The sequence below is a fragment of the Artibeus jamaicensis genome, unplaced genomic scaffold (genome assembly GCF_021234435.1).
Source record: "Artibeus jamaicensis isolate MK-2021 breed Jamaican fruit bat unplaced genomic scaffold, CSHL_Jam_final scaffold_1019, whole genome shotgun sequence".
Classification (NCBI taxonomy): domain Eukaryota; kingdom Metazoa; phylum Chordata; class Mammalia; order Chiroptera; family Phyllostomidae; genus Artibeus; species Artibeus jamaicensis.
This window is the reverse complement of record NW_026522025.1, coordinates 26,575,597-26,647,685: the sequence shown is the minus strand read 5'-3', so window position 1 is coordinate 26,647,685 and position 72,089 is coordinate 26,575,597.

The following is a 72,089-nucleotide window of genomic DNA, read 5'->3' as shown; positions in this document are numbered from 1 at the left end:
TAGAACAAAGCACATAGTGTTAAAAACTGTAGGTTTTTGCTTTATTTCAAAGTTCCAGTGCTGTCAGTAGAGGGAAAAAAAGCCACTAAAGGGTAGTCAGGTTGAATCCATAAATCCAGATGGCCCTACTACATTTAACAAACTCTCTGGTACTCAATTGAGTTAAACATTAAATGGTGCATTGGCAAGGAAGATCTCATTTCTATGAGGACTGCTAATAAAATGCTCAGAGTTATTTGTGTAGAGTGTAATTCTTTCGGACTTTGCCTTCCATTTGCCTTAAGGACATACCAGTTTAAAAGTGTTCAGCACACTGCACCATGCATAACAGGTAATCTGCCTAATTAAGTCCTATAAGGATGTTCTGAGTAAAATGCTGAAGAGCTTCCATAACCTTTGCTTCACCCTCCCCATGCACCAGAGCTGCTGCGATTGAGAAGCCCCAGCCATTAACTCAAGTGTTTACACTTGAAGCTCAAATTCAACTTTGCCAGAATGGCTCATTTCACATTTTACTAATCTGTTTTCTCATTTGTAGGCAAAAAGGGAATCCATCATTTTTTTTTATGAGTCTCAACTTGTTCTGATAGTGAGTGATCTAACGTATAACTGCAATTCATATCACAAAAAACATACAGTATGTGGACAGCTATATTAGAGACATAATAAGATTTACATTCATATTTTGAGTGCATTCATTTGGTATATTCCAATGAATTATTAATTATGACCAACAATAAAATATTATTTTGCTCAGATGCACAGCAATAAAAAAGATGCCCAAGAGAAATTTCTCTGACAGCTCAAAACAAAATGGCCAAAATCCATCCATCAGTTACTTGTCCAATGCAGCATGAAGCATATTTGCCCATCAGGTGCACTCAGTGAATGTTTTTCTCAGCTTGTCAATATTTTATCAAGAGAATAAACACTACACATTAGGATTCAGATTTTAAAATATCCAATTAATGATTTAAAAAATATGATAGGTGAATAGTAAACTTTTGGGAAAGTTCATAAATTATTGATAAAATTATTTTTTTAAGATTTTATTTATTTATCTTTAGAGGGGAAGGGAAGGAGAGAGGGGAAGAAACATCAATGTATGGTTGCCTCTCGTGCATCCCCTGCTGGGAACTGGCCTGCAACCCAGGCATGTGCCCTGACTGGGAATTGAACTGTGATTGTCTGGTTCACAGGCCCACACTCAATCCATTGAGCTACACCAGCCAGGGCTGATAAAATTATTTTTATTTTGGCTAGAATCATTATCTATATAACTTAACATCACATTACATCTTACTTTACTTTTATTAATGCGAAATGCCCGCTATTTCTTAGTATACTCTCTTATAATCATTCTTTCTATTCTACACAGTAAAGTCCTTTAAGAAAAACCTCATCTGAATCAGTAGCTCATCTTTTTCTTTAATTTTATTGTATGCACTGGACTGATCGCCAAAACCATCCTACGTACTCACTCCATACATATCTTTCACGTTTGTTCCTTCAGTTATCCTTTGATACAGCGCTTCAAACTGGGCTTTTGGCAGCATTTTTTTCCTCAACTATACAAATAGCCTGTGATAAACCTTCCAGTCTGTTGCCTGGCAGCTGTTTTAGAGATATTTCAGAGATGTCAACGAAGGTAGCAACTAGTTACTGCTACTTGAGTTGCCAGTGTCTAATGACTAGTCGCTGGTTTCCCAGGCCCACAAAGAGTTCATTGCAAGCAACTAGAGACAATGAGCCCCGCAGAGAGCTGATGCGGTCAACTAGCCATATACATACCTACCTGATTTGGGACCCGAATAATTGGAAGCAGACTTTGTAGTCCAGAAAAACTGGATTTAAGTTTTTATTGTGTAGGGAACTTGGAAGTTACTTAATACTTATGCCTCAGTTGCTTCATCTTCAATAATAATACTTAACATGTAAGTCCATTCTGAAGATTGAGAAAATATTTGTGGAATGTTTGCCAGGTACTTAGACACAGATAATACTAAAGAAGGGTGATTATTATAATTAGATCAATTATTAAAATTCTAAAATCAACTTTCATGCCAAAACAATTTTCTCTTGTCATAGTTTAGACTACATCTATCTTTATTCCATCTGTAAATTTTCACAAACCACTCATGATCTTCAAACCTATACTTCAAAAGAGGTATGCTGAATTTTCCACTTATCTCCAAATGATGCTCTTAATTTTACTTTTCCCACTTAGTTCAGTAATCTTCTATAAAAGCTTTAAAAATAGAGACTGCCAATTGATGTTGAGATATCTTTAACCTTAATTTTTTGGAATTATTTTCTATCTTAAAGTAAAGTGCAAGTATTGACATAAAATCTTGTCTTGTCTTCTCTTGAAATATTCAGTCGGTAGTATTGAGCCCACATTAGCTCATGGCAGAAATCAGTTTGGCCTGGTAATGGTTTCCCTCTTTTAGCCGTTCATCCAATATAATTCAGCCTGCTTCCCAGAGATCTGTTATCTATGTGCCCATTACAGACATTTAACCTGTGTTCTCTGCCACAAAATCTTGTCCTAGGGAATTATGAATTAAAAATAGTTGCATGTTAGGTTTTACTTTTCTGTTTACCTTCCTGTTTTAAAAAGATATTTTGGCATTACCTAAACTAGTGCTACCTAGACATGAAACTTTATTAAAACTAAACTCTTAACTTCCCATTAAGCACTTTTATTTTAGCCTGTATGTCATATATATATATATATATGCAAACACACAGATGCATACATAGTTTTAGCTTTTGAATTGGCCAAAAAGTCCATTTAGCATTTTTCCATAAAATAAAAAACACATTTTCAGTTTCATCAGTAATTTTATTGATTTATATATTTGCAGTATATCAGCTATCTCCCAGTATTGGCTTTTAGTGGGTAGAAGCCAAAGGTGCTGCCAAACATCTTCCAATGCATAAGAGCCCCACAGCAAGGAATTATTTGGCCAAAATGTCAATAGACAAAGAAATTTCACAAACTGCTTTTGAGATATTTGATCAATCACAGCACCTTCTCCATGCACTGTGTGAATATTTTTTTTTGCTTTTCAGTTGCATTTTTTCCTTTTTTCAAATAATAAAGCAATAACAATATACCAAACATGTTGCTTATTTTCTTCCATCTTCACTGACAAAATGGCTGCCCCAAAACTCACCAATTTTGATAAGTTTTTTTAAACACATGCTGATATGACAACTGTCACACTGCAACTTAACAAAACTGTTTCAAATGAAGTTAAAGACAACAAAGCATTATAACAGTCATTACATGGAAAAAAACTAAATAGACTTTTTGACTAACCCAATAGATATATATATTTAACTTCTAAAATTGATGTAAAATTAATAAACATTAAGTGATGTCTATGAAATATATGAGTACTGTCAATATATACAAGGTGATGCTTTTTACTTATTTTAATTGTATTTTTCATTACCATTTACCCCCCTTACACCCCTCTCCCCGTGCCCTGCAACGACCACACTGTAGTCCACGTCCATGAGTGCTTTATCCTTTGTGCTCAATCCTTCCATCCCCGCCCCCCACTAGTTGTCATCTGTTCTCCATCTATGAGTCTGTCTCTATTTTGCTTGTTATTTCAGTTTGTTCAATGGATTTCACTTATGAGTGAAATCATATGGTATTTGCCTTTCTCTGATGGGCTTATTTCATTTAGCATAATGTTCTCCATATTAGGGGATGCAATTTTAAAAAAGACAAATACAACTCAGGGCCTGGTTTTAATGAGAAAAAAAGGCAAGTTTGTAATAAAATTCTAATGTAAGGCTAAATATAATGTAATAAGACAGTGATGCAAACAAGAAGAAAACACTGGAAAAACCTCATTGTAGCATCCAAGAAGGTACCTGGAGACAGTGACATTTGACTAGGCTTGGAAAAGTGGTTTTAGTTTAAAAAGGAGGAAATAAAAAGACAAGGCAAAAGCAATAGTAGGGTGAAAGTATAGAAATGCACACACGAAGGACATGATTTCTAGTTTGGAGACAAAGGTGTGATGAGGAAGCAGGCAGGGGTAGTAGATGGTAACCAGGTTAAGCAGAATGCAGGCAGGATGTCCGTTTGCTTCACTGCTAGGCCAACGTGCTAGGACTTCACTTTGATGACGGCAGCCACCAGTAACCACTGAAGAAGGTTTCTGAACAAGACAGTCACATAACATGACTTTCACTCTAGTTTGTCATCGTAAGATTCCACAAACATAAGGTATGAACACAGGATGAAAGTAATTGAATATTGTCCAACACAAATTTTCACTAATTTAAATACAGACCTGGACCATCCAGACTAACAAGATGGGCATGCCTGTCTAGTTGTGAGATACCGAAAAAACAAAAACAAAAAACAAACTTTGGAATATCAGAAACAGACATAGTAGTAAATGTTGCTGTTTACTTCTTTCCATCATTCAGAAGATCTGTAATGAGAATCTATGTTAGTGTCCATTCTTGACATAAGTGCCCCCAAGGTCTTGCTCTGGATAAAATGCCCATCATCCTGTGCTACAGAAGAGCAAGTGTAGCTCTTCAGCGATCCCTTCACAAACCTAATCATTTATATTCTATTTTTACTTTTAATTATCTGACTTCAAATTCACCTCATTTAGTAAAACTTTAAAATGTTATAATAATATATTAGTGTGTATCCCTCTTTATTATTTCAGAAGCATCACCTTTTCAAGATCGCAGAAAATATTAGTATTCATACATTTCATCTCTAGGGCCTTCAGACTTGCAGGATCAACATTACTAATGAATATTCCATTAAGAATAAACAGTCTTCCTTTACTTTCAAGGTTACTATAAGAGGTGTGAACAAATAATACTAGCAAAACTGAGTTTTGTCACCCTTTTTATTATAAGTGAAAGAGATTAAAGAGAAAAGTGCAGCATTTGGAAAGTAGTTTATACATGTGTCTCCAGATATCTTTATTATCCTTGACACCCATGCTTCTTTTACCTTCAAGATCAGAATGTAGAATAATTTTTATTGGTGATAATATATATTTTAAATTATTTTAAAATAATTACCTCCTTGTGATGTATTTGTTTAATATCATACTCATAATCCATGTGCAATTTCTGCTTTACATGTGAACATTTTTATAATAAATCTTCACGATTTGAATTTTAAAGAGAGTCACCTAATAGCAGCATTTTAGAAAAAGGGATGATGATTTCTTTATCATTCAAAATATTAAGATACTTCATTTTCTTCATATTAATCCCTATCCTTAAAATTAGAATAAAAAAATTAGTCCACAAGACAATCTATGGCATACTTAAAGGTATGATAATTATGGAAAAAGTTAATTTGATTAAATTATTTAGAAATTAGGACATATCAATAATTGGTATAACTCAATAATTATTCAGCTATAGGCATGCAGCTTTTGTCCTATGTTATAAAATCATTCTGTATAATATATATGCACCCCAGGACTTAATGAAATACTCTTATGTAGAAAGTAGTCACTACTCTTTATCACGACACATGGGCATGTCTAGGTCTTCCATTTTGCTTATTTTGCAGTTCTTGTCTCTTGTCTTGCTCCTTCACCTTGCTACATGTTTTTGTCGTTATCTGTTCATAGCCAATATGCACTATGTTTGGTGCGCATATTTATGGCAAGATAGGGTCATTTTTAATATAAATTACTCTAATATCACAACGTTTTAAATACCACAAACATTTAGACTTAGGTCTCCATTAGAATATAAACTTCAGTAAAAATAGTTATAATCTCTCTTGTTCACTACCATATCCCCAGCATTTTAGCTATCTTTGATACCTACTAACACAAAAGGTGTGAGCATGATGCCTCTCTTTTTTCCTGTGTCTGTGAAGTCCAGGTTTCTCAGCCAGCCTCTAGTGATACATGACACCAGGCAGGACACAGCACTGGGGGGAGGGATTAGGGTACCTGTTACACCATGGAGAGGGTGAAGTCTCAACTCGCCAACCACTCTTTGTCAGCATGAATGAGGCGCTGGCATTGTTTCTGTAGTGTTTACATGAAATAAAGTGTTCTAAAAATGATCTTGTTAGGCTGTCTGGCATTCGCTTAGAGAGGGCATACTGGTCATTTGCTTAGAGAGAACATATTTGTTTTCCCTATTTTTATTTGTAGGATTTTTTTTGATCTGCAACCTTCAGTGTGTCTAGGTTGCTTACTAGCTTAACCTTCTCCAAATCCAACAAATACCAGTGTTGTTCTTATGAAACAATAAGAAAACAAAGCAAATACCAGTATTGTTCCTTATGTCCTGAGATCCCTAGTCAGTCTTCTACACACACACATATATATCATACCTTAAAGGTGTACTTAGCAGGAGGGATGGACAAAAAGTATTTCTGTTCCATTTTCCAACCACTTTGGAATTAAACAATATACTTGAGAATAATCCATGGATCAAAGTGGAAATTTTGAAGATAAAAAAGATATAGTACATTCAGACATAATTAAACCTACCTGGGTCACTCACAGGCAGTGGATGGGAGTTGTCTCAAAGCATCTAAAGCTACACACAGCCTAAGATTTAGGTCTCCAACCATGAGATGCTGCTGCTGAGAGGGCTCCTGACTCATCTGATGCTCATTGCGGAGACGACCACTGATGGAAATCGTGACCAACAGAGGTTGCCATGGAGAATCACGAGTTGAGTACAAAATAGAAGGCAATATAACAACTTACTACTTGAAGAATGTCCCCATTGTCTCCTAGATATCCACAATAGTGTAATCATTCAGTCATTGATAATTTGGGGGCCAGGCTTTTTGCTGAAGACAAAGCATATAATCTTGGCAGTTTTGTAATCTCATTCTGAAATATAACACTTTGTAATTAGAACTGTAGGTCCAAATCTCATTTAGTGTTCTAAATGCCTACATTGAAAGCTCAATATATAGTAAATACTCAAGTTGCATGTTGATCAAAGATATTTAAACTAAGAACTTCATTTACAACTCCAAATCTTCTAAGGAAGACATTTTAAGTTAACTTTTATTTATTTTTTTTCTGTACTTCACACTTTTTTTTTGTTTTAAAGTTAACCCATGGGTTGTAAGTGCCCTTTGTAATATATTGGCTATTATCTGTTGGAATTTATTTCTCCATTGCTATAGCTTTGAGCTTCCTTTTTTATAGGCTCACATACTGCAAACCCATCTTCTATGCTCCAGGTTCAATGAATATACTGAACTGCTTCTGAAGAAAGCTGTCTTGTCCAAAGTCCCACAGCATTGCAGCAACTCTAGGTAGCTCTTTACATACTTTCTGAACCAATTCATGCTCCCCAGCCATAAACCTTTGGACCAAGAATAAACACTAATTAAAACAAGAAATTTTATAGTTTGTGACTTTTAAATGGAAAGGGGATAAGATTTAATTCCTTAAAATATAATTTTTTTGGATGATACAGTAACAAAAATGTTAATATACAGTATTTGGCAAAAGAAGGTTTATAGTTGTGAGCATGCGTGAGTTTATTCTTGAATTATTTATTAATTATTGTATTATTTTCTGTGTGAAACCTTTAAATCTACTTTGTCCCACCCTGTGTTAAGTTGCTATTGGGTTTCAAGAACCACTGTTCTACCCTGCTGACACCATTCACTGTTTAACTCAGTCTGGGGAAGTCTGAACCCCAGAGCTGATGGTCAGAGAGGGGCCTATTTATATCACTGCAATCCCATAATATAAGGAAGAAAGCCTCTGTCTATTCCCGCAGTGGATATTCTCTTCCAGGCAACCCAGTTCCATTTAGGAAAATGGAAGTATTATGATGTGAATTGCCAACTATATTGACCTGTCCAGAGCTAGTCATACAAGCAAAACTTTGGCAACATCTCCGAGGTTGTCAACTATGTATGTTCGGATTTAGATATTTATATAAACTCAAAACCATGCATTTCTATCCCCTTTTTAAGTATACCTACCTTTCCCAGTACTTTATTTGAGGAGGTCAGTACCTCGGCTCAGTGGCCACAGTGCTGATTACGTCCATACCAAAATCCAGCTTCCACCTGGTGTAATAGTGGCATCACAACACAGGGGGTAGAGAGTGTCATCTTGTCTGGCTCTTGCTTGTTCACCATTTCCTTAAAGCTTACACAAAAGCTTTATTTTTAAATCGGTGTATAATATATCATACCATTTATGTAAATTAACAGGTTTTACTTTCTATTATATTTTTATGGACAGCAATTAAAGTTAAATGAACTTATTTTTATCTTTTATTGTCTTTGTGTTGTTGGTTTTATTTTACTTTTATATGTGCTTACTTCAAAAGACATCTACTTATTTCTTTTTAAGTTTTTTCCTTTTTATTGAATTTATTGGGATGACACTAGTTAATAAAATTCTGCAGGTTTCAGATGAACAATTTGACTGTACCTTGTATTGTGTGCTCTCCATCCCAAGTGAAATCTCCTTCTATCACCGCTTATCCCCTCTATACCCTAATACTATTTATATGGCAGCATAATAACATATTTTTATTATCAATTGTATTCCCTATTTGTGGATTAAAGAGTTCATAAAATGCAAAAAAACAATGTGTATATTATGGAAGGCAAATATAAAAGCACTATTTAGCTCTCCCTTCCAACTAAATATATGGTTGAAAGCTTCTGCTGTATGGAAATTCTGGAGACCTTTGCAGCAAATCTTCATTACTTGAAGTGATCTAAGTAAGATCTTTGTTTCTTGCATCCAAATATGCTTTCATTCATGGAATTCTTAATGCCATAAATTACACTCATCTTTCCCTGTTAGAATTTAACTATTTCTTTAAGAAACTAGCAGACTTGCTGTGAAACATTCTAGTAATAAAATTATTTTCATAATCAGTCATAATACCTACATGTTTATGAGTTTAAGGCTAATGTTTGCCTTTAGAATTTCTAGTACCAAATTGATACTGAAATAATTCATGTTGCTTCTAACTAAATTAAATTATCAAAAAATTTCATATAACATGTTTTTTTGAAATTTTCAAATATTTATTCTCTGAATATGACTGAATAATATTTTGAGGTATTAATTTATGTTTAACTTCTTTTGTCTACATTTTTTTCTTTTTTTTTCCTGCTCTACTAAAAGAGTTGGCTCTGTTTTATTTCTTCAGAAGGGGTATGTACTTACTTTAAAGGCAGTGCTCATCTATAGAATGCCCTGGAATTTTTTTTTTAATCTCAGTATATGGAAAAGTTAGAAACTGAAAGGGAAAAAAAGGTCTTGGAAATAGTAAGAGAGATAAAAGTGTTTTCATAAGGCTCAAAGACACTTCTTTCACTGTGGGTAGGAGAGAGGGGTGTGTAGGCTCTGGCGTGGTAGAAATGATCCTATTTGCTGACAAGTTCCTGGTAGAGGCAGTGAGACTCCAGAGGAGTAAAGCTCCAGAAGGCGTCCGTGGATATAATAACAGAGGCATCAATAATTCTGCCTCACGTATGATCCTCATATCCCAAGTAGCACCATGCGGAGTCCTCAAGTCTCCCAGACCTGATAGACAAACACAGACAGATGGACGGCGTATCTCTGCAGTGGAGACAGGGGGTGCTGACCGGTGCACGGAGGCACTGCTGCAGCCCCACCCACCTGTACGCACCCAGTGTAAGATTCAGGAATATTAAACATTTCAACTTCAGAGTTGGATAGAAGCTCCAATAATGACTAAGATTACGTTTGTTCAGATGCAATGGGATGTAAGCTACCAAAACTCAATACAGAAGATAAAGAAAATGAATGTTTTAGCATATCGTAATTTTTAACAGATTTTACCTTTATGTAAATTATCAGAAACCAGCTATATTCATACCATAGAGCGTAGCTCTACTTTAAAATATATTGTACTAGTTAGATTTTTATAAATTACTTGATTATAATTTTTGATGGGGATAGTAGGGAGCATTTAAAATAGTACTCACATATTGTTTTTCATCCATGTTCACAGGGATATCATCATTTTGAAGACAGCCAACTTACATCTTGAGCCAAGGGTATTGTTTTGCAAACAGTATGTGTTGTGCAAAACTAGAATTAATGCCTAAAGACATGATTTGATGATTAAAATATGAGATCTTAAGAAAATCTCATTATACTTAGGCTGCCTAAAGATTTGAAGGAGCATCTTGATTACAATGTTCCCCCGATTTTAAAGTTTCAGTAGCTCATTTTATTGTCTATTGTATTCCTTCCTTCTCATGAGACCAAATGCTTCAGAGAAATGACCTTTAATATGGTTGGTACATTGAGATCTAACTACTAATTACTAATTGTTATTGCAATTCTTGACCTGATCTCTAGAGCTGGAAATCAAATACTTGTCTCTGGAGTGTAACCAGACCTAAAAGACAGCTTCTGAATTGACACAGAAAGAGCATATTAGCAAATGATTGACTTTTTAAATGTTACCTTAATGAGCAGCATTGGGTGTAACGTGTTCTGAAGCTCAGACTAGGTGAATGTACTTTCCTATTCGCTTACAGTAGTTAAGTGCAAAATTTTTCTATTTCTTGATTTCGATGAAGAAGTATATTTAATGAAAAAAAGTATGAGAAGGTTCCCCATTGGTACCTTTTCAATAGCTTCAAGCTGTTAACAGTTATATTGTCCCTCGATACGCGGTGGTGCACGTTACTGTTAACTGACTAGCACAGAGACTCCTGACATAGAGATATTTACGTTACTGGTATCAGCCATGAAAATGTATTTCCAAGCAATTAAGCCTTGACTCCTGCTGGTTTGGAAGCTGTGAACCTTCAAATTCCAATTCAAATTATTCAACACCTACCACTGGTGGAAAAAATAAATACAATTTCATTAGTAAAAGCAACAAAGAAATCTATTGATAACTTTTTCAAGTTTCTTTAACATGGGAAAAATGCAAGTACTCAGATTGTAAATTAGTCACACAACTCCAAAATGACCTCGCTTACTTTTTTTTTCATAACTCTAAGGATTTAATTTATGAGGTCTTAAGGTTTAACAACATACTTCAAGAAGAATGAGAACAGCAAAATAAATATACGAAAGGTTATATGTAGGGGAATAGGGAAAGAAAACAGGGCAAAGACAGGATTATTTAAAAACTGTGTAGCTTCAACCTTTTTTTCAAAGTTCTATATAACTAGATGTCTACTTGAAATTTCTAAAATTAAAACAATTAGATAGTGGACAAGTAGATATAATATTTGCATCTAATTCCCATTATGTCACAGGTAATTTTTCTCCTTCTTATTCTCCCAGAAGTTTGTTAAACCCCATGGAGAGACATTTATACATAAGTCTGTCTTCTTATCTCTTAAAAGAATATAGCAAAAGGGAAATACGCGGTTGGAATGGAAAGGAGATCTCATAAGCAATATTATTGTATCATATTGGGGGGTATTGTAAAGGTATACATTTCGTTCTTGAGGACTGTATTACTGTTTCCAGTGATTTACTAATGAACTTGTCCCAATAACCCATAAACATATTTACCTCTGCAAAGGTAGCACTAGGTTTTAAAACACATGGACCAGACATGTTAATGGGAAGTTGTCTTAAGTGTGTAACTGTACCAAATTATTAATAGTGAAATGATCTGTTATTATTTTCCCTCATATTTTCTTTGTGTTATAATCCTTGATAGTAGTAGCCTACTGTTTTCACTTTATATGTAAAATTAAAAAGTTCTATTTTTAAGGGGGTCAAATAATTTTAATATACAGCTCTGTGTCACTAGATGGGCTAGGATTTTTTGTTTGTTTATTTCGTTTTGTTTTTGGTGTTTTAAAGCTCTGCAGAAGAGTTACTAAGATGATCTGGGACCATTATGTTAAACATTTTCTCATTTAGGGATTAAATTTAGGCTTTGTGTTGCTAGCATTTTATTCTTACAATAATAACAAGCTATTATGTTTTTAGCTCTTCACATGAACATTGTGATATACACACTACTAAATCATCTTGAGAACTTCCTCTGATAATGCTTTTCCTGTTGCTTTAATCCATGCCTATTTGTTTGTTTGTATTGTTATCCCATTTTTTTCTTTTTATTTAATTTATTTCCATAAAATAAATTGAATAAATGTAACCAGAGATGATTCTGGTTAAATAGCTCATTCAGGTGCACATATTGTGCATAATTCCACAATATGTTATCTGTACACTGTATTGTGTGCTCACCACCCCAAGTCAAGTCTCCACCCTCCACCATTTATTGCCCCTGTGTGCTCCTCCACCTCCTTCCACGCCCCCAAGCAATCACCACACTGTTGTCATGTCTATGAGTATTTTTCTTTTTTTTTTGATTAGAAAATATATATTTTTAACTTTTTTTATTGATTATGCCATTACATTTGCTCTATTCCCCCCTCCATTCCCCTCCACCCTGCATACCCCTCCCCCATCATTTCCCCCTTTAGTTCATGAACATGTGTCTCAAATTCTTTAGATTCTGTATTTCCCCTACTATTCTTGCCCTCCCCCCCATCTATTTTCTACCTACTGTCTATGCTACTTATTTTCTGTACCTTCTCCCCCCTTCCCCTCCTCCCACTCCCCTGTTGCTAACCCTCCATGTGATCTTCATTTCTATGGTTCTGCTCCTGATCTAGCTGTCCTCTTAGTTTGCTTTTGTTTTAGGTGTGGTTGTTAATAACTGTGAGTTTGCTGTCCTTTCACTGTTCATCTTTTTTATCTTCTTTTTCTTAGGTAAGTCCCTTTAACATTTCATATAATAAGGGCTTGGTGATGATGAACTCCTTGAATTTGGTCTTATCTGAGAAGCACTTTATCTGTCCTTCCATTCTAAATGAAAGTTTTGCTGGGTAGAGCAATCTTGGTTGTAGATCTTTGGTTTTCATGACTTGGAATACCTCTTTCCAGCCCCTTCTTGCCTGTAAGGTCTCTTTTGAGAAATCAGCTGACAGTCTGATGGGAACTCCTTTGTAGGTGACTGTCCCCTTAGCTCTTGCTGCTTCTAGGATTCTCTCCTTCATTTTAGTCTTGGCTAGTGTAATTCTGATGTGCCTTGGTGTGTTCCTTCTTGGGTCCAACTTCTTTGGGACTCTCTGAGCTTCCTGGATTTCTCGGAAGTCTATTTCCTTTGCCATCTTGGGGAAATTCTCCTTTATTATTTGTTCAAATAAGTTTTCCACTGGTGGGTGTGCCTTTCCCCCTTCTGGTACCCCTATAATTCGGATGTTGGAACGTTTAAAGATGTCCTGGAGGTTCCTAAGCTTCTCCTCATTTTTCTGAATTCTTATTTCTTCATTCCTTTCTGTTTGATCATTTTTTTCTTCCTTCTGGTCCACTCCCTTGATTTGAGTCCCAATTTTCTTTCCATTACTATTGGCATCCTTTGTATCACCATTTATTTCAATTAGTTTAGCTTCCATATGTTTCTCTAATTTGTGACTAAAATCAACCAGTTCTGTAAGGATCCTTATAACCAGTGTTTTGAACTGTGCATCTGAAAGACTGGCTATTTCTTCATCACTTAGGTCTATCGGTTCTGGGGCTCTGGGTTGTCCTAGAGCCATTTTTGGTCTATTCGTGCTGTTAAGTGAGCGGAGCGAAGCCTTAGTTGTTTACCAGGACGGGGAGACCCAGGTCGCTGGTTTGTGACGCTGTGTGTGGGGGCGTGGTCAGAGAGGGAGCAATGGCGGTCCTCTCCGCTAGCCCAGCGCAGTCACTCCATTGTGCGAGCCTGCTGCTCCGCGCCGGCTTCCCTTCTCACTGGTGTCTCCGCACGTAAATGGGCGCGACCGACCGACCCACCGCGCCTCTTCCCTGTGAGCTCAGGCAGCCAGCTCGCTCGCGATCAACGCCCTCGGTTGTCTGCGCGCACCGCGCACCGCCCCGGCAATTTTTTCTTGCTAACCTGCTCCGCTGCTGGCCTCGCTCCTTGTACCGGTCCAGCTGAGTATCTAGTTGTCCTTTGGACTCCGTATTGTCAATTTTCCGTGTGGCTTGGTTGTGACTGCTGTTAAAAATAGTTGTTCTTAGATTTGGTTGTGCACAGAGGCGAGGTGTTTCCTCCACCTACGTCTCCATCTTGGCGGAAGAGAAAATATCTATTTTTTTCTTTGTTTGGTCCCTTCACCCCTGCAGACCCCCACCACCCAATAGTTGTCATCCTGCTCTGTCTGTACCTGTGAGTCTGCCACTATTTTCTTCTTAGTTCCTTTTGTTCATTAGATTCCACATATGGGTGGAATCATGGTATTTGTCTTTTCTGATTGGCTTATTTTAATTAGAATGCTCTCTGTGTCCATCTACACTGCCACCAAGGGTAAAATTTCCTTCTTTTTTATGGCCAAGTAGTATTCCACTGTGTAGCACAGTTTGTTTGTTTGTTTTTAATCCATTCATTTATTGATGGACACTTGAACTGCTTCCAAATCTTGGCTATTGTAAATAATGCCGCAAGAAACATAAAGGTGCATAAATTCTTTTGAATTAGTGTTTCAGGGTTCTTTGGATAAATTCCCAGAAGTGGAATCACTGGGTCAAAAGTCAGTTTCATGTTTAATTTTTTGAAGAAATACCATAATGTTTTCTTCAGTGGCTGTACCCATGTACATTCCCACCAACAGTACACTAGGGTTCCCTTTTCTCCACATCCTGGTCAACACCTGTTGTTTGTTAACTTATTGAGGACAGCCATTCTGACAGGTGTGAAGATATATCTTATTGTGGTTCTAATTGCCTTTCTTTGATAATTAGTGACATTGAGCATCTTGGCCATCTATATGTCAACTTTGGAGAAGTGTCTATTCAGGTCCTTTGCCCATTTTTTATTGGATTATTTGTTCTTTGGTATTGAGTTTTGTAAGTTCTTTATGCATTTTGGGTAATAACCTTTTATCAGATGCATGAGCAAATATGTTCTCCTATTCAGTGAATTGTGTTTTTATCTGTTCATGGCTTTCTTTGCTGTGCAAAAGCATTTTAGTTTGATATAGTCCTATTTGTTTATTTTTCTTTTGTTTCCCTTGCCCAAGGATATATATCAGAAAAAAAACAATGTTACAATAAATCTCTAAGATTTTACTGACTCTGGTTTCTTCTAAGATTTTTATTGTTTTGAGGTGAACATTTAAGTCTTAAATCCATTTTGAGTTTATTCTTGTGTATGGTATAAGAAGGTGGTCTAATTTCAATTTTTTGCATGTATCTGTCCAATTTTCCCAATACCATTTATTGAATAGACTGCCTTTCTCCCATTGTATGTTTTTGGCTTCATTGTCAAATATTAATTAATCATAAAGGCATGAGTTTATTTCTGGGCTCTCTATTCTGTTCCATTGATGTATATGTGTATTTTTATGCCAGTACATGCTGTTTTGATTACTATGTAGTTAGTTTGATATTGTGTAGTGTGATTCCTTCAACTTCATTTTCTTTCTCAAGATTTTTGTGGTTCCACATGAATTTTTGGAATATTTGTTCTATTTCTGTGAAATGTGCCATTAGTATCTCGATGGGAATTTCATTGAACCTCTAGAATACTTTGGGTAGTATGGGCATTTTAATAAGGTTAATTCTTTCTATCCATGAACAGAGTATATGTTTCTACATACCATATTTTGGGGGCCATAAGATGCACCTGGGTTTTAGAGGAGGAAAATAGAAAAAATATGAAGCAAAAAATGTGGTAAAATATTTAAAACATAAATAACATAATATTTCACCAATATAAATGTAAACAGAAGTCAACAAAAGCATTAACAACCAATATTCCTCCCAAATTTGGGGGGGGAGTGTGTCTTATAGTCTGAAAAATATGGTATTTGTATTTTGTTCAATTTTTTTCTTCAGTGTGTCATAATTTTCCAAGTGCAGGTATTTTATATCCTTGGTTAGTTTTTATCCCAATGTGTTTTATTCTCTTTGAAGCAATTGTAAATAGTATTGTTTTCTACGTTACTTTTTCTGGTAGTTGATTATAGGTATATAAAAATGGAACTAATTTCTAGATATTTATTTTGTATCCTGCTACTTTACTGTTTTCATTTATTAATTTTACTATCTTTTTGGCAAAATGTTTAGGGTTCTCTTTATATAGCATTATGTCATCTTCAAATATGACAGTTTTTCTTCTTTCTTTTCAATTTGGATACTTTTTATTTCTTCCTGTCTGATTGCTGTGGCTAAGCCTTCCAGTACTATGTGGACTAAGAGTGGTGCAAGTGACATCCCTGTCTTTTTCTTGTCTTAAGGGAAACAAGACAAGAGTTTGTAGTTTTTGCCCATTTAGCATGATGCTGGCTATGGTTTGTCATATATACCCTTTATGCATTGAAGTATGTTCCTTCTAATCCCACTTTGCTGAGAATTGTTATCATAAATGGGTTCTGGATTTTCTCAAACACTTTTACTGCATCTACTAATCTGACCGTATTACTAAAAAATGAATAGGTTAACAATGAAATCAAAGAAGAATTAAAATATATATTGAAACAAGTGAAAATAAAAACACAGCTGCCCAAATTCTATAGGACACGGTGAAAGCAGTCCTAAGAGGGAATTTTTCAGCTTTACACATCTATCTCTAGAAACAAGAAAAATCTCAAATAAACAATCTAACTTTACCATTAAAAAAACTTGAAAAAGGACAACAAACTAAGTCCAAAGTGAGTAAAAGGAAGGAACTGAATAAATATCAGAGAAGAAATAAATGAAATAGAGTCTAACAAAGCCATACAAAAGATCAATGGAACCAACAGCTGGTTCTTTGAAAAGATAAACAAGATTGATAAATCTTTAACCAGACTCGCTGAGAAAAAAAAAAGAGGACCCAAATAAATAAAATCAGAAGTGAAAAGGGAGAAGTAACAACTGGCATTATAGAAATGCAAATGAGTATAAGAAAATGTTAGAAACAACTATATGCCAACAAATTGGACAACCTGGAAGAAATGGAGAAATTCCTTGAAACATATAGTCTAAAATAACTGAGTCAGAGTGAATCAAAGAATCTAAACTGGCAGATTACCACTATTGAAACTGAATCAGTAATAAAAAAAAAAACGCCAACAAACAAAAGTCCTGGGGCAGATGGCTTCACATGGAATTTTATGAACAATCAAGAAACTGACATCTATTCTTTTTGAACTATTCCAAAAAAGTCAAGAGGAGAGAAGACCCAAACTTGTTTTAATAAATGAGTCTGGCATTATCCTTATTCTAAAACTAGACAAAGACACTACAAAGAGAGAAAATTATATAGGCCAATATCCATGATGAACATAGATGTTAAAATGCTTAACAAAATGTTAGCAGACCAGATCCAGAAATATATTAAAAAGATTATATATCATGATCAAGTGGGATTTATTCTGGGGGTGCAAGTTTGATACAATATCCATAAATCAATAAAAATGGTACAACAAAGGTCCTTTGTAGAACTTAAAAAATAATGCAGACAGACAAAAAAGTATACATCTTTTAAGTAACAGACCACCAAAAAGTAAGATATAAGTGTCAACATGTAATAAGGACAGTAAAGACTTAAAAGGAAACCTCACTTACACATCAGTTATTGGGGTAAATCTCAGACAAAGTAGGACTTGAGTTGGATGTTGAACTGTGACTGGAATTATCCCTGAGGATGAGCTATTCTACATATGTGCCGGAAGGTACTAAAAGATACAAAAATTGAGATTGTTATTATAATAACAAAGAAGTTTATTGAAGCATTATTGTAGAGGGCATTGAATATCTGTTTGAACTGTTTTAGTTTTTTCCTTACAAGCAAAGAGGAATATTTGATTATTTTGAGACTGGAGAGTAACATGACAAATAACTTGCCTCACAAGATTAACTTCCAGAGGAGAAGGCTAAAACAGAGAATTTGGGAGTGGAAACTCTATGAAAGTATTTTCTGTAAGGGGTACTAAGGCTCTGAACTCGAACAATAGCAGGAAGAAGGGAAAAAAGGAGATATTTGCAAAGGCCTTATCTGAGAAGAGTCTGTGTGACCTCATTATTGATTCTATGGGTAACTTAGAGGAACTAGTCAACATGATTCTGAGGTTAGGATATTTTGCAACTGAGAGAAGAATACCCTTGAAGCCATGGAGATATCATATACACATATAATTGGGTGGTATCTTAAAACTGAAATTTCAGTTCAGTACAAAGATAAAATAGATGATAAAACAGAGTGGGACAGAATTAGGTTTACAGCTACATAAGTACATGAAACAATTTATTTTTAGATCATTATTTGTTAATTATTGTATTATTTTTATGCAAAAAACTGTAAACCTACTTTTTTTCTCACCCTATATACAACATCATCAATGAGCCTTATACACGATGATAAATGAATAAAGTCAGACATGAAAGCATACCTGCTATATTACTCTATTCACATGAAATTCAAAGCTACGTAAAACTAATATGTGGTGATGGAAATCAGAATTATGTGTTTGTGTTAAGTTGGTAAGTGCTAAGTAAAAAGTGTAGCAGAAAACTTTTTGAGATGCTCAAAATGTACATTTTGATCTTGGTTGTGCTTATACAGTTATGCATATTGAAGTAAAAACTCATTAAGCTGAACTCTTAAGGTTTGTGAATTTTGCTATAAGTATTCAGGCAAAAATATACAGAGAAAATAATTGATAAAGAAATATCAGCAAATAATATTTTCTGAATTTTGTGGTGTTTAGAATATCTGCCAATAATAAGTTTTAAATTTTATAATTTATTTTTTCTCAATTGTAATGAATATTCACTCTTGGATCGAAAAAAGAGATATAGTAAATATATAATTTCAAATTAAAATATCAAATCTCAGTTTGCAGATATTAAAAGGATATCTGTGCAAACCACTTTAAGGACTCTTAGACTCTTCAGCTAGAGTAATAATCTGGAAAGGAAGGAAATGGAAATAAACAAAACACTTTCAAAAATTTTTTTTCATGGAGAGCTATTACCATTTTATGAATTTCTACTCCTCATTCCAAGTGGGAGGGTGGAGGGGAAGGCATTAACTTCTTTATGCAAACTTAATTAGAAAATTTGCAAATAACATAAACACCATTTCACTGTAGAGGATGTGCAGTTGGCAAATTAGTACCTGAAAACATGTTCAACATCATTACCCCATAAATAAATGCAAATCAAAACTAGAATGAGCTTTTGCTATTTAACCTTAAATATGAAACAAAAGAAGAAACCACCCAAAGATACTGCAAAAGAGCAACTAGTATTTGGACAATAGTGTGGTGGTTGTGGGGGTTGGATGGTCAGGGTGTAAGGGGGATAAATAGTAATGGAAAAGACTACAATTAAAAAAAAGCAAGTATCAGGCGAGCCACATAAAGAAAATATGTTAAGGACATCAACTGTAAGGAATGTCTGTGGGTCAGATAAGGAAAGAACTAAGAGTTATCTATGGATATGACTTGCTTCTGTATCACAGTGGCCAGTGATGCCTCGATGTGTAACTAGATAGTACAGTTGATAACTCAGTGCAGCAGTTAAAATCCCTAGGAATATAGGCTTATTGGGAGGTGGAGAGTGTGGTGCTCCAGTGTGATATTGTGTTTTATAAGAAGAAATATATACTTGACTTCATCTCCATTGTTGGTACAGAGCTTCTAAAACTTTTGAAATTTCCAGAGTGATGAAAGAAATAAACATGTCTTTTGTTAAAGAGGTGACTTTTGGAAAGTACCTAATTATGAGAGCTAGAGCCAGGGCATCCAACCATTACCTGGTGTATATAGAATTCTCCACCCCACCACGTTGGAATCAGATCCCGGAATTTTTATTTGGAAAGTACAACCAGACAACTCATTCTCTTGGGGAGAAAATGTGCTAATATGTAACATTCACTGGTTTTCTTGGTGTATTCCACCACCTTGACCTCCTTCAAGCTCTCCAGGTGATGTCATTAACATGGAGCTGGGAAGAGTTGTGCATTGACTCCACCACACAGACACTCACACACAGTGTAGAAAGATGAGAAAACATCAATCAATGAGTATGCTATTGAAAAGAATACATTATTTTAAGCAAAAGTTTGAAATATTGCTTCACTATGTTCCTCTCAAATAGAAGGTATACATCAAACCTATTGATGAATACTTCCATTTTGTAATGTGAACATTAGCCCTATTCATATGCTAGATGTGATAACAAATGATGTTTTATTTCCTTATCTAATCATGACAAACTTTCATATATAATTTTATGCATATGTATTATGTATTATATATTGTGAATATGAATGAAATTAGTTTGGAACCATTATCTTCAGATGTATATCTACAGGAAGAAGTAATTTTAGGTAGGTGAGACATTTTTAGCCAATTTATTATGTCTTTTGGAAAGCAAAATACCACCATCATTACTATCACAATAAAAACTTAGCACAAACACATACTCTTTTATTTTAGTAAGGTAATCACGAAGTCGCATTTGTATTCTCTAGAAGAAGTAATCTATTAGGAAAATTTTGCAATTTCATTCTATAGATTACTTCTCTTTTGGAAATATACAAAGTATCATGTAGAAATAGTTTTGGAGAAAATGGAGCAGAATAAAAAATGCTGCACAACTGACTTTGTACATATACTTTTCTCAGTTTCTACACATTCCTTGGAAGAACTATATAGTCTCAATTGTTGCTGAGCCTTTACAGAAAAGCATAAGCTAAAAATTGGATAAGAAGTGAGGAAACTGTGACCTGCATATCCTTAACTCAACCATCTAAAACCATCTCAGATTACATTTTTTTTAAGGATTTTATTTATTTATCTTTAGAGGCGAAGGGAAGGAAACAGGGAGAGAAATATCCATGTATAGTTGCCTCTTGTGCATCCCCTGCTGGGAACTGGTCTGCAACCCAGACATGTGCCCTGACTGGGAATTGAACCACGATCCTTTGGTTCACAGGCCCACGCTCAATCCACTGAGCTACACAACTCAGGGCTCAGATTACAATTTATAGAAATAAGTAATCATCTAGTTTTTCAAGTGGTTATAGCTATAAAACACCAGTGTGACTGTAAAGCAGCAATTTTAACTATCCAAGTCAAAAATATATAAATTTCAAATTAAATATTTTAAAGTTCCATAATAACCTAGGTTTCATATTTTTCTTGGGAGAAAGAATAATTTACCATAAACTAAGTAGTTCTCCAGAAAAAAATTCTCTCTAAGACATCTGATATGAAAGAAATGTTGACCACTCACTCACTCATGTTTCTAGGAGGAAATGGAAAACAAAAATGAACAAAGCGAAACAAATTTTTTCAATATTCATTCCTAAAATGATTACATTTCAACACTTCATTAGTAAGAATCACTGTTTGTACTCAGTTTAGTAACATGCAGTATTTTATCTTGAAATTGATTTTCTCGCTCTTTCCATTACATGCAGTGCTGAGAAGTCTCTGAGCTTCCTGGAATTTCTAATAAGAATTTTAGGTATTCCGGTAAAATTTAGAAATGCTAACACTTCTGATAATAAAGCAAGCTCAAGCTAAATAGGTTTCAGTCTAAACAATTTTAAAATTTCCATTTGGCTTATAATGCTTTGTTTTCAAGTGTCATACACACACTGCCTTTTTTCTATGACTATTGTAATTTCCTTTTTAAAAAAAGCTATATAACCAAAATTTTCTAATGGCTTTGGTGAGAAGTAGTCAATGAAACAAGTGCTATGCAATTGTTTAATAGTAATGATTTTGCTGTTTAAAACATCTATGTTAAATTCTTTTTAATGTTCAAAGATCCTTGGCTTGTTCTGTAAAAATACTTCACACTATTCTCATTATTCCTCAGAGCAACACAATGAGATTTTAACGTGGCAACCATCATGATTTTATTTTAATAATGGGAGACACTGAGGCAAATAGGATATAAATGCACCACACAGCATGTTGGTGGCAGGACTGGGAATAAAACCAACATCTTAAATTTTCCTGCCAAAAGCATACTCTAGAAATGGAAGAAATTGCTTTATCTCAAATGAAGAAAACTAAATCATACAGTAGTGGAATATATAATTGTTAAATGTTACGAGGAATAACTACTGTTTCTAAAAAATGTCCACAGGGTATATTCATTGTTAATAATATATTTATTATTTAACCAGTGTGTAGAGAATTTCCAATGCTTATATATAAAGTAACTACAAGACAATAGATTATGAGAAAAGCACGTGTAGGAAGCACACATTATTTTCAATTATTTAATGTTTACTTCTTAACTTATAAATTAGTGCTTTGTAATATAATTACATTATATTCCCAACCACCTTCAAACACACACACTCACACAGACACACAGACACACAAAGCTTGGGCCCTTTTCTCAGGCTAAGGGGGAACCTTTAAATAAAATTTAAATTTTTAATTAATGGTTATAGATAAGCAGGAAGACATCTTCATTATGAACCAACAGATAATAGTGGATAATCTTAATATAGTTTCTATTTAATTCCAAAGTATAATGCCTGAATGTTTGAAATGTACCGTGCAAGTTTAGTGCTATATGTGAGTTTCTTTGTGGTGTTTCATTTTGATTAAAGAGATATTAACAAAGCATTGTGTACCTAATGCAACTTGTGTTATCTTGCTGAACATTAATAACATATATTTGACAACAGGGTTGTCTTAAAGTATTTTTTACAGAGTTAAATGACCTGTATTTCCTATATATTCCAGGGCTAAGGGCTGAAAAATCCCAATAATTGATAAACATATAGACTATAGAAGTATATTGTAGAAAATCTCTGACAATAAATATATGCAGTCCTTTCCAATTTGACTCTGCTTAGCTCATGAAAAACTCAATATTGCTTTTTCAAAACCTCTTGTTTTCATCTCCTGCTCCCTGAAAGTAGTTATATTTTATTTAATCAGAATTATTGAAGCATTGTTGTGCACTTATTTTTGCTATTTTGTTATAGCACTCTGTTTTTGGCTATTGTGTTTTTTACAAGCTTGATATTTTCAATTTTACCACATATTTTATTATCTATGAATTTGGAAATAGAATACATTATTTTGAGTAGATTTTTTAAAATTATTTATACAAATGAAAGTTGCAATTATTTTGTTTTCATGGTATCAGATATGAATTTTTATTGAGATTTCATATTCACTTTTAATTATTTTGTTCACTTGCTTAAAAATTAGAACTGATTCCACTTACTTGTAAATTTGTATTGTACTGGTTCTTTTTTATGTTATAATATTTTTTTATTGTGCTTAAAGAAAAGAAACATAAATGAGATCTATGCTCTTAAATTTTTAAGTGTACAATGAAATGTTATTAATTATCAGCACATTATTGCACAGCAGATTGCTAGAAAATTTTTATCTTTCATGACTGAAACTGTAAATCCATTGAATTAGCACCTCCCTATTTCCTCCTTTTCCCTAGTAGTTGCCATTGTATCCCTTTTTCTCTGCTTCTTTTTTTTATTGTCATTTCATTTTGGATTTTATATCCTTTAGTCTTCCAGTACTTGCACACGACTCCTTATTTGTTTAATATAATTAAGAAAGAGTCATTGTGTATATCAAGGTCTACAAATATTGGTGTACATTCCCATCTTCCTGTAGTAGGCACTTCCTCTCCCCCTCCAGCCCTCATCCTTCCTGCTGCCACTATCATTCTAAGAAGGATTTGCCAAGTTCTACTTTTCTTTGATATTATAAGGAAGGTCAAGGTTGATGAATAAGAACAAGGACCAGAAGAGCTGAAAATATATGAATTAGCTTTAGAAACAACACAGATCTACTAATAGTGGGAAAATAGATTAAGAATGTCAAGAGCCAATATGTACTTGACATAAGGTGGAGCTTTTGAAATGCTTTGAGAGGTTTTTTGAAATAGATTTGAAAATATTTTGTGAAGCAAAATGCATCAAATCCTCTTCAGAATTTTCCTAGAGAGACTGAAATCAACACTCAAATTGCTTCTATTTGATTTTGGCTGATATACTAATATTTATTGAAATATATGTGTGTGTGTATAGATATATATGTATGTATGTATTTAGGTAAAATTATTTGGGATTTTATACATAAGGTAATTTACTATACATTCTATATGTATACATGAACCAAAAACTGGCCTTCATATTGCCACCAAACTGTTATTAAGTAGGGTACAAATTGGTTAAAAGAAAAAGACACTGATGTTTCTTGGAATGTGACAGTATTGTCAGAGGAAATATCAGAAACTTCTTTGAATTAGATTTTAGAGGACATTAAAGTACAAAGAGATAATCAAGAATGGGTTGTCCAAAAAGAGAACTAAACTTATGAAGCTTATTAAATTAAGGAAACCTGATACAGTCCCTCACAAAATTGTAAAATAGACATTAGTTTTTAACCCAGCTGCAACAGACTGTCATCTTCGCAGAAGGCAGACTCCTGATCCTATTGGATAGAAACTGATTTAAGTCAGAGGCTTCTGTCCCACAGCCCTTCACAGAGAGGTGACACTTGGAGTACTTAGGTACTGTTGTATAATTATTAACTAATTTCAACCAAACAAGGTTATCCTGTCAGAAAATTAGTAAGGAGAGAAGTGAGGGGAACAAAAACTAATAAACTAGTAGATTTGTACTAGGGCCCTTGACAATTACATGTGTTTCTCTTTCCCTCTCTCTCTCTCTCTCTCACACACACACACACACACACAGAGACACAGCAAAATGCACACACAGTAGAATACATTAAATTATCATTATATAATCTGAGAACTGTAAAACTGAACTCTTATATTATCTTTTCCCACAGTTCTTGAATTATTTTCATTTATATGTGGCATGCCTTGAAAATCACCTCCCCCCCTTTTTTTTGATAGTTTCTTTCCTGCTAACAAGACTGCACGATTATTGTATACAGCTATATATACGCCTTTGCTGAAGTAAAATGGTATATACCAAACATGACAGTCATGTGACCAATTCCTCAAGTTCCATGGCTATTTGACCAACTATCTCTAAAGGGGGTAGTAGCACCTATGTATTTCTGGGGTGATTTCCTTTACTAAAAGGGGAAGAGTATTGAGGGCACCTCCCCTCCATGTGTTTCCTTATTAAATACACACAAGAGGAAAAATGAGAGGAAAGCCAATGAGTTAATCATGGTCGAGTGGAAAGAGAAAAAGCTGATTGCCTTATGGTAACCCCATTGTGGATGTAGTCTTCATCTAGGCCACCAGGATGGCCCCCGTTGGACTGAGGGCATGAGAAATGGGTATGAACATGAAGGCCATGCAGCTTGCTTTACCATGAGTCACTATTTCTATCTCTCTGACCTAGACCTCATGATCTCGTGTTTTCTGCCAATATCTAGATGGCTGTGGCAGACCTATTTGCTAACTTAAAAGTACAGTAAAATATCAAATGCTTCAGAGTTATGCACATTAAGTACTATGTTTTAAAGTTTATTCATGTTGTTATGTGGATATTTAATTCGTTTCTAATTGTTGCATAGTCACTTATGAAATAATGTTTGCACAATTTTTCATATACCCTTTTATGGGCTTGTGAGAGAGTAATTTGAGAAGTGTTATAAATGCATGGCTGCTAAATTAAGTCTATATATATATACACTTAATTTGTGTCCTACAACCAGATTGTTCTCCAGAAGGGCTACATCCATCTATACTCCCACGAGCAAGTGATGTATGCATCACCTTTAACATTTGGCATTATTCCGCTTTTCTATTTTTTGCCAATATAAAAATCATAAAGTTATGTATCACTTAAACTTAATTTGCATTTCCCTTCATTTACTTCTTAGCTTTTGGGATTTCCTCTGTAAATTGCTGCCACTTCTTCTTTTCTCAAACCTTAAAACAACCACTTTCATACTCTGCTAGAAACCACACTAAAGATCACCTTTCTGTGAATATGTCCCCCTATTTAATAACTTTGCCTAGCATGTACTTGACCCATTTCATCCTTTGCATCCTTCAATTTAAATGTCACCCTTCACCTCACAGATTATTATTATTATTATGAATTGTTATTATTAGGTACTGAACTATCACTAGGTTGTACAAATCTATGTTTTGATATGATTATTAGTTCTTAATAACAGGGCACCTTTCTAATTCATAAAAAGAAAAAACAACAATTGACTTAAAGTCAATTCTGTAAACCAGAAATTTTCAACATTTTTCATCTTATGGCATACATAAACTAATTACTAAAATTCTTCAGCACACCAAAAACTGTACAACTTTTGCCCATCTAACAAAAAAATATTTTTTATTCATTTATACCAGGTGGATATTGTGTTGGCTGTTGTCAGTTTTTAATTTGAAGATCTAAGGGAAAAGAGGTCAGTGTACTGACTAAGCAGTCAGGCATTGCATGTTTTAAAAATTCCTGTGGCACGCTGGTTAAAAATCACTGCTGTTACCAATCATTTGGCTGAATCTCAACTCTCCTTTAGTTTAGGAGATTCCTACTTCTTGAAAGAAGCTATTACCTTTGGGAACCAAGAGACATATGATTTTCTTAATCCATTTCCTTTTACTTACATAAGGAACACCTTGCCTGCAATAGAGGCTCTAGCTCTTTAATGGAAATAAATGAACAGCGAACCAGGGGGACTTACTAGAAATATTTGTTGGAGACAGTTTAACTTTGAGAACTTCTTAGGCAGGGATATGCCTTGTTCACCTTTCTTTACTCTGATACTGCATGGCCTGGCATTAGAATGAATGGCTAAACAAGTCAAAGAATTGCTTAATCTCTAGATTTTTACTTCTTAGGTATTACCTGATAGCATTTTTTCTCTCAAAAGCAATAAGGTCTGAAGGACAGACTCTACTGTGAGGTAGCTGCTTATTTGCTTATAGAGGTTACTGGACTATTACTGGTAAGCAAAGTTAAATCCCAGAATCTAGCATTGATTTTTCTAAATCAAGATAGTTTGCAAAGAGCTGAGTCCTCTCCCCTCAAACTAACTTACACACTCATACATTGAAAGCAATGTTTCCATTTAACTCCTATTGTATGCTTAGGTATTTGAGTTGAAAAATGTAAGGTGAGAGAGAGAGGGAAGAAGGGGGAGAATGGCTTGTTGAGGCACGTGGAGAAGGCAGCCTGGAGAGAAGCAGTGCATTTATTTAGCTGGGGCTGACAAGGAGAATGGAGGACAAAGGACAGGAATGATGATTTACATATTTTGACCAGAGTTTAGCATATGCGTAGGAGATAAGTTTAGAATATTATCTTATGATAGCATTATAGACAACTAAAAATGCGGTAGGACCTGGGAAATAAGTGCACAACTTTGGGCAAGAGAGCAATTTAACAAGAATTCTACTCTAGAAGCTGATTTTGGCAGTTTTCAGCAGCATCAGTTTCAGTGTAGTGAAAGAGGAAACAAGGACACCCTTTGGCAGAGAGTGCTTTCTGTTCGTCTGGGCAGGCAGCAGTGGTGACGGTGCTGAGAAGGGAAATAAAGGGACAGCAGATGCCGTGGAATTTGGAAATTCTCAAAGGATGGCAGAAGGAGAAAGAGAGTAGAATGCCTGTTGCCTTCTAGGTTTTAAGTTTAGATTACTAAAAAATAGTGTCTCTGTAAAGAAAAAGAATTAGAACTATTTTCATAAGTAAATGGTTAAGTCTGATTTAGTATCAACAGTGTTTGTCATAGTGATAAAATAACTGAATTGGGTGTTTATCGGGCATTCAAAGGCAAGGAAATAAATAAATAGAATTGTTGGACTAGATTTATACTAGATAAACATTAGCTTACAACTGGTAATCTATTATCAAAGGTAATGTTGTTAAGGTAAAGGAGAGAAAGAAAGAAAAAAAATACTCTTTGGGAAGTGCCCTTACTAAGGGAGAATAGCATCTGTTTGTACCATACTTTGATAAAGACAGAGTCCTATAAGGCCCTATGTTACTAAAAACTAAATGCAAGTTACGTTTACTGGTGACAAAATAGTTTACTGGAGAAATTCAGTGATATTTCATTGGAGAATACTTTACTTAGGAAAAGTAAATTTAATAATTCACTGCTTTAGGTGAGGCATATTATGTTATTGATTTTTCCTTAAATCTAGGTATAGTTGACATATAATATTAGTTTCAGGTGTACAACATAATTCAATTTTATATATATTATAAAATGATCACCATAATGAATCTAGTTAAAATTTATCAACATACATAGTTACTATTTTTTTCTTATGATGAGGACTTCCGTGATGTACCCACTTAGCAACATTAAATTGGCAATATAGTGTCATTAACTGTAGTCATCATGCTGTACATTACATACCCATGACTTACTTTATAATTAAATTCTATACCTTGATCCCCTTCTCCCATTTTACCTCCCTTCGCCATTCTCTCTAGCAACCACACTTCTATTCTCTGTATCTATGAACTACATTTTTTGCTTTGTTTTTTAGATTCCATATGGAAGTGATATCATCTGTACTTGTCTTTTTCTGACTTATTTCACTTAGCATAATGCACTCAAGGTCAATCAGTGTTGATGCAAATGGCAAGAATTCATTCTTTTTAATGAATGGGTTGTATTTCATTGTGTGTGTGTGCATGTATTTCACATCAACTTTATCCACTTATTTACTGATGAACTCTTAGGTTGTTTTGACACTTTGTCTAGAGTAAATAATGCTTCATAGAACATGGGAGTGCATGCAGCTTTTTAAATTGATGTTTTTATTTTACTCAAATACCCAGGAGCGGAATTGCTGGATCAAGTGGTAGTTCTATTTTAATTTTGGGGGAAATTTTTATATTATTTTTTATAGTGACTGCACCAATTTACAGTCCCACCAATAATACATATGATTTCCCTTTTCTCCACATTTGCCAATCTTATTTTTCTTTTATATAATAGCCATTCTTTGTTTTTAAATTTAATCTTTGTTTTATTTTTTCCATTATCATTTAAGCCCCTTATACCTGTCTCTCTCCAGCAATCAAAAGAGTCGAGCATGTCTATAAGTCCTTTTACCTTTTTGCTCAACCCTCTACTCTCTAACCTCCCCCCACTAGCTGTCATCTGCTCTCCATTTATGAGTCTTTCATTGCTTTGCTTGTTAATTCAGTTTGTTCATTAGACTCCATAGTAGCCATTCTAATAGGGGTGAAGTGATAGCTCATTATCGTTTTGATTTTTATTTGCTTAATAATTAGTGATGTTAGGCATCTTTTCATGTGTCTGTTGGCCATCTGTACATCTCCATTGAAAAAATGTCTATTCAGATTTCTCTGCCCTTTTTAAATTTTTTTTTTTGCTTTTGCATTGTATGAGTTGTTTAATTATTTGGGATATTAACCCCTTGTCAGATGTATTATTTGCAAATATTTTCTACCATATTTAGACAGTTGCCTTTTTATTTAGCTAATGATTTCCTTTGTTGTGTAGAGTTTATTTTCTTATTTAGCTAGTTGCCTTTTTAGACAGTTGCCTTTTTATTTAGTCAATGATTTCCTTTGTTGTGTAGGGGTTTTTTTTCTTAGTTTGCTAGAGTCCTACTTCTTTATTGTTTTTTTTCAAATTTTGTTGCCTTTTCTTTTGAAGTCAGATCCATAAAATTGTACCTAAGATTGATGTCAAGTTGCTTACTATGTTTTGTTTTTGAAATTTTAGGTGTAAGATCTTATATTCAAGTTCTTAATTTATTTTGAGTGAAGTTGTGTGCATGATATAAGATGGTAAATCTATTTCATTCTTTTGCATGTAGCTGTTAACACCACTTATTGAAAGACTGTCCTATTCCCATTGTATATGTTTGCCTCCTTTGTCATAAATTAACTGACCATACAACTATGGGTTTACATCTAGGCTCTCTAATCTGTTACATTGATATATATTTCTGTTTTTATGCCAATACCCTACAGTTTTAATTACTATAGATATGTAATATACTGTGATGCCTCCAACCTGGTACTTTTTTCTCAAGAGTGCATTGCTTATTTGAGGTCTTTTGTGATTTCATACAAATTTCAGAATTATTTGTTTTATTTTTGTGAAAAATACCATTGGAATTTTTATAGAGATTGCATTGAATGTATTGATTGTTGGGGACCTTTTAACAATGTTAATTTTTTTCGTCAATGATCACAGAACATCTTTTCATTTATTTGGTTCTTTTTCATGTTCTTTTATCAATGTCTTACAGTTTTTCAAGTACAGGTCCACCATCTCCTTTGTTAACTTTATTCCTAGTTATTTTATTCCTTTTGACATAATTAAAAATGGAATTGTTTTCTTAATTTCTCTTCTGATGGTTCATTGTTAGTGTACAGAAATTAACAAATTTTGCACATTGAATTTCTATTTTATGGCTTTACTAAATTTGTTTATTAGTTTTAATAGTTTTTTGTTATAGTTTTAGGGTTTTCTATTTATAGTAACATATCTTCTATGAATAGTGACAGTGTACTTCTTGCTTTCTAATTTGGATGTATTTCCTTTCTTTTTTTGCTAAGATTTCTAATACTATATTGAATGAAGGTTGGCACCCTTGTCTTGTTCCTGGTCTTAAAAGAACAGGTTTTAACTTTTCACTGTTAACTATGATGTTAGTTGTGTGCTAACTATTCTTCAGCTCTGTGACTTTTATTTGGTACTTTCTCATATTTTTCTGTCTCTTTGTTGAAGTTCTCACTGTGTTCATCCATTCATCTATAAAGTTTAGTGAACATATTTATGACCATTACCTTGATGTCTTTATCAATTAAGTTACTTATCTCTGTTTCATTAATGTAATTTTTCTAAGATTTTATCTTGTTACTTCTTTTGTAGCATATTTCTGTTTTCTAATTTTGCTTGACTCTCTGTTTGTATGTATTAGATAAAACAGCCACCTTTCTCAGTCTTGAAGAATTGGACTTGTGTTGAGATGAACCCTAAACCTTGCCTTAAATGTTGGTTGTCTATCTTTTCTAATTGCCCAAGCAGTCTATTTTTTTTTTTTAATTTTGCCCAATGACACATTCACTGATTTTTACAGAGAAGGGAAAGAAGTAAGACACAGAGAGAGAGAGAGCAATCAATGGCCTTCCATATGTGCCCTGACTGGGAATCAAGCCCTCAAGCTTTTGGTGTATAAGATGGTGTTCCAACCAATGGAGCTACCTGGCCAGGGCCAGCTTATTTTAGTTTTAATATTTTCCAGTTGTTGAAGGCATGCCAAGATCTGTTAGTGTCCCAAAGGGTAGGATCTGAGTCAGCACCCAGTTTGATGAGGACTGGAAGCCAAACCCTCAGGAAGCCACTGTAAAAAAATGTGAATGCAATCAGAAACCCTGTTGGCCTTCAAATTAAGTGATCGAGAGGTGTCTCCTGAATGACAGTTGCAAAAATCAAGGCTCCAGATGAGTCTGTGAGCTCTTTCCTGGGGATACTAGGAAGCTATAGAGAGGCAGGAGGAGAACACAAAGACGGCTTCCTGTGTCCTGTGTGTTCTGAGACCACGTCTGGAAGCCTCAAGATGTGTGGCGCACCTGAAACGTGCTCCACAGGACAAATAAATAGGCCTCTTTCACAGAAAGACACAGAGTGTTTCAGTCTGCTGTCTGTGGTGGCCTGACAAGAGCTGTCTTTTTTATTGTTACAGTCCCTGGGACCCAGGAACAGAAGCCCCCATGGCTACCAGAGCCAGGCAATGAATGGGTATTCCCTGCATGGCAACCACAAAAACATTACACCAGGAATGTGTAAGAGCTCCCCTCTGAGGTACACAGGCACTCTGGTGCATGGTAGAGAGGAAGTGCAAAAAATAGCACTTGCCTTCAAAGTCCATAAGGGTTCCCAGTCAGCCCTTATATGTGTGTTTAATTAGATGACTTCCTATGATGATAAGCTAATAAGCCTTTTCACAGAACTCCTGGGTCTGTCGCCTCTTGCTGTTCCCTAGGGGTGATAGTCACTGAATAACTCTTTCTCTGTTGCCTACAGTTCTGTGGGACCCATGAGCATGAGCCCCACTGGCCACCAGAGTTAGACCATAGAGTGTCTCCTGGTGACAACTTAAAAATTGGAACACAAAACAGTGGTGTACTTCTTTCTGGAAGATACTGGCAAGCTGAAGCAAGGCAGAAGAAGAATACAAAGACTGTGTCCACCAGCAGCTATACCCTGAGAGCATCCCTGTAAGGCCTCTAGAAATGTGCCAGACCAGAAGCCTGCTCCTTAGGTCAAAGGTCCTGGACAAGCAGATTGGCTTCTTTTTCAGAAAGACTGGGGTGTGATATCATCTGCTATCTTTGCAGTGCCCTGGGGATGGTAGTCTGCCAGGAATTGCTTCTGATTGCTATAGTCCCAGGAGAGCCAGGAATTCAAACCCCTTAGCCTCCCTAGCCAGGCAATTGAGGGTTGTCTCCTGGGCAGCATAGCAAAAACTATTGCACCAGGTTTAAAAAACAGGACATCAGATATGTGTAAAATCTCCCTTCTGGGAGATACTAGCATTGTGGAGTATGGCAAAAGGTGAGTGCTAAAATGAAACTCACTGAGGGAAAAAAAATGATGGCCGCTGCCTTTTGCAAGATGGAGAGTACAAAGGTGATGCCTGGTAGTTTGAGGGTAAAAATGGTACCTACTAGGGAAAAAATGCCATCAGCTGGCTTTAGTTAGGTAGAGAAAGAATGAAGAAGTGACACATACTAGTGCCTTTCTCCGAAGGGAGTATCCCAACAGGCCCCCGCTTCACTGGCTGATGCTTTAAAATTATCAAATGATTTTCTATTGCATATAGTCTGGGCACTTTTCAGGTGGTCACTCTGTACTGGGCTCTGAGAAAAGAAGGATTGCAAGCAAGCCCTTTATTCATTTATTTGTTTTTTTAATTAAATGTTTAAAATTTAAATTACAGGTTACATTCAATATTATTTTGTGTTAATTTCATATGGCAAAACCTTAAAAGCAGTTTCTCAGTTCACTACAGCACTTTGGTTCTTGTGGACATGAACTCCATTAGTTTTCAAAGCCAGATATTTTTGGAGGGGCTCAACTGTCAAGTTCAGTTCTTAAAATTCAGGGTAGCTGATGTGGGGTATAAGTCCTTTTCTCCTAAGGGTGAAGTTCCAGATTTGTAAGTTTCTTACTGACTGTGGCTCACTGTGCTAGGGGCGGGGTTGATGGCAGGACCACGTCTCTGCCCCTCCTATCCACCTCAAAGTGGCCCTTGCCTCATTTGCTGATGTGAAGCAGAGGTTCGGCTGGATGTCAGGCTCTTTTTCAGAGAGCATTGTTCCATATGTAGCTTTAGATTTAGAGGAGGTGAGCTCAGTATCTTCCTATGTCACTCTCTTGGACCACACAATCTACACATTATTGTTTTTGCCTGAGAAGAAGAAATAAAATTATTGGCTTAGTTTTGAAAAAAATTTGAACCATCATAAAACTGGTTAAAATGACAAAAGAACCCCTTCCTTTATTTGGAGGAACTAGGTAAACTCCATTACGTGAGGCAGTCATTGTGTGTTTGGAGAAGTGATTACTTAGCAGCTGTAGCAGAATATGTTATTCAGCTAGCTGGTATGTTTTTATCTACAGCTACTCACATGAGATTCAGTTTCACAAAGAATTAGGTTATTTGACACTCAGAATGAGTATCCAAGGCCAGTCACAGAGTTTGATTTTACCAATTTAATTAACATATATTCTCTAATTAAAGGCATTATATCTCAGATACTCTTAGAAGCAGTAAACAGTTATTCTTAAAACTTTTGTTAGTAGAAATGTCACCTGCATGATTTGTTGAAAATTCATATTTATGGTTTGTTATTCTTTGATACAGAAGTTGTTAGTTGTAAGTCAGAGTGGTACCCATACTTATACATTTTGGTATACGACTCTGGGTAATTCTGTTACAGGTTTTCTATGGAAGGCAACTGACTTAAGAAGAAGGCAGATAAGGCACAGTCCCTGCCTCTGGTACCTTATATGGAGAACAAACATACAAACTGGTAACTGTAATAGAATATGATTCTATGGAAATATGTACATTGCAGTCTGTGAGTGGTATTAGTAGCAATATGTACAATCTGTAACAGGAAAAGGAAAGCGGAACATTACCCATTTTATTCAGTACAATTGCAGAATCACTCAGGAGCTTGTCTTTTGTGACTATCTACCATATGGTCAAAGTGAAAAATATTCTAAGCAACATGTCCAAAAACATCAAAAATATAAATCAGTATAGTATGGTACTAATATACTAGCCATTAAAAACCTATTACAAGCTTTTTGGGGGTAAAATATGAAAGATGTCCTTTTAGAAGTTTGAATTTAGGTTGCATGTATGGGAAGCAATAGGAGGCTTAGAGGCAAAGTAGTGATATTATGAAGGTTACATTTCAGAAAGCTCACTGGCAATGAAGTGACTTAAGTGAGCATTGAGGTAATCTACACACACAAAAAAAAAACATTTGTAGCTTGAAAATGGTGAAAGCTATAGTTCAATCTACTCTGAGAACCAAAACAAAGTCATACAAACCTCTATATCTGCATAAAAATATAATAACAGATCATTTGTTTCAGAAATTTTGATTAAGAAAATGTTCTCTAAACCCACTTAAAAATTTGTTTTCAAACAACAACTTTTTCCCAATAAAACCTTACACAGAACCACAAAAGTTAAAACAGAGAAGAATAGATCTGGTCTGCTTACTGTGGTCATGTTAGGAGGTAAAGACTTTTCCCCAAGAACTTCTCTTCATATCACTTCCTGACTTGCTGATTTTTAGGAAATTGTGAAATCTTAGGTTGTGAAACAGATTAGAGAACTATGTAGTCATTTTAGGGTTTTATTATTTAGATATTAAAGTAAGGTGACCACAACACCATTGTTTTAAGAATAAAACCTTAATGATGTATGTCAGGAAAATTTGTTTCTAAGGATTTTATATATCTATATCTATGTCATCTGTATCTATATCTGTGCCATATAAGATGTAAAGTATAAAGTTGATGATAAAGAATTAGAGGTGGGGTACAGTTACTACTTTTCATGGAATTTGGCACTACAATTGACATTACAATGTCAATTGAATTGACATTACAATTTTTAGACCAACTCATATTTATATTTAAAAACTAGACTGAATTGTGAATAAAACATATTTGTATTTTATATTATTATTATTTTTTAAATGTGGATTGCACTAGCTCCAGTCTCTGAAACCAATCACTACTATTTTCTTTTAAGCCTTAGTCTTTTATGTCTTTCAGTGTAACACTTTACAATAATAGCCTAATCATTCTCAACTCCTTTGGTATTTATTGCAAGGACATTAATTCTGATGGGCTCATTTAGTATTAATGTGGATGTCATAAGTACTTCAGTAGGAATAGGATTTCCACTGGAATTCATCATTAATTATCCAGGTCATTACTTCAAAGTGTTACTCCTTCCTTTTAGAACTGCTGCTCTTCAGCATACTTTTTCTTGCAAAGCACATCAAGGTTTTCTCTGTTAGAAGGAACATTTCTAAGTACTTAAATCTATTGAGAGAAAGTTGTGGAAGTGAATAGCAATACAATAGACAAGGTATGGTAATTATTAGACAATAGGCTGATAGAAAGCTGATGTCTTAATTGAGCTTCTGTGGTCCCTACAATAGTTTGAATTGAGTAATGGACTTGATTGCACTTAAAATTCCTCTGGAGTATAAAAAAAGCAAAAGTGTCAAATAAAGGGTTCAGCAAATGCTGTTGGAAACAACTAGACAGATGCATGCAAAAGAGTGAAACCAGATCATATCTTACACCATACACAGGAATAGATTTTAAATGGATTAACAACTTACACCAGACCCAAAACCGTAGAACTATTAGAAGAAAACCTAGACAGTAAATTTTTCACATCACTCTTAGTAATATTTTTTTGGATGGGTATCCTTGGGCAAGAGAAACAAAAGAAAACAAACAAATGGGACTACATTAAACTAAAAAGTGTTGTGCAACAAAGGAAATCATCAACAAAATGAAAAGACAACCAATTGGATGGGTGAATATATTCATCGATGATACATCTGCTGAGGAGTGAATTTCCAAAATTTATAAGAACCTCATACAAGTTAAAATTCAAAATTAATAATCTGATTTAAAAAATAGAGGATCTGAATAAACATTTCTACAAAGAAACATACAAATGGCCAATAGACATATGAAAAGATGCTCAGTATCACTAATTATCATGGAAATACAATTTAAAATCACAAGGAGATACCGCCTTATACCTGCCAGAATGGCTATCTCCAGTAGATCAGCAAGCATTGGCAAGGATACATTCAAAAGCTAACCATTGTATACTGTTGGAGGGATTTCAAATTAGTGAAGTCACCATGAAAAACAGTACAAAAGTTGCTCAAAAAATTAAAAATAGAGCTATCATATGACCCAGCAACTCTATTGCTGGATATTTATCTAAAGAAATTAAAAAAACACAATTTGAAAAGATATATATACCCATATGTACATTGCAGCATTATTTACAATAGCCAAGATGTGGAAGCAACCTAAGTGTCCATCAATAAACAAATGGATAAAGGAGTGGTACATTTATACAAGGGAATATTACTCGATCTTAAAAAGGAATTAAATCTTACCATTTGCAACACTGTTGGACTAGGTAAGTGAAATAAGTCAGACAAAAAAAGACAAATCCATGTGATTTCACTTATATATGGAATTTTAAAAACAGAATAAAGAAACAAACAAAAATAAAAACAAACTCATACATACAGAGAAAAAACTATGGTTTCCAGACTTGGGGGTAGGAGGGTTAGAGAAGTTGGAGACTTGAGGACATGAGTGAAAAATGTAAAGGGATTAAGACACACAAATTGCCAGTTATAAACATAGTCATGGGGGTGTAAAGTGCAGCATCACAAATATAGTCAATAGCTCTGGCTGGTGTGGCTCAGTGGACTGAGCGCCAGACTGAGTGAAAGGGTCACCAGTTCAGTTCCCAGTCTAGAGCACGTGCCTGGGTTGCAGGCCAGGTTGCGAGTGGGGAACAGGTAAGGTGTTTCTCTTCCTCTCTTTCTTCCTCCCTTCCCCTATGTCTTAAAATAAATAAAATCTCAAAAAAAGAATATAATCAATAATACTATAATAACAATATATGGTGTCAGATGGGTAGTAGACTTACTGGAGTGATAATCTCATAAGTTATACAAATGTCTCAGCATTATATTGTACACTTGAAAATAATATTATATTTTGTTTAAACTGTAATAAATAATAGAATTTTTTAAGTAAGAAAAAAGTTCAAAAAAGTTCTTCAATTCTTCACAGAAATTTTAAAAATGTACACTGTTAAAAGCACAGCAATTAGTTCATTAATCAGGGGCTACCTTGGATGAGAAAAATTTGTATATTCATAACTGAAGGTATTTTTAATGGTAAAAGTATTTCTTTTAATGGTAAAAGCATGTCTTTGGATTTTGTGGTATGTGTCTAAAGCAATATAAATTTCTTATGTATTATGACTTTACTGCATTAATCTAACATGTTTTTCAGTATCTTAGAATAGTTATTTTTATGTCTATTCATGGTGTCAAGGTCAAGTTATTATTCATTAAAATAATCAGACATTTTAAGAGTCTTACTATATTACTAGGATCTCTTATCATGTTATATGTCTTTAGGAAGAGGATTGACTTGATAAAATTAAAATTATTTTAAACTCATATAAATGGGAGAATGAATTCACTTTTTCCACGAGTGACCTCTCAGAAGCTAATTCTCTAAGCATTATGTTATTCTAGCAAATGCCTTTCTGTTCTGAGTTTTATTCAAAGCTGGAGTCACTAAGAGTGAGGTTTAGATTCCTAAATTTATAGGAATTACACCTTGAGTTTCAAAATAGTTCCAGGTACTTTCTTTATAAAATCATCTCATCAGAGCTACCTTCAAGTTTTCTATAATGTATCAATGACTATATTAAAGAAACTCATCCATTCTAATAAGTGACAATTATTCTTTTTATGCTGCAAAATTAACAAAACAATTTTCTAAATAAAAAAGTACATAATTTTTAAACTTCCTACCAAATTTTCTAGTAGGTAAACTGAGAAGAAAGTTATTTAACGCAGAGTAAATATCATAATTTTGGAAGACTTTCAATTTAGAACAGAGTTTGTATGTTACAGTGAAAAGAATACTAGACTAAGTGTCAGAATTGCTGAGTTCTGGTTCTGAAACTAATTATTTAAGCTTGAGGATTATCATTAATCATGATTAAACTTCAAGTCTCCTCTTGTTAACAGAGAGAGAAGGATCTACTCAGTTCTAAAACATTATGACATATATTGCCAGTGGCAATTTGATTTTGACATTTTGGTACTTAAATATACCATAAAAACTTTAATGACATACGTTTCTCCATACTTGGAAAGCTTTCTTTGCTCCTTAAAGATGTGGAAATTTTTTCTCATAAAACAATTATGATCCAAAGCCTTTGAATCATAATTCCTTGGCATTTTTCTACTGTCTTTTCATTACTAATCTGTTCAGGTTTTTAGTGGGGCCACTCTTACCTTCCCCCCTCTGGACAGGAGGTGTTTCAGTTCCACCTCCTGGGACCTCTCCTCTTTTCTCTTTACATTCCTTCTTAGGTAATGTCATCTACTCCCAAGGAATTGATTATATTTCCATGTTGACAACTACCAAATATATTTCTCAAATCCCAAATTTTTCTAGAAATTGTTTAATATCTAACACTCTTTTTTTACTTCTCCTGTTGAATGCTTTAATAGACATTTGAAATTTACATGACTCTAACCAAACTCCTAATTCCCTTCACCCAATGGAACTAGTTTCACTACAGTTTTGTTATTGTTGTTGTTTTCAGTCTCTAAAAGTGGCACCTTCATTCCTATAGGTACAATTCTACTCTAACTTGTATAAAATGGACACATTTTCTTGTAGTATTTATGTCAGGCCTTGGTATCAGAGTAAAGTTTGCTTTGTAAAATTAGTTTACAAATGTTTCCCCCTCTTTGATTTTTTGAAAGACTTTGAGTAGGATTTGTATTAGTTCTTCTTTATATGTTTAGGAAAATTCACCAGTGAAGCCATCTGGTCCTTGACTTTTGCTTGTTAGGAGGTTTTTAATTACTGATTCAATCTTCTACTAATAATTGGTCTGTTTAGATTTTCTATTTCTTCATGATTTAGTCTTTCAGGGTTGTATGCTTCTGGGAATTTACCTATCTCAGTTTTGTTTTTTTTTAATTTCTTGGCAAACAATTATTCATAGTACTTTCTCGTGATCCTTAGTATTTCTGTTATCAGTGGGAATGTCTCCACTCTCATTTATGAGTTTTTAAAATTTGAATCTCTTCTTTTTTTCTAAGTCTAGCTAAAGGCTTATTTATTTCATTTGTCTTTAAAAAACAGGTATTGTTTTTATTGATCATTTTTATTGTCTTTTTAGTTTTTACTTCACTTCTTTGTTACTTCCTCCCTTCTGCTAAATTTGGGCTTATTTTATTTTTTCTAGTTCCTTGAGGTTTAAAGTTGCTTATTTCAGATTTTTCTTTTTTATCTATTAACTAGAATTAGAAGTGGGTTCTGAATATGTGCAATCATGTTCCTGAGTGAGGAGTTACTTATGTGGATGCACAAAAAATGGTTTTTGGAGAATGAATCTACTTCTAGTGAAGAAGCTGTGAATAATGTTAAAATGATAACACACTTAGAATATTACATAAACTTAATCAATAAAGAAGTGTCAGAGTTTGAGAGGATTTACTCCAGTTTTGAAAGAAATTCTATTGTGGGTAAAATGCTCTCAAATAAAATTGCATGCTACAGAGAAATTTTTGTGAAAAGAAGAGTCTGTCATATGCAAAATTCATTGCAGTCTTCTTTAAGAAATTACCTCAGTCACCCCAACCCCCAGCAACCACCACCCTGATTAGTCAGCAGCCATCAGCACCAAGGAAAGACCCTCCACCAGCAAAAAGGTTACAACTCACTAAAGACTCAGAAGATGGTTAGCATTTTTTAGCAATTAAGTATTTTTTAATGAAGATACATACTTTTTAAGATATTGTGCCATTGCACACTAATAGACTATAATATAGTATAAACAACTTTTAAATGCATTGGAAAACCCAAAAAATCATGTGACCTGCTTTATACAAAATTTGCTTTATTCCAGCAGTCTGGAATCAAACCCAGAATATCTCCAAGGTATGCCTGTAGTAAGTCTTGAAGTTGGGTAGCACCAATCTTTCAACTTTATTCTTTTCCTTCATACAGTGTTAATTTTTTGGCTGTATTGCCTCTTATACAGACTTTAGACTCAGTTTGTTTACGTCCACAAAATAAGTTGCTAGGTTTTGATTATATTACTTTTTAACTAAATGAATACTTCATTGTTCTGTCCCCTGAAAAAATGCTTCTTCCAACTCCTCTCAGGTTTGAGTTACTGAGAGAGACATTACCTTCACTGAAAACTGCTGTTAGTCCACATTAGGAACTCTTCTGAAAAGCAAACATCATGGGGACTGTGAGCACATATACCCTGGTTATCTCAGGAGTAAGGGGACTGAGTCATGATAAGAATAGTAGCAAAATAGGGAATCTCTTTTAATCATTTATTTTTATTAGAAGAAATAAATGCATCATGTTTATAAACAGGGTGGGACAAAAGTAAGTTTACAGGTGTGAGTACACAAAAGTTTATTCTTGTATTGTTATGTATTAATTATTGTATCAATTTCCATATAAGCAACTCTCAACCTATTTTTGCCACACCTTGCATTTAGAACATCCACTAGTGGACATTAAATTTTTAATTATTTTTCATTCATTAGATATAAAAATTAAAATTGTATCTCTAACCAGTAAAATATTAATAGTTCAACCTAACTAAGAGAAATGTAAAGTGTTAATATATTGACTTTTTGAAAAGTTAAATAGCATTTTGGAGCAGTTTCACAAATTTATATGGGAGAAATGATGGCATTCTGGGAGATTAATAACCACTGTCTACTTCTGTAATTATCACCATGTAAAAATGACACCTACAAAGCATTCTCCAAACTCCACAGAGAAGCATATGCTAAATGTTGGACACTGCCTACCTGCCCTTCTGTCTCTGCAAAATGGCATCTTTAGAGGCTTTGGCTGAATTCAGAAAGCCTACTGTTCAGCTGCTGAATGCTCAACTGAGAATGTTTGTAAGGCTGTTGACCTAAAATCCATTTATCAGAACAACTCCCCAAAGAATTGTCTTCTCATATATTTTGTTGTAACTTTTCTAATTATGTGAAATAACAGAAACTAATGTAACAAACAGTTATGTATCTACCATCTAGCATTAACCAAGGCCAACATGATTTTGCTTCAGAAGTATTTTCAAGTGGAAGACTCACATAAATGTAAAGAGCTTTAAAAATTTCCCTTTGTTTTTTTTCCATCAAATCTTCTGCAGATACATAACTCCATTGTGAACTCACTGTGTATCCCTCCTTGTCATGTTTTGTCTTTTATTCTACTACATACCTATTACGCAAAAATGATATATAACATTAATTAGTTTTTAAACTATTTCACAAAACTTTATGCTGTCACACTGAATTATCTAGGACAGATCCATAAATTGACTAGTCTGTTTTTTTAATGAAGGGAATCTTTATGCCATATGTGAGAGACCACAAGGTTCTTGAGAATTTTCTAGCTGTAGAAATACAGCCAAGTTGGACTGAAAGGGAAAGACAAAACATGACACAAAAGGTATCAGATTCAAAAAATCCCAGCAGCAAAGGACCAGCTGATAAACTACTGAGCCACCAAGACATGCTACCTTCTGTAAAAAAGGAAGGATGATTCAGAGACTAGTGGTTAAACCAGAAGGCAGAGTGCACACAGAAGAGGATTATTTCCAGGGCTTAAATGGAGTTTGTGTGGCTGAATTTCAGAATTATCTGACATTGGTTTGTCACGTTTTTTTCTACTTTCTTGTATTTTGGATTGATATATTAAATCATTCTTTTATTGTCCTATCATTGCATTTTTCCAACATATGACATGTTTCTTTAGTTTCACAGGTCCACAAATGGAAAGTGATTGTGGATGATGGATTATACCGAGACTCGCTCTCAGTGAGTCTAATTTAGATGCCTAATTTAGATAATGATATGTTTATTTTTTGAGATGATGAAATATTGATGATTACTGGACTCTGATTGATGGTGTAATAGGTTAGTGACCTTGAAGTGGGGGTAATTATAGTTGGGATTGATGTGAACCTTTGAAGGCCAGAGGTTGAACTATATGGTAGGCAGAAGAATGGCCCCAAGGATGTGCATGCCCAATACTCTGGAACCTGTGAACATTACCAAGCAGAGCAAAAGGGCTTTTGCAGTTCTGATTAAGTTTAAGGACTTTGAAATGAGAAGATAATCCTGGATTATTTAGGTGAGTATAATATAATTATAGGAATCCTTAAAATTGTAGTCTAAAGATGCAGAAGCAAAAAAGAATGAGTTTTAAGATGGTACTACTGTGAGAAGAACTGGACACTCTTACTGCTTCTGAGATGTAGGGATTATGTGCAAAGACCAGAGAAAGGGCCCTGGGAACTTGGCAGCCACCAAGAAGACTGATAGAAAGCCAATAATTGGATGTAATGGTCCTACAACTACATGCAATTAAATGTTCCCAATGACTGAATAATCAAAAGCCTATAGTAAAGACAGTCCTAACATTATGTCAATCTTAGCTTGAGGAGACCTCTATCAGATTCCTGACCTAAAGAACTATGACACCATACCTTTATCCTATTTAAACAACTATGTTTGTAGTCATCTTTTACAACAGACTAGGAAACACAAATAATATAGTTAGCTCTATATGATGTGTTTTAAAATCTATCTAGATGTTCATTCTCAGATAAAGTATTAACAATTTAAGTTGTTATATTATGCTTTAAAATACAAATAATTATACTTTATTTATTTCTGTCCTAATGCATATTTGTATTATTTCTAGTTTCTTTCTACAACAAAAAGAAGGAACTAAACAAAAACATCCTTCTCTATGTCTGTTAGTATTCAATATAAGTTTCTAATCTACATATAGAAAAATAAAAGTATTGGGTTATAATTATGTACATTACAGGACTTATTAGATATTTTCAATTCATTTGAGAGTGGTTATACCAATTATTTTCCTGCTCTTTATTGGACTGATCCAGTTTTTGCTTCCCTCTACTTCACTCTTTCCAATATTAGAAGTTTTAACTTTTTTTCTAGTTGTTCAGGGTCCCATAGATTTGAACATGCATGCTTAATTTAACAAAATCTTCTTAATTTTGTTTTAACTTCTTTTGTATAATACAAGGATGTTTACTTTAAATCTGCTTTCCCACATTTTATTTCCCTAATAACTTAATTCAAATGTTATCTTGTTTTTAGGCACTCCATTGTTCATTATTATGAATTGTTCAGTTAATTCTTATTTAAATATACCAGTATTTTATAATTTCCTTGTTAATCACTAATTGTTTCATGAACCTACTTTTCCTCCATAATTCTTAAGGGATGATGTATGAATACTTCATCTGAAACTGACAACATTTTTACTTTAGTACTTTAAAATTATTATCCCACAATCTTCTGACATTAATTTTTCCTAATGAGAAGTCTTCTCTAATTATTGTTTTTCCATAAGGAACCTATCTTATCTTTTCATAGATTTTAAAGTTTGTAATGTCTTGCAAATTCACTACAATGCATTAAGGAGTGGAATAATTCTGACCTTTTAAATTCTGGTTAGAATTTGATGGGCTTCAGCCTAAAAATTCATGAATTTCTTTAACTCTGAAAAGAAAATAGCTTTCTACTATCATCACTTGATACTCTGCTATTTTACTCTTGTCTCAAGTTTCTCTCTCTGAAATGCTTATTAATATGCATTACTATATATAGTACATATAGTAATATAGTATATTACTATATATGCATAGTATATGCATTACTATATATAGTATATATATAGTAATGCATGTTAATAATTTACCTTTTATATTTTGAATTGCTTTTCATTGAATTCCATGTGAGTTCCTCAGACCTATATTTAAATTCTTCATTCCTCTTTTCAGAAGAATGTGCTGTATTATTCTACATTTTCATTGTATTCTTTTTGTTGTTTTTTAAATTATTGTTCAAGTATAGTTTATATTAAAAAACAAAAAAAATCACAAATAGATTTTTGTTTATTAATGTAATTCTATTATTCTAAATTTAATTGTATTTTTTTATTTTCAGAAGTTTTCTTGTTGTTGTGCTCTATTACATTTTCCTGTTCCTTTTTCATGCTCATCTCTGGTTGACTAAGTGGCATCTGTTGCTCTATAAACAGTTCTGCCCACTGATCTTGGTATCAGAGTCATGAAGGAAAACACATCAGAGTCAAGCGCTGGATGGATGATGTTTGACTCATACAGAGGAGATACACCAAGGTCAGCTTCAGTAGTACGTGTACATAGGTCCCTCCAGCAGATCTGTCCTTGCAGCAACACCCAACATTTGGCCTGCACAGGCCTCTTCTTCTTGTACCACATCAGAAGAACCCCCACCTCTGCTCTGAAGAAGACAGATATGGTTGTAGGTTTGGCCAGCTGCCATATGACACATGTGCTTTAGCACAACGAAGGAGTACACACTGAATCTGAAACAGAGAGCTATTCCCTTACAAGGCAGCAAGCTCAGTACAGGATGTAAGGCTCTTTATCTCTTGGTAAAGAAATGTTCCAGGTACAAGGCCCATTCTTATGAAGCCAACGGGTGTTGGACAACTGGGCACATGATATGACTTTCTCAACATCTGGTATTTTCTGTTCCATTTTTTCTATTTGATGATTTTAAACATACTTCTCTGCGAGCCTCTTTATCAAGCCTAAGTCAGTTCTTCTCATGGCTTATATATTGTCAGTATAAGGTTTCCATTGAGTTCCATGTTGTAGAACTGTCTCCATGATGCAGGCCTGCAGGTGACTTTGCAAAGGGCTCCATATTTTTTAATGGTCCATATTTTTTAATGGTTCCAAACTTGATTTTAATTTCTTAATTTTGGGTTTCTTCATCATGCTTGCATAGTAATGCATATTCCAAACATATGAGTAAAAACAGACTAAGTTTTTATATTTTCCAGGTTCTAGGTGGTTAGAAAATTTTCTCACTACTTCCCATGGCTTGTTTATAGAGCCTGGCGCCTAAATCCATTCTGGAAATGAATGTTAAATCCTCAGACTCAACATTAAAGTTTATACAAGGTTTATTTATTACTGATTATTTCCGATTTATCCTCTGTTGTTCTTATTCTAAATTTTCTTTTTTTCTCTGAAACACTGTAATTTTCTTTCTTTTGCTTAAGCTTAGCTATGTAGTTAATCTATTATTCTTATGTATCAGAATTTAATGAGCTTCTTTCTGAGTCAAACTGGCCCACAGTGTTTTTTGCCTTGAAGAAGTATTTTTAACGGTAATGAGTCAACTGTGAATTGGCTTAAAGTGTCTCTAAGAAAGTTATTGGGAGAACCTAATTTTCTTTCTATGATTGAATGTAGGTGTAGAAAAATAAAATATGATTAATTGATCATTTGAATAAATGTTGATTTGAAATAGATTCCACTATTGATTCTATTTTTGCCTTTATCAATACATATGTTGTCCAAAAGTACAAAGTTCACTAAGTCACAAGTATTCCTAGTAATACTGTTCAAAGCATTGCTTCTCCAATGTAATTAAAATCAAGTAATATTTCTAGATATTTTTTCTGTACTACTCTACAATATAGCACTAAAAATCCCTGGAGGAAGTTATAAATGCTTCCAACAAATAAAATGAAGAGAAACATTAGTCAGTTTCAAGCCTCATTTACTCAATGATGGGTGGTAACAATGTCATAAATCACTGACTACCTTTTAAGTTATATGATCTTTCATGCCATGGGCCTTTAAATAATCCTTTTCTTTAACCAACATGAAAATAGTTGAAAAATAAATATTTTTAAGAGCCCAAGAACATGGAATGTGAACAATACATTTGAGTAAAAAACAGTTCTTAAAATGAATCCAAGACAGTTGGAAACTGCAGCTCATAAATGTCACTTATTAGTTATATTTCATTAAAATCAGCATCATAAAGAAAAATCCATATGAGAGAAATGCATATTTAATAACCAACATAAAATACATGCTGCAATGTATTGAGATAATTTCAGTATTTCCAAAAAGAAATACACCTTCATTTTGACTAAATAGTTTACCACAATTGCTTAACCAATTAACTACATATGCTTCACATCATAAGGATCTGTCCTATTTAGGATGGAAATAAGACATTTTAATGAATGTGTAAGATTATGAACAATGGTTTATACTTCAAACCCAACCATGTAATGAGAGATCATGTTTTGAATAGTATAGCTTTATTTAAATGTCAGATTTGAAATTGTAAATCATATGCAATTTTTCAAAGCTTCAGTTCATTCTTCATTTCAAAATGTTAACTCCTATTATTAATAGGAAACAATATTTAAAAAACAAAGACATTGCTAAAATAAAATTATATGTTTGGAAAAATCATAAATAGTCTAAGTACTTTACATGCTAAATCTATCAGAAATGCAAAATTATTACATATTTGTACTATTTATTGAACACTATATATTTTGAAAGTCTACTGGTAGGTTTGAAAAAAATTGAACAACTGTTCAATTCTGCATTATTTTCTGCCTTGGTATTGACTATAAATTAAAATAATGCCTGTATTCCAAATGCAGTTATTGAAAATATATCAATATATTCACATATTTTGGGTTATAATTAAACATAAATATAAGTGAATACTTGTATTTATATATAAATACAAATAAACATATATCTATATTTTCTATGTAATTCATGGTTACATTTTTTTCCTTCACTTTAATAGTAGAGACTCATTTTCATAACTGGGTTTGTTGCCCAGAATATATCCTCTAAGTGTAGGGTTTACAAGTGCAAAAAGGATGAAAATTTGGCTCCTTTGAAGATGCTACAGAAGTAATACCTTTCATAAAAAAAGGAGGTTTTAGAGTTTCTGAATCCTTTGCTAGGGTCTCTTGCAATGGATTACGTACTTTGGTGGTATTGAATTCAGAGAACAACTGACTGTGATTTTGTAGGGAATATTCACTTTTCCTTTTCTTCTGTCTTCTTAGGATGGAGTTAAAAAAAAGAAAGAAAAAGAAGGAATGTTATAGAAACTAATCTCCCTGGTTTTAACTGAATGTGGATATATTTTCCCCTTCTGGATAACCAACTTACTCAACTCACAATCTAAAATATGGATTGCTTAAAAATTGTTTCAATCTTTACTTTTTGAAATTATCATAAAGCTCTAAAAGTTCTTTTTTAAAAATACTTTACATAAAACTCACATTAATATAGCAAGCCATTTTCAATTTGCCTGATGCAGTGGAAAATATAAATTGGAAAATCAATTACTAATTTATGAAAAATCAATGTTTTATGTGATATTGTATTCTCATTAGACTTATAAAATATAATATTGCTAGAGGAATAAGGGTTTAACAACAACACCAAGGATCAAGTTAATTTAAAGTTTTATTTGGGGAAAAAATAAAACAGTTGCTTTACAGTCAATATTCAACTAGTAGTGACTTCTCCAGAAAGAGAAATAAAAAAGATTTTTAAAAATCCCATGAGAGTAAATTGCTTTTGCTACATGTCTACTCATATGAGGTCAAGTTAGAAAATAAAAGTTGAACATATCATTTTTACCCATTCATTATTACCAACATCAACATCATTATCAACATCCAAAACAAAAGCAATTTATTTTATAAAATTTATTTAGGTATTATGTATAATAAAAATATTCCAGTGCCTTCAGAAGTAGAGAATTTGGGGGCAAAATCCATGCTCTATCTCTTGAACTATTAGTTAGGCAATCTACTTATTCCTTTTGGACATGACTACAGTACAGTCAAAGGCAGATGGCCACAGGCTGGTACCTAGAATATTTTTAAGTAGAATCTTTTACAGGGCCAGAAAATATTATAATGAATTGAATATAGTCTGAGATAAAATATACCTACCTTCAAATGGAAATGAATTTAAATTTAAGTAGCTCTACAATTGATTAAAGTAAAATTTTTTTATGTATACAAATTAATCCCTTTGGAATAAATCTAGTTCAGTTAAGAAACACAGAATTAGTAGAGTATCTTCATAAAATAGTAAAAGAATCTTGGTCATGCATTTGCATTAAATGTTGATTTTACAGAAAAGTTCTTACTAATGATTTAAATGCACTATGTAAAATAATTTTTATTTTAAACTCACAGGAGTTCTATGTAAAAATCAGAAAAAAATATATATAGTAAAGACAATAAAGAAACACAGCTTGATAGAAAAGGAAAAAATTGTTGCTAGAAGACCTGAGTATTCACATAAAACAAATAGTACCCTAGCGACACTTCACAAAATATTATTGATTTTTATACTATTGGGAAATAAGTCTAATTTACTTTAATTTATTCCACAAGTACTGGTGGATATAAAGTAATCAATGTGTTTATTTGATTGCCCACTTGATGAAGTCAAGGGCAGTTTTGTACCCCAAGATATTGTTCCTTGAAGTCTTTCATTAACAAACAGCCATCTGGGGTTCTGAGGACCAGGACCAATAATTTCTGGAGACAGAGGCTCTGGTGAAAGAGGAAAGACATCTTTTATTTAAAAGCTATACAATTTAAAGACTATCCAATGCCTACTAGCAACGCAGTTCCCTTCCCTCCTGCTGCTTCCCCCTTGCCCAGTGCCTGCTCCCCATCCCTCTGGCGGTGGGCTTGCTGGGACGTCCATGTGCATGGCCAGACAGAGAACCGTGCAGCACAGTGCCAGGGTGCCACCACTGCTTCTTCCACGGAGGGGACCAGGGACTTGTTGCCTGGCTATGTAGCGTCCAGTGTCTATTGACCCTGGAACACCTGGGCTTCCGACCCCTGACCAGGCTACCAAAGAGCAGCTAAAATGGGCAAGTCTCCATGCATCCTCCACTTAAAAATATGGGCTCAAAATCCTATGCATGCCAGCAGCACCCCTGTGAGTTGCACAGGGTCTTTGGCCAGGGTAGGGCGTCACCATGTTAACCCTCAAGGTACATGTGTGTTGTGCTTTTTCAGCTCACTCATGCTCTGTGCAAACTTTCTCTTGCTGTGCCACCCGCTGTGCTAACCTGTTTACATTTACCCCAGGGTGTGGAAATCTATCAAGCCCGAACTGGCTTTGACTTCAAACCAGGCTGCCTTCAGCACTTCCTGATGACTCTCAGGGGTCCCAACTCTCCGCCCAGCCATCTGGCCAGATCCCTGCTGTAATACTTTGATTAAATTGTGGGTTCTCTACCTAATATTCTAGATATTTCTTCAGCAATCTCTAAGAGTAGTCTGACCACTCAGAATCAACTTTCTTGTTGTTGTTATTTTTGTCTTAAGAGTATTGGTGAATCTTGTTGACCCAACTCCATCTGATGATCATACATGTAAGTTCAAATACAATGCAGATACCAATAGATAATGTAGTCAGATCCCTGTGCAAAGTTCACTAACAGAATAATAGTGACACATACACTGAAGAGAAAGAGGAAGAATGGGAGGGAGAGAAAGACAAAATAGTCATGGCTGGAGGTGCTGGCAGCCAAGAAGAGCAGGGACTGCATATACACCAAAGGCTGCAGATAGCCACTACATTACTGACATTCCGCCTCCCATTTTTCTGTGCTATGTCCATTAACACACAGCTGTAATCAATGTATGGAGTGCATTATTTATAAGTATGCCTTAGTTTTAGAATACCCCAATTTCAGTGTCTTTACCTAGAAAAAACATTCAGCAGAGAGTTCAGCCAGATTCCTTTTAGTCAATCGTGATTTTGAAATATCCTCAAATATATTAAGAGAAGAATTAGAGTTTTAAATCAGCTCTAAACCATTCTTTTTCCCCGACTAACATTACAGCATAGTAAGGCAGAAATTGTATACATCTTATTGCATATTACATATCCCTCTATGGCAAAGTATTCTAATGTCACTGGACTTAAAATTCTGTACCTGATAGTTCTGTGCAAGTTTGTTCCTCCATGGTAAAACATAAATCCCTTTATTTCTATCATGCAGATTTTCTTTTTTCACTATGCAAATACATGATTTAATAACAAATATTACCCTAGTACATGGTCTATTTATGCTAAATATTTCTAACATTAAAATAATTATTACAATCGCAACAATAACCATCATAATACCCGTATTAGTTTCCTACTACTGCTGTAACAAATTACCACAAATTTAGTGGCTTAAAGCAACACCTTTTATCTTACAGTTTAGGAGGTGAAAAGTCCTGAAATCACTTTGTCAGCAAGGCTGCATTCCTTCTAGAGTCTCTAGGGGAGAATCTATTCCCTAGCTGTTCCCAATGTGATAGTATTTGGAGCTGTGGCCTTTGGGAAGTGATTGGGAGTCTCTGTCTTCATTAATGGGATTAGTGCCCTATAAAAATGAGATCCCAGAGAGCTCCCTTGCCCCCTCCACCATTAAGGACACAGTAAGAAGAGTGATGTCTGTAAACTAGGGAATGGACCCTTACCAGACAATGACTCTGCCAGGTGCCTTGACATTGGACTTCCCAGTCTCTAAAGGTGTGAGAGATAGATTTGTAATGTTTATAAACTACCCAGGCTAAGGTGTTTTTCTAAAGCAGCAGGGGCAGACTAAATACACAGTTGTCAGATATCCCAATATAACCAGCAAGGTCAGATTCCAATACATCTTAGTTATGCTCAGGATGTTTTGTCATCACCCATTAGAGATTCTGTACCAACTACAAAGATAGCCAGTTAGTTCCCTATGAACTCTTTGGTATATCAATAATCTGGTTGGGGATGAAAACAAATACAACCATGTTGCAGAACTATGTTTTGGTTAATGACGAACCACATGTAGAAAGGCAGTTCCATAAAATTATAATAGAGCTGAAAAATTCCCATTGCCTGGTATCATTGTGGCTGTCATAATGTGAAAGCATGAGCAGCACATTGCTACGTGGTTGTGGTGATGCAGCTGTAAGCAAACTACAGTGCTATCAGTGATATAAAAGTATAGCACCTAAAATTTTGTGTAATACATAATATTTAATAATGAAAATCAACAACTGTGTTACTGGTTTACATATTTACTATACTATCCTTTTTCTCATTATTGTATCATATACTCTTTCTACTGAAAAAAATAAAAGTTTTCTGTCAAATAGTATTTCTTGTTATGCAGGCAGCAACCTCATGTCTTGCTTATTGCATCTTTTGCTTGCAAAATTTTCTATTGTGCTTGATATAATCTTGTCTTATTTTGTACACTAACATGCAGCACAAGCTTTCATAGCCTAGGAGCAGCAGGCCATACCGTATAGTCTAAGGATGTAGAAGGTTATACCATCCAGGTTTGTGTCAAGTGTGCTCTTTGATGTTTGCACAAAGACAAAATCACCTGAGGATGAATTTCTCAAAAAATTTTCCTGTTGTTAAGAAACACATAGTCATGTGTTATATTAACAATACAATCAGAGTTATATTAACAATGCCATTAAGTGAGATTAACTTCTAGCATCATTCATTCTCCCTTACTCTGATGAATGCGAAGACATTTCTCTTCTATTGTAAGATGAAAACAATGAGGTGGGTTTAAAATGGCAGATTTCATAGGAAAGAGAAATCACTCATTACTGTGAATCTATGGGAGTTTCACAATAGAAGTGACATTTGAACTAAACTTTAGATGATTTTTGTTATTATAATTCACAAAGGGAAAGTTATGAAAATTCCACAAAAGCAAGAAAAGGGAAGCGATTTTTATTTGAGAAATAGAAAGTAATCTTTTGTGAATGAAACACAAGTCATGTGAAAGGTCAAAGTTGGAAATAAGGGCAGAAACAGTACTAAGGGCAGGTCACAGAAGCCTTAAGAACTAGACAAGATGGCTTGGCTATTTTTCTTTAGTCAATGTGAAGCCATTGAGAGCTTTCAAAGAGGCGAGTGGCTTCTTCTTTTGAAGATTAGGCATGTGTTTTGTTATGATTCATTTGACATAGAAATGTAGAATAGATGGAATGAAATGTGTTAGAAAAATTATAAAGATGATAAAAGGCTCATTTGATAAGAATGGTACACTATACATACATTAATTGTTCTTCCTTCTGCTTAGAACACTCATTCTCCAGATCATCACAAGACTCGCTCTCTAATTGGATTCTAATTTCTGCTCAATTGTCACCTCCTCAGAAAAGATGTTTCTGACTATTTTTACTCTGAGACATGCCCTCAGTCACTCTTACTTTTCTACATTCTTCTTAACAATTCCTGCTGCCTATTTATGTGTTTAACTAGCTTAATTTGTTTTCCATTCTAAAATTCAAGCCCTGAGAGGATAATTACTTTAACTTGTTTATCCCAGTAACTCTAGTCTAAAACAGTGTCTCACACTTAGGAAATCACACATTTTTATTAAAATGAATAAAAGACTTGAAGACTAAAAATTCAGATACAGGCAATGGTGACATTAACATAAAACAGGACACCAAGAATACCCATTATGTCAGAACGTCTAGAAAATACAATTTCACCTGCCCTCAGGTGAAAGTCTAAGTCTAAGACATTTTGAGAGATCTACATAAATATATTCAAAGGTATGTCAAGATAATCTCAAAATTAAGGAATGGGTAGCTCCCAACCCTACCCCTACTTGATTCTAACATCTTTTTACCTTGTGAAATATGTTAGGCTTAGTTCACCAGCCTTGACTTTAAAATTTTGGAGGGCCCCAAATTCAGTCTGTTACTCTTACTCTGGTTTAGCTTTTACTCTGACTCTTACTGGAAATTTACATCTAAGAGGGATGATGAGAGTACCTTGTTCCAAAGCATTGTTCCCCAGAAACCTAAACCTCTTTTTAGTCTCCAAATAACCCTTCAAGTGTAAGGAGTAATTCAATGGAAATTCGGCAAACTATCAATCTTCACATTGAAGACAGAACAGAGACTTGGTGGTGTCATTTCCCCTCTGTATTGAAAATTCCAGTGTTCATTCCTCATTCAAACGGTATTTAATGAGTACTTGTGATAAGTAGAATCTGGCCAACTTAGATTTAAGATGAAAATGCACCTTTCAAATGCAAATCACATAAAAATTATTACCACCCATTTAGATTTTAGGGGTAGGTTTAGTTTAATGTAAGAAATAAAAGTAATATAAAAAACCAGAGTATTAAACTATATTTTATAAAGCTCTCATGTGTCAAGGTGTTCATGTTTATATACAATACAAATTTAATCGATACATTCCAAATATATAATCTAAATTGATTTCATAGTTTTTTATTGTCGCTATGGAAAAATTGTGAGCATTAATGGTTTTCTAATGTAGCTTTTATGCATGTCCTTTGTTACATATAATGATCTAAATTGTATACTTCTCTGAATAGCTTCGTTTCATTCATGGTCTTAAATCACCAGGAAGCTTTTTATGGTTTAAGAAAACAACTACAAGCTATTAGACTCATAATGCATTTATTTTGATATTAAAAATAAAATAAAATAATTGTTAGTAAACTAAAATGTTTCTCTTAACACATGTTAGGATTAGAAACAATAAAAGTAAAAGGAACTATCTAGGTAAGAAATGTTGATTAAAATAATAACATAATGTAACTTCTCAAAATTATATTTACTATAGATTTGAGATTTCAGTGCTATAAATTTCCTGTGATATCTGAAGAACTTACTAAATAAGGAGTAAATCTGATCTAAGGAAAGCATTCTCTTCTCTTGCATATCCTGCCAATCCAAAAATATTTTTCAAAATGAGAAAAGGTTTAAGAAATAAGCTCAGATTTTGAAACATTCATTTATTTTTCTGCTATTTAAACATATCTATGTACAAAAAATAAGCAAGAAAACTTTTAGTCTTAACAGCCTTTCTGGTGAACACCTAAACTTTCAGGGACCATTCCATTATTGGGCCATATTTTCTTTTGAGATCTGCCAAACACACCAGAGTAAAAAGGTTGATTTGTTCTTCACCTACTTTTGTACCTATCTACAGAGCTACACTGTAATATTGTTTTCTGAATAAAATAATTTTAATTGAATAATGTATATATATATTCTGAGTATAGCTCAAGATGTAGCCCTTTCTTTCAGGTAATACAGTTACATACCTCTCATATGGATATCATTTCTCTTCCTAATACCTAGCTTACTGTATTTTGTCATAGGAATAAGTTAGTTCTAGTCACTAGCTGACTTATATGTGGGAATCTAGAACACAATGAGAGAGAAAAAGTAATTATTTTCTGTAAAAAGAAAAAGCAACACATCATACTGAAATTATTTGTTTTATGTCATTTTTCATTCTTGGACTATAAGATTCTAGTTAACCATATTATTTACTTTTTGTAGCTTTTTTTCCAGTGGATAACATAGGGCATAGCATGGAATAGTTGTGTATTAAATTATATTTAAACAAGTCTAACAACCACAAATTATAGAAAAACTGTTTGAAAGTGGTGGGAAAGTTTTATATGAAGAAGAAAACCCTAAGGGATTTCATCAGTTTCTTTAAATGTTTCAAGCTCACTTATCAAAGTTATTAATATTGTCATTATTATTAATCCTATGTAGCTGGTATGAATTTCTACTTTATAGATGAGGAAACTGAAGTTTAGAGGTATATAATTTCCCCAAGTTATAAAACTAACAAGTAGATGATGATGGGCCTGGAATATACAGACACGCATCACTTAACAACAAGGATGCGTTCTGAAAAAACACATCATTGGGTGATTTCATCATTGTAGAGACATCACAGAGCGCACTTACATGAATCTAGATAGGAGCCTATTATACACCTACACTATAGCCAACTACTCCTAGGCTACAAACATTTATAGTATGTTACTGTACTGAATACTGTAGACATTTATAACATACTGATAAATATTTGCATATTTAACCTTGTGTAAACATAAAAAGGCACAGTAAAAATATAGTATAAAACATTTAAAAATGGTACACCTATATAGAACAGTTACTATGAAGGGTGCTTGCAGGGCTGGAAGTTGCTCTAGGTGAGTGACTGAGTGAGTGGAGAGTGAATATGAAGGCCTAAGACATGACTGTACTCTACTGTAGAATTTACAAATACTATATGCTTAGGCTATACTAAATTTGTAAAAAAGGTTTCTCTCTTCAATAATAAATTAATAGTAGCTTAGTATAACATTTTTACTTTATAAACTTTTATAAATTTTTAACTACTCAGCTCCTTTGTAATAATTAGCTTAAATCATAAATGTATTATATAGGTATTTAATTTTTTCTTTATAGCCTTATTCTATAAGTTTATTTATTTATTTTTTACTTTTAAAAATATATTGTATTGATTATGCTATTAAAGTTGTCCCATTTCCCCTTTATTTCCCTCCACCCTGCATATCCCTTCCCACCCACACCCCACCCCCTTTAGTTCATGTCCATGGATTATACATATAAGTTCTTTGGCTTCTACATTTCCTATACTACTCTTAACCTCTCCCTGTCTATTTTCTACCAACCATTTATGCTACTTATTCTCTGTACCTTCCCTTCATCTCTTTTCTTCCCACTTCCCCACTGATAACCCTCCATGTGATATCCATTTCTGTGATTCTGTTTCTGTTCTAGTGGTTTGCTTAGTTTTTGTGTGTTTGTTTTGTTTTCTTTTTTTTTTTTTAGATTCATCTGTTAATAGTCATGAGTTTGTTGTCATTTTACTGTTCATATTTTTATCTTCTTCTTCTTAGATGAGTCCCTTTACCATTTTATATAATAAGGGCTTGGTGATGATGAACTCCTTTAACTTGACTTGATCTGGGAAGCACTTTGCCCTCCTATTCTAAATGATAGCTTTGCTGGATCGAGTAATCTTGGATGGAGGTCCTTGCGTTTCATGACTTTGATACTTCTTTCCAACCCCTTCTTGCCTACAAGGTTTCTTTTGAAAAATCAGCTGATAATCTAATGGGAACTGCTTTGTAGGTAACTGTCTCCTTTTTTCTTGATGCTTTTAAGATTCTCTCCTTATCTTTAATGTTGACTAATGTAATCATTATGTATCTTGGTGTGTTCCTCCTTGGGCCCAAGTTCTTTGGGACTCTCTGAGCTTCCTGGACTTCCTGGAAGTTTATTTCCTTTGCCAGATTGGGGAAGTTCTCCATTATAAGTTTTCAGTTTTTTACTCTTCCTCTTCTTCTTCTGACACCCCTATGATATGGATGTTGGAACACTTGAAGTTGTCCTGGAGGTTCCTAAACCTATCTTTCTTTTTCTAAATTCTTGTTTCTTCATTCTGTTCTGGTTGAATGTTTATTTCTTCCTTCTGCTCTAAACTTGATTTGAGTCCCTTTTTCCTTCCCATCACTGTTAGTTCCCTGTACATTTTTCTTTATTTCACTATTCATACTCTATTTTTCCTCTAATTTGCAATTATATTCAACCAATTCTGGGAGCATCCTGCTTACTAGTGTTTTGAACTGTGTATCTAATAGATTGGCTATCTCTTTGTCATTTAGTTGTATTTTTTTTTTTGGAGCTTTAATCTGTTCTTTCATTCGGGCTTTTTTTTTTTTTTGTCTTGGCATGCCTATTATGCAGTAAGGAGCAGAGCCTTAGGTTTACACCAGAGCAGGGAAAACCATATTGCTGTGTTGTGATACTGTATGTGGGGAACGGGTCCAAGAAGGAACAAGTGTCACTTGCTGCACTCTCTGCCATCTTTCTGCCACTTACCCTGCTACTCACAAGCAAATTGGGCCCTTCTGGTGCTGATTTCCAGGTGGGTGGGCTTGTGTACGTTCTGGGACCCTGCGCGTCTCTCCAGTGAACTCTCCTGTGAGGCTGGGAGTTTCTTCAGCTGCCTCAACCCCCACAGGTGTTTTCAATCAGAGGCTTTGAGGCTCTGTTTCCCCATGCCGGAACCCTGGGCTGTGAGGTCTGTCTTGCTCTCCAGTTGTTCCTTCCGTTTTATCTCCACATGAGTGTGGGACTGCCCTGTCCACCAGCTGCCACCTCGCCTGCTCCACCAGCCAAGGCCTTGCCAGTCCCCTCCTCCAGGCTGCCATCTCCACCCCTCCTACAGGTCTGGATGAATATTTTTTTCTTCAAATCCTTGGTTGTTGGACTTCCATATGGTTTGATTTTCTGTCTCTTCTGGTTGTTTTTTTGTTTTAAATTTGTTGTCCTTCTTTTGCTTGTGAAAGGAGGCACAGTGTGTCTACCTATGCCTCAACCTTGGCCAGAAGTCAGTTGTTTTTTTTTACTTTTATTTGTTAAACACTAAAACACAAATACATGCATTAGTGTTGGTCTATATAGGGTTGTGATTATCAATTTCACTGTCTTCCACCTCCACATCTTGTCCCACATGAAGGTCTTCAAGGATAATAATACTCAAGGAGCCGTCATCTCCTACCACCATTGTATATGTGGTCTGTCATTACCCAAAATGTTGCCATGGGGTATATAACTGTATACTGAAGTCTAGCTCCAAATAAAAAAAATAACTGCTACTCTATTGCTTCAATGGCTACGTAGATGAGTAACTAAACCAGAGCTGACATTGGTCCAATGTACTGAATGGGAAACCAGTGAGGGTCTCTGTGTATACTAGTTCAAAATCAACTTTTTTCTAACAGATTTCTGGGCAAAATTATTTTTTTGTTTATGATCTATCTGCCCCATCTACAATACAAACTTCTCAAGATTAATGAACTTGTGTGTCCTTTAAACTACTATATACTGTACCTAGAAGTAAACTGAAAGTTAGTGTTATCTTAGTTCATTTGGGCTGCTATAACACAATAACACAGACAGGAAGGCTTCTAAAACAAAAGGAATTTTGGAGGCAAGGATGTTCAAAATCAATGCATGAGCATGGCTGTATTCTAGTAAGAGCTGGGCTGTGTGGACTATAAATTTTTGCTGTGCCCTCATATAGTGAAAAGGCTGAATGCTCTTTAAGATGTACAAGGCCAATAATCCTAATCATGAGGGCTCGGATCTCTGACCTAATCACCTCCCAAAGGTCCTTCTTCCCTATACCATCACCTGGGGGGATAGGTTTCAGCATGAATTTGGGAAAGACGCAATCTGTAAGCCAAAGCAATATTACACTAGAATGTATCTATTCAGAGCTTATTAATTTTATTTTAATTAATGAAAGTGTAATACGATAAATGAGTATTGATCAGTAATGATTAACCAAAGTTTATTTTTGAGTTGTAACAAATGTTATTACAATATTGCTTCTCAGTTATTGACCTAAAGTTGAGTGTGATATTATAATATAGTTACAGTAGAGAACCAATGCAAAAAATATATACTTTTAACATCTTTACTATTTAAAAGACCAAACAAATGCTCCTGGCTTAGTTATGAGGCAGCTCTCTGTGGTGTAATGAAATAAAAAAGTCAAGTAATCTAGGTTCTAAAAGACTCAAACATGTATTAGTTGTGTTATGTCAAACAAATCACCTAATCCCATCTGTAAATAGCAATAATAATGGTATCTGGTTCTTAGATTTGTTGTGACACTCCTATGTTATCAGAAAATAAAGTGCTTACCTCAGTGCTTAACATATATAACCACTTAAAAGAATCATTATTATTCTTTGAGAATAAACTCTCTCTTCCAATTATATTAAATTACTTTACAAAACCGTTCCAAAAACAAGTCAATTTACATATTCAATAGCATGCTTTTAACATATTTTATAGCTAAAGTTTTTGTTTTAATTTTTCTAAGAGAGTGATTTGCATGTTTCTGGTTAATTTTTTGTATTGGGCATTGCTTTAATTGTAGCAATAGTAATGTATGTGAATAATTGCATCACACTGCTAATGCAAGTAATAGAAATCAACATTATTGTAGCCAGATTTTAGGTGTGTTTATTTCTTATTTTGTTAACAGTTTCCTATAGACTTCTGCTAAACTGGAAAAATATCTAGCATTCCAAAATAAACTTTGAAAGGAGAAAACAAACAAAACTTTATTTCCTTAAGCCATTTGTTTAATGTATTGGCAAGCTTATCAAAGCTATCAGACCAAGGTTAATTCTAACAAAAGCGATCCGAGGCATTAACTTTCAAAGATCTAAAAAGAAGTGAACTGTAGTTGTGGGCTAAGTACACTTACTCATCCTATACTATTATTGACTAACAAAGAAGAAATATCATTGATTTAATTTCTGAAACAATATCTGTTTCCTAACTACACCATATTAACTTTTAAAATTTTGGAAGTTTTAGATAATTTTTATACAATGATTTCTGCAATCTTATGTTTAATATGTGTCTCTTAATATGTTCAACTTACTAATTAACAAGAGAAAAATAGACTAATAATTCATTACCACCATCACAGCTGTCCCTTTACTTATGATATTTATAGAGAAAAATCATTTAATGGTCCAATGAAAGCTTTAAAGAATTCATGAATCGCTGAAGCCTAAATAGGTACGTGCTTTTGAAAAGACTGTTTTAATCAAATCCTTTTGGTACTTTTGTTTTCTCTTTGGTCTTGCTGCCAATTCACTTGGAAGTATAGGGTCTTAAACTTCCTTATCACATTCTTGTCAATAGCAGAAAAAAAAAGAGAGCTTCAGAAACCTTTGGTTGTATATATTTCTGCCAATCAAGGTAATCCAGGAGATAAATGCAACAATAATAAAAAAAAAGCTATTCCTTTGTCCGCCACTAATTCATCACACTTTTCACTGCTGGATCTTAACTGAAGCAACACAGGTTTGACCTTTAAATCTTAGCTAGGCTGAATTTGATCCTATCTCCCACAGGTATAACTTTGCTGAATTCAGTACTTGCATTGCCCTTTTTTCCATAATTTGACTTTGATTTATCTTTTAACCATCAGCAGTTAACATTAACACACCTAGCCATAGGTGTGAAATTCAAGTGGTGTACTTTATCAGGCCTATAATCATATATATATCTACTCAATACCATTCTATTAACTTTGGGGCAAAAATACAATTTTATTTTATTGATTTGACAGCAGAAGAGATTTGCACAATTAGTTGTCTGTTGTTTTAACTACATTATCTGCTGTGGGATTTTGAGACCAAAGTATATTTACAGGCAGAAAATACAAAGTCATTAATGAGGTTAAAATATAGCAATGATTCAGGAACAATATTCATTTATTCTTATGATTTCACATAAAACATTTTATTGATGTGTTTCTTTATTTTTTTCTCCTGCAACAGACATTTGGTGCTTTCTAAAACTCCATTGAAAGTTAATTCAAGGAGGTTTACTGAACAATAAAAACTTAAGTCCTTAAGGACCATTTTTCCTAATAATTGTTCCCTTTAAACTGGTATAAACCTAACTGACCCTCCAGTAATTTTTTACTTCTAACCAACTGAAAGTTAATGAACCACAGATTACACTGGGGAAGAGAATTGGCTTTTTACAAGGAGCTGGAATGTGTTGAACGTGGTGAGAGAACATTAACAAGTCCGTCAATTGTCAATTAGCCTATAAGGTATTTTGACTTTTATGTGTTCTGTTTGCTTGCTCAGTATATCAAATGCAATTTCTTCATTTTGTTTAATTTTAGTTTTAATAGTAACAATACCTAAACAGCCTTTTTCCTCAATCTATAATTTACTGTTCATGATTATTTTCTCTCAAGTTTCAGACCTGAGCATAAAGTTTTCAGATTATCAGTGAAACTTTTACAGATATGGAGTCCAGTACTTTTTAGGGAAGAGATGGTTTCTTTCCCATAAATTTATTATCAGTTTTTGTTAGTAACTGATCTTAACTTGAACCAAGATCCTAAATATATAATTTAATAAATTTCAAATGAAGAGTGAGATGGTACAGAATTTCCTCAAACTTTCAAAGGCATTTTACTGATAATTGCATTCTAATATCTGATACAATTATCACCTGTGCCATAATATATTATTAATATTTATATCCATTAATAATCTTAATAACAAGTTTTCAAGTGCAAAGGAAAAACACATCTACTAACATCATTAACTACTTTTTAAGCCAATGGTGTTCAAATTTTGGTAAGCTTGAGAGTCTAAATTCAACACAAACATAAACAATTAAATAGGCTTAATAAAAGAAACCAAAGATACACTGCTAAAATGGAAGAGAACCCTTATTTTCATGTTTAACTTTCTGAAGCTCAAGATTTAAAAACAAAAATAATCAAAAAATAGCTTATTATGAACTAGTACATGAATATTGATAGTTTCCATCTTTCAAGATACTATTATAATTTAAAATATCAATAGTGTTTTTTTTACCATAAGTGAGTATAATTTCAAGGAGAATAATGATTAATATTTGAGAAAATATGACCACAATTACTTTACAATGTGAAATAAGACATGCCTACTAGTGAACTGCCCTGAGAGGATGGTAATAAGACTATATTATGCTTGTCTTAATTTTCTAAATATTCAATTTACACTTCATTACTATAACACCTATAGGATAACACTTGAATATTTTACGAATTTAGTTGGGGAAATAATGCAGAAAACAATTTATTGGAAAATGGAAAGCTACGATAATTGTTAAAGTACAGATATATTTGCCATTTGTAGTGATAAAGTTGTTTTAGAAAATGTTATGTATTTTTCTACCAATATTTTGAGAACTCCATTTATTTATAAGATAGTAATAAAAATATTCCATAAAATGTTTTTCTTCATTGAAGATTTTGAAAAAATTGCCTGACAGAGCATTCTTACTACAGAGTTTAATACTTAGTGATAAATATATTTTGAATTTGAATTGATGTTGCTTGGGTTGGGGGTGTATTTTATTTCTGTATGATTTAAGATACATAATTCATAGAATATGAAAAGTCCAAATACTAAACAATAAATTACTTTGAAATATAGAAACAAATTATATATCCTTTCCATTCTTTTTTTCCCACAAGTATATAGTAAGTCATCAAATAAGAAGTTATCTTCAAGAGATGTTTATATGATAATAGATTTCACAGTTAAACTGAATAAGCAAATTTAGACTTGAAATGCTCAGATATTCAGTTTTGCTACTATATTTTTAAATTGCACATTCTAGAGATAATGAACAGTGCATTTTCTTGCATGTTAGAAAATACTTCTGTATACACTATATCATAATAATAAGACATAAACAAATATGAAAAACTTTATATTCACCTTTTACTCTTCTCTCTCATTCCAATGTATATTATCTACTGATAAAATAATACTAATAGAAATGTGGAAACTCTCAGGAGCATACAGCATCCATTTATTATTTGTCAGAATCCAGTGGATTGTCAGAGTAGTTCTGTTGCTCTAGCCCAGGTTTGATGGATCTTGTATGGGCTTTTACAGGTGGCTGCAAGCTGGTGACAGTAAGCTGGTGACAGTAAGCCGGTGACAGTTCAGCAAGGATCTGACTTGCTTAAGACAGTCTCCATTGGAACTACTCAGCTCTGCTCTAGGTATTTCTATTTCTCCAGTAAACTAGTTTAGGCTTGTTTCCATGGTGGTATCTGTGTTTTAGAAAAAAGCATTTCTCAAGTCTGCACTTGTATCAAATTTACTACTATCACATTAGTCAAAGACAGTCATATGGCTAATCTCCGAGTTGGTTTGGAAAAATAGACACCACTTCTTCATGGAAGTAGCTGCCATACCAAACTGTGAGTGCCTTAGATATTTGTACAGATAAAGTGCTGCTAGAAATTTTGCCAGCTATTACATTCTACAACTAATTGTTTACCAGTTCCTTCTGAATACAAAACTATATGGTCTCTGCTTATTCCTGACCTGTTTCTAATATTACCACCTTAACATAAAATCTGATTAGTGCTCACCTCAACTATGATATTGATATTCTAACTAGACTTAATCTCTTTTAAGTTTTTTCCCCCCTCCGTATTTTCTACAAACACTTCAGGTAATTTAAGTATTTTTTGTTTTTGCTTTGCTTATCATTTCTACCATATTTAATGACATTAACTTGAGCATAGGATTTTGCCATACTATTTTTTATAACATCCACAAAGTTGACACATATCGAACACAAAATATACTTATTTGTTTTTTCAAATAGGAAAATAGATGAATAAGTAAAAGAAAAAAAATAAAATGAATCTAAAATTTTAATCTGAAATATATTCAGATATAATTATTTTCTTGAGGTTCCTATAAATTCAAGGGATCTTCTAAATGCTTAGAAGGATGACGTTACTTAATTCTTAATTATTTGCCTTTTTGACTATTAGATACCAAATGCCAATTTTGTGACATTCTAAAACTTACTGAATATAGTTATGCATATTGTTTTCTGTATTATTATTGTTTCTTACATCTATAACAATAGGATATTTATACTAGAGGTGGTGGTACATTTCATGTTAAATTTGACTTTGTAGAAGGTATAGTCCTTAGAAAACTTTATAGCAGCAAAAAATAACATTAAAACAAATGCTCAATTCTCTTTTTGATTGATTGTTATTATAATTATTTTCCCAGATCCTCTTAGTATTTAAATCCCACTGAGGAGTTAATTAGCCCTTTGGGAACTTTCATCAACACCTTAACATATATACTACATGCAATTATTGTTTTAAGAGACCAACTGATAGTAATGTAGCTTAAAGATTTGTATAATATTTCCCCAAAGCTTAACTACACCAGCTTATAATAAATTTACTAGTATTTTATGATTCATTGCAGTTTCAAAATGTTTAGTTTGTCAAAAAATTTATGAAAAATGATCTTTCCCTTAAAATATATCATGATGGATCAGACAGTAGTGCGAAAGCAATCAAATAAACAGTCCATTGGATTCAAGTGGCTCTAACACCTTGGTAGCCCATGCAAGCAAACTGAAACCTACCCCACAGTCAGTTCCTATAAAGGCCTGGGGTAAGAACAATCAATCACAAACAGCCAATTATACTTTCCCCCAAGATACAATAGCTTAAGCTTTAGCCAAATAATTGCCTTGCTTCATTAAGTCTTTTTAAGGAAAAACCTTGCCTCTAGCTCCTATTAACAGAGTACTTTTAACCATTTCTGGTTTGGTAAAGCCCAATTAGAATTAATTTTTGTTCAAACATTTAAAATTCATGATATACTTCAGTTTATGTTTTAACAGTAGGGTGACCATATAATTTATTTAAGGTAGGACTAAAGGAGCGCTATTAACACCTATAAAAGAAAATATACAACTCTCCCAGAAAAAATAATATATGCAGTCACCACAAATATCAGTGTGCAGTGTCTATAGTTCCAGGTGGAGAGAGATCCTGGGAACTTGTGATATTAAAGGAAACCAGAACTGGGCAGTAGTTAAAGCAGTAAAAACAAGTTCCATTCAAGTACTAGGTGAAAAGAGATCTCAGCACATGGATAGAACTAGACTCAGTTCTGAATACAGCAAGGGCAGGTGGAGTTGATAGCCAAGGAGCAGGATGAGGGGTCAGTGGGTAGAAAATTACTCAAAGGAGACATCAAGGAATTGGAGGAGAATTTTTGCTAAAGTGAGCTGACAGGATTGGAGCAAGAATGATCAAATACCAAAGATAGGAGATAAGTAATTTGATCAGATACTAAGAGTAACCCGATATCAAGGGTGGGGAATTCTATCTAAACTGACTTATCAAGAATCCTTGATAGAACTGGTTTATGGAGGCCCACGAGGATGAGTGGACCAAGGTTGAGGCCTTATCCACAGAAGTCCTCAACGGGGTCTAAGACTTGTTAAAGGAGAGAGTCTTTGACAGTGGGCACATTTTTGCCATCCTTGTGGAATGAATTGGTAAATCTTGGAGACCAGGACATGGTCACAGAATTAAGAAGAGGCTGACTGAGATATGCAGGTTTGCAGTATAACTGAGTAGCCAGCTAATAGCTGCAGCTTCTTTCTAGGTTTCTCCCATCCTTTCTTTCTATCTTCCAAAGTTATTTCTAAATCAGGCTTATTAAAGTTATAATAATCATCAATATACAGTACGTTCCTGTTCCCAAAGAATTTTACATTTTAGTTGGGCAGGTATTTGTCAAGTAAAAATTACACAACTGAAATTTACTAACAAAACAAACCAAAAAGAGAGTCATGGAAACAGAGACCAGAGGAATGACTGCCAAACAGGAGCAGTGGAGGAGGGGCATAAAAGAGGTGGAGGGAATACAGTCAATAATATTATGATAAGTTTGCAAGGTGACAGACAATTACTAGATTTAGTGGGATGATCACCTTGTAAGGTATGAAAATGTGAATCACTATATTTTATACACTTGAAATTAATATAACACTGTATACCAGCGGTACTTAAAGATAAAGAAATTTACTCTTTTTAAAAAGGTTTTATTTATTTATTTTTAGTGAGGGAAAGGGAGAGAGAAAGAGAAAAAGAGAAACATCAATGTGTGGTTGCCTCTCATGCACCAGGGACTTGACCCATAACCCAGGCATGTGCCCTGATTGGGAATCAAACAGGTGACCCTTTGGTTCACAGGCCAACCCTCAATCCACTGAGCCACACCAACCAGGGTGAAAATTGTTTACTCTTAACATTACTTTTACAGAGAACTACAGAATGATATATCCAGCAGACACCTGAACTCAGGCTTGTAAGATATTTTTAATCAGTAAACTATTTTCTGAGGAAATGATATTTGCACTGTGATCTACCAGATAATTAGAGTTCAGATACCCAAAAGAAGGGAAAAAATTTTAACCAAAGGACTCAGGGTAAACTCCTAAAGTGAAATAACAAAATTAAACAAACAGTAAACATAAAAAAAAAAACACAGTAAGAATGACTAGACATAATAGCCAAGAGGATATTGAAAAATAAGGGGAGGGCTCAGATCATTGACAATAATATAGGTTATTATAAGGACATTAATTAAATACAAAGATTATGGCAAACAATTAAATATTATTTCTCTCTGGCATCAGAACCTTATGTGGGGTTGGTAGGCATTGGAACATTGTGTTGGGAAAGAGGAGGAGGTAGAGACAGGAGGGTTGCTCCCTGAAGTTATTAGTGAACCCATGCTCCTTCCATGTCACCGTTCTTCTGTACTGCAGTCATAGCTCCTAAGGTTGCCATAGGCATCAATATTCGACCCCTAAACCAAGAACAAGGGAGTGCATGGAAATTTGTGCAGGTCATTTTATAGGCCAGTGTATTTGTCTCATTCTAGTGCCCAGAAGTCAATTAATTGGCCCTACCTAACTGAAGAAGAGACTGAAAACTGTAGTTTAGCTGTGTTTTGAGTGTGTAAATATAAGTAAAATAAAATGAGTTTAGTGGACACATGGCACTTTTTGTGGGGACTCAAACCATCTACCCTGACATCCATTCTGAACAGTAAAAAAGGAACTGAAACCGAATGTTACCATAGTCTACATTAACTTGACTTTGAAATTCCAATGCACTCATTAACATTTCTTTACTTTTCCAGATGTTTCTTGCTTAGTAAATGGTCTGCTTTTTCATTGTAAGAACTTTTTAAAAGAAACTTCAATAGAAAGCATCCCAAGCTTTTTGAATTTCTCACATCAAAATCTTCACTTTGCTGTTTCCACGAATCCTGCATTATTTTAAAATGATCCTCATGAATTCACAATCAATTTTCTGCATAAAAAATTTACAAAACCCAAACTTTCAAATCTTCAGTAATTTTAATTTTACCTTTTCTCTTCTAAGGTACTATCATAGCTCTAAAAAGGTAGTGTTCTCTCCCTACGGTAGTAAAGAATCAACTCTGACTTGCATGATCAACAATTTATGTTGGTGATAATTGGAGGAGCTAACATTCAATATTTATTGAATTAAAGCACTGTAATTTATTTATGAGATAAAATGATATGGTCTTTTTTGTGTTTGCTGAAGAGTCCTTGTGGTCTAGCTTATTTTTTTTGAATTTATTAAGATTGAACATGATTATGTATTCTATAATAACATAAATAAGCAAGTAAGTAAATACTAAACTCTATGAGATAGGCACCAAATCCTGAAGAGTTGTACCCAATGGAATGATTTATGTTAAGCAAGAGGCATTGTGAAGTAAAATTATTTCTATATTGTTGGAGAAAAAATATATATTTCAGATTATGCTAAAACTGGCCAATGCTCCCGTTTCATCAAAATTTAATGTGGACAAGGGAAGCCATTTCATAACTCAAATAAATTGTAGTGTTGCTGGTGGAAGTAGAATTTTTGCAGTATCGCAAGGAAAGCATTTCAGGAGACTCACAGCAGAGGATGAGCTGTGGCAACATTTAGTCAGTTGGAAATAGAAGGCTGTCCCTGTGTCCCATCTCGGTCCCACCATGGAAAAAAGAAAAATCCAATCTTTTCTTCATCAAGTCCAAAACAAAGGCTGATATGTCCAGAGTTTCTGTGCCATATTAAAGCTTATTTGCACTATGTGCAGTGGGCACCAGCTGGTGGCTATACCCACATAATTGTACAGGCCACTGGGTGAGGGAGAGAATGTGTGAGCACACACTGTGAGCACATGTCACCAAGCAAGAGAGAAGGATCTTATTCCCTGAGATTACATTACATCGGGCTTGAGAAGGACCAGTTCCTTTTTCAAAACAATCAATCAATTTCCCAAGCATTCCCATGCTTCAGATGAGTCCATGTCTGACCAGTTTATTTCCTTTTCTCAAACTACACTGACAGAGTACTATGGTCTTCATTTTGGTTCCTACTTTACATGTCTCATAGCAACACCTCTCCCTTTTCCATCCCTCTCCCCATTGATCTGGGAGGAATGGACCCATGGTTCCCTACAGAATGTGTGATGCTATGACTTGTTGGAGAAACACGTTTTTTGCCTTGTTGCTGAATGAAGCTCCCCTCCCACTTGCACAAAGCACTTCCTATAGCAGAGATTCTTTTTTTTTTAATTGGAATAAAATGAATGTACCATAAATTTCACCCCTTTAAAGTGATCTTTTTGTATATTCACAAAGTTCTACAACTATCACCACTATTTTTTCCACTCCCAATGCAAAAATTAGCTAGCAGTAATTCCTCATTGTATCTTTCCACTGGCCCCTGTGAAAATAATAGAAAAACAATAATATAGTTTCTAACTCTATAATTTTTCCTAATTTGTACATTTCGTAGAATAGAGTAAGAGAATACATGGATTTTCTATTTGGCTTCTTTCACTTAGCATTATGTTTCCAATGCCCATCCATTGTATAGCATGTATCAAATACTTCATGCCTATTTATGGCTAAATAATGTTTCATTACATAGATATGCACATTTTCTTTTCTAGTTTTTGCCAATTATTAATTATTCTGCGTAAACAAATTTGTACATTTCTGTAGACTCAGTTATTTATTTCTTTTGGGTACATACTAGAAGTAGAATTTCTAGGTCATATGATAACTCAATTTTTAAGTTTTTGAGGAATTACCACTGTTTTCCAAAGCAGCTGCACAGTGCACATTCCCACCATCAACCCATGAGAATTCCAGTTCTCCACCATTTCAGCAGTATTTTTTTTTTTTTTACACTCACACTAGGGAGTGTGAAGTGGAATCCCTTTGAAAATGGAAAAGACACTGGAGTTTGGACTGCCTGCCACTACCAAACCCAATAAGCAGAGACAGGGATTGAATCTTTATGGGCAATTTATCCAGATGGCCAGTGATCTGAGAAGATGGCAGGATTGTACCTTAACAGACCATCTTAAGTTGCATTTTAAAATGGCCCTTTTTATAAGAAGAACAAAGTGTAGGTAAGGGGTTTGGAATTCAGGGAGAAGTTAATTGGATTAAAAGACAACAACTTCAGCATTCTTGCTCTAGACTGTGGTCTTAAGCTGTGCCCCAGGCAGTGGTCGTTAGCTGTCCTGGGTGGTGGTCATTTTACTCTAGAGCACAATGGCTCAGGTATCATCTTGAATTGCTTGCAGTCCTCCTGGGGCCCAAAGGTGGAACTGCTTATGGTCTCCTGGAGTCAGCATGGGCCATTCCTTCAGTTCCTGGAACAAAAGCTTTTACATGCATTGACTACTAAGCTTATTAGCTATTACTTAAACTAAAATTTTCCAACTCTTAAGTCCCCTATCATCTTTGTGATTTTGATATGAAATTTCCTAAGGACTAATTATATTAAGATCTTTCCAGATGCTTATTGGCCATTTATATATTTTCTTTGGACAAATGCCTATTTTAAAATTTTGCCCATTTTTTTTAAATTGAGTTACTTGTCTTTTTATTACTGAGTTTTAAGAGTTCTTCTTATAGGCTTAATGCTACTTCCTTATCAAACATATGATTTACAAATATTTTCTACCATTTTATGAGTACTTTTTTCATTATTTTCCTTGATAATATCACCTAGAACAAATAATTTTTTCATTAAAGTACAATTTATCTATTTTTGTTGTTGTTGTGATGGTATTTTTTTCTTTTGCTGCTATATCTGAGAAACCATTGCTTAATCTAAAGTCACGGAGATTTATGTCTATATTTTCTCTTAAGTGTTAAAAGTTTTGGCTCTTACATGTAGGTCTTTAATCTATTTTTAGGCTTGTATGTGTATGTGTGAGGTATGTTTTCCACTTCATTCTTTTGCATGTAGGTACCCCATTGTCCCAGCACCATTTTTTTCTTTGAAGACTTTTTATTAATTTTTTTAAAGAAGGGAAAGGGAATGAGAAAGGAAGGAAGAGAAACATCAGTGTGCCAGAGAACCACTGATTGGTTGCCTCTCACATGGCCAGCCTGGCCCACAACATAAGCATGTGCCTGACTGGGAATCAAATACTCAGTCTTTCAGTTTGCAGGCTGCTGCTCAACACGATGAGCCACACAAACCAAAGCCCAGAACCATTTACTAAAAATACTATTTTCCCCCATTGTTTAGTACCCTTCTATTCACAAGGAAGGCTTTAATTGTGGATTGTCAGTTCTAATCCATTGATAGACGTATGTCTAATCTTTTTAAATTGTTCTTCAAGTACATTTTCTTCATTTTCTCCCCACCAGTTCCCCCCATCTCAACCATCCCCACCTGCCACCCTCGATCCTACCCCCTTTTGGCTTTGTCCATGTGTACTTAATACATGTTCCTTGACAAACCTTCTCTTTTCTTCCCCCATTATCCCCTCCTACCTACCCTCTGCTTATTGTCAGTTTGTTCTTTATTTCAATGTCTCTGGTTATATTTTGCTAGCTTGTTTGTTTTGTTGATTAGTTTCCACGTATAGGTAATATCAGTGGTATTTGTCTTTTACTGCTTGGCTTATTTCATTTAGCATAATGCTCTCCAGTTCCATCCAAGCTGTCACAAAGGGTATGAGCCCCTTCTTTCTTTCTGCTGTGTAGTATTCCATTGTGTAAATGTACCACAGTTTTTTGATCCATTTATTTACTGCTCTTAGGTTGCTCTAAGCATTTGGCTATTGGAAATTTTACTGCTATGAACATTGGGTACATGGTTCTTTTGAATTGGCATTTCAGGGTTCTTAGGGTATATTCCCAGCAGTGGAATTGAGAGGTCAAAAGGCAGTTCCATTTTCAGTTTTCTGAGGAAATTTCATACTGTTTTCCATGGTGGCTGCACCAGTCTGTATTCCCACAAACTGTGTACTAGCATTCTTTTTTTTCCACAAACTTGCTAGCATTTGTTGTTTGTTGATTTGGTTATGATGGCCATTCCGACTGGTGTGAAGTATTATCTCATTGTGGTTTCAATACGCATCTCTCTGATGGCTAATTGTGGGTGGGATCTGCCAACAGAGCCCCCCCCTCCCCCTGCCATCCACTGCTGATGAAAATACCAAGATGTGATCTGCTTAGGGAGGAAATGTGGTCGATCCTTTAAAGGGCCAGGAGCCTGTTCCTCAAAGGGCTTTTATTGGGTCTAATTTGCATAGGAGTACAGGGCATATACACAAAACTCATCAATCATTGTCAGGCAGTAATGATCAAAGGATAGATAACATTCAAAGAACTATGAAGGCTTATTCTGAGTCAGGGTCAGATAGCAAAAGGTCCATAAAACTTTGGGGAAGCAAAGCCATTCTAAGCTTGAACCCTTACCATTTAAATTGAGGGTATTCTTAGCGAAGCAGGTTTCACAGGATCTGATGCATTCTTTCTTAGGCCTAATAACCCCAGGGAACCCACCCTTTCCAGCACAGGGCCATACCCACCTCCAGAATTATTTCAGGTTTTGGTTGAGTAGGGGAAGTGAGGCAGCCAAAAAATTAGGAGATTTCTTGCAGACAGAATGAGGACTCAGGCTATGTCAAAGCAGAGAGGTAAGAATCCATCACCTCCTTTTTCTATAGTCCCCCAAGTTCTTCCCTGAGGGCCCCTTTATGATCATGCCTGTGTTAGGTTGTCCTTCCCTTGAGGACAACCATCTAACCCATCATTGGCTAACCAGTTATCTGCCCAGGGGCCAAGCAGGGTGAGTAAAGGAGGGCAGAGGCAATGCCCCTACCAGGAAGATAAACTTTGTCTGCTTAGTGGCTTATGGTCTCAAGGTTCTTTACTCAGCCTCGGCCACCAGGGATTACAGCTTCTGAAACCAAGCAGGTAGATTCCCAACAGCTAGTGACAGAGAGCATACTTTCAAATGACATATGTCTAATCTTAATGCAGTACCAGAGTGTCTTGATAACTATAAATTTTTAATAAGTTTTAAAATTAGAAAGTGTGAATTCTTAAGCTACATTGATCTTCAATTTTATTTTGGATAGACTGAGTTGCTTTCATTATCATACAAATGTTAGCATTAGTATGGCAATTTCTACAAAATATCAGTTAAATATTAATAGAGATTATGTTTAATCTATATATCACTTCATGGAGGATTGACATCTTAATTATAGAAAGTCTTCCCAACCATGAACCCATGATGTTTTCCCAATTC